This window comes from Mauremys reevesii, linkage group 1 (assembly GCF_016161935.1).
Source record: "Mauremys reevesii isolate NIE-2019 linkage group 1, ASM1616193v1, whole genome shotgun sequence".
NCBI lineage: Eukaryota > Metazoa > Chordata > Testudines > Geoemydidae > Mauremys > Mauremys reevesii.
In genome coordinates, this window is record NC_052623.1 from 214,928,217 (window position 1) to 214,998,577 (window position 70,361).

A 70,361-nucleotide genomic window follows, 5' to 3' on the forward strand; every position below is an offset into this window, starting at 1 on the left:
TGTATAGCACATCCTGTATGTTTCAGGTGAGAGAGTGAATGATACTAACAGTTAAACTAAATATTTAGTTAAAAAAATTGGACTAAGAAAACATTTTACATGTGCAATATATTTGAGGTAATGTTGCTACAGGAGACTTCTCTTCCGCATTTACTGATTTTTTGTGCCAACTTAACATTGTAGTCACAAAGTTTTTGCATTTCCTAGGTTTGTTTCTTTTCTTTTAAATAAAGGAAATCAATATACTGAGAGCTTGCAGAGCTCACAAACAGAAGTGAGTAAAAAACAGATTTTTTTCAGTTTGGGAGGCCAAACCAGAAAAAATATTCAGTTTGAGTCAGACTGAAACCAATTAAAAAAAAAAAAGTCGAACTGAAAATCTGGAAAAAAAAGTCATTTTGCATAGACCAAACTGCTGTAGTTGACTCAAAATGATATACTTGTGGGGAGGGTAAGGCATTTCATTTTTATTTGGCCATTTTCAGAATGTTTTCACCCTTCTCAAATTGGCCAAATTTGAAAATGAAAAGCCATTTTGAAAAGTCAAAACAAAACATTTCAAAATGGTTAAACTTTTTCTTTTTTTAGTCAAAATTATTAATTTAATTCAAACTGGATTTGCAAATCATTTTCATGCTCCAAAAATGCATTTTTGGTGAAATTACAATTTGCCAAAAACATTTCACTCAAGTTACTAACATACCTCTTGCCAGCAGAGCTTGTAAATTCCCTAAAACAATCAGCATGCACTGAATTAGCAGTATGTGCCACAAACATTTTTTATGTCATTTCTTGCTGCAAATGGGAAGGCATAACAGTCATCCCTAGCTCATCAGGTAAATGGATTGAAGATCTGATAACCTAAATTTAAGCCTCATCTATACTAGAAAAGTATCAGAGAGGTAGCCGTGTTAGTCTGGATCTGTAAAAGCAGCGGAGAGTCCTGTGGCACCTTATAGACTAACACGTATTGGAGCATGAGCTTTCGTGGCTAGCTCACTGTAAAATCCTAGTGGGGACAAGGCACAGGCACTATTTACTGCAAGACAGGTAGATGAGGTCAATGTTTTACCCCCAACCAATAGTTGACCTCAACTAGCTCCATCATGACAGAGACTCCAGAGCTTTGTCTCCACTAGGATTGTACAAACACACCTTTTCTGGCAGTGATGACATAGCTATTGTGTCCTAGGTATTCGGCCTCATCCTAATTGCCTGTGAATATCCCACCTCTGTCTGTCCTTCTCTCCATCTCTCAGAAGTGCTGTCTGACGGGCTGGGGGCAGTCCAGGAATAACTGAATGGTATATAGCACCCTCAAAATATTCCCATATGTGGCCTCTGAACTGCTCCCTTTTGCAACATGGACAGGGTGGGTCCCTTCTTTGCCAGTCCTGTGGCATCAGTCCCTCACTGCCTCCACTGCCTTTTCCTCACCCCATTTGGGATGCTTGGGTCCTGATAGAAGGCTCAGCTGAAACCATCATCAGACCTTTGTTAAATCCAAACCACTTCCCCACCCAACACCTAGCCAAGGCCTCAGTTCCCAGCCGTCCATCTCCACGTGCCATGCTTCAACTGATTTTGCAGTAGCCCTATAAAAGACTTGCACAGGATTGTATGCAGGGCAGTTACCCTGCTCAGGCTTGTTTTTCATACTTCCTGAACTACAAAATGGCCAGAGGATTTTGCCTCAAGTTTTCTGAAAACATCACCTTGGAGTGGAGACCAAATCTTGGTGAGGTGGGGTCGAAAAGATCTGAGTGCCTGGAAGCAGGGCGAGCATGGAAACTATTCTGCAGCCTTTCCCAGTGAGAGAGAGAAGATGATAATGACCGGGTGATAGAGGAAGAGACAGAGAGAGAAGGAGGAACATTGGGAGAAAGAGAAAACAAAAAGACAGAACTGACAGAGGGAGAGGCAAGGTTCCCCCAGGGAATGGGGGGAAGGTGCTGAGTGAGGTCTTCCCAACACCCACCACTAGCTGCTGCCAGCACCTGGATCCCTCAGGAGAGGTCAAGGCCTTAGCAGAAGACACCCCCCCACTCCATTGGAATCCCTGCCTAAGGCTGGGAATTCTGCAACCACGGAGCTCCAGCTAGTTGAAAGACACTTCAAAGCACACAACACAGGAAGGAACAGAGGGGTTGGGACTGGGGGTAGGACCTTGCCTCTCCACCTCCCCTACCCCCATGTTAGGCATGCACTGGTGGGTTATCCTCAGAGATCAAAGTGCGTGTGTATATGTTGGGGGAGGGTCAGGAGGTTTAGATTTCACACCAACAACTGCTCTTGTGCCCCCCGCTTCTTTGTCACCCCATCTTGTGGGTTACCCCCATGCTTCCTCTCCCCTGCGGCATGGGACCAGTGAGGCCCAGTCTGTCCATTTCCCGAGTACATCCTGGGATGGTTAAGTAAATGATGGTGGTGGAAAGTTGTGACACAAGCAAATCATTCCTGGTGTAGCAGAGGCAACAGAACACTCCCTGGATGTGACAAGAGGGGTTGTGGAAGCCAGCTCTGCCGCTCTCACAGATTTACCAGTGGGATCCTGGGGGGAAAAAGGGAGTGAAATAAAAGAATCAGAGATGGAAGATGCCTCCTCAGGTCCCCCTCTCCCAGGGGTGAAAGTAAGTCCAGTGACTTACTGGTATGCTGGGGCCAGCTTTGGCCCCTGGAAGGGGCGGGGCCTAGGGTGAAAGGGGCGTGGCTGAGGGAGTCAGAGCCAGCCCCAGCCCACCCTGTAAGGTAAGTGCCCCCCCACCGGAGTAGCAGCAGCCCAGGGGGCTATTTAAAGGGCCCAGGGCTCCCCTGCTTCTACCGCCCGGCCCTTTAAATAGCTGAGGAACCCTGGGGAAGTGGCAGGGCTTCCATGGCTATTTAAAGGACCAGTGCGGCAGAGACAGCTGGAGCCCCAGGCCCTTTAAATAGCCCCTGGAGCCCCACGCTACCCCTGGGCTCCGGGAGCTATTTAAAGGGCCCGGGGCACCCCTGCTTCTACCGCCCCAGCCCTTTAAATAGCCACCACAGCCCTGGAGTAGTGGCGATGGGGCTCTGGCAGCTATTTAAAGGGCCAGGGCAGTAGAAGCAGCCAGAGCCCCAGACTTTTTAAATAGCCCCCAGAGCCCCGCAGCCCTACCCCAGGGCTCCAGCAGTGGGGCTCCGGTGGCAATTTAAAGGGCCTGGGGTGCTAGCCCCTGTTGGGAGCCCCAGGCCCTTTAAATTGCCCCCTGGGGAAGCCAGGCCGTCCTGGTACGGCAAACTGGCTCTTGCCGGTACACCTTTCCAGGGCGTACCGGCTTACTTTCACCTCTGCCCTCTTCTTTCCTGGCTAGGACTGTTTCCTATCCCCACCTTCTCCCCAAGGCTCCTAGTTCCTAGCATCTCAAGCGACAGAGCTCCAGGCCCTCTCCTTAGAGAGAGGACAACCCGGGCTCACAGACCCCTGAGCACTGGACAGCTCCTTTACCCAGATTCGCTCTTTTCCCCACTTGGTTCCCCCACTAAACAATCTCCCTTTGCCCTGGGCTTCAAAGACATTCATCAGAGAATTGCACTCTCTCTCCCTCTGTCTCTTGTTGTTCCAGCGTTCTTTTCATCCTCCCTCTCTTCCCCTGTCTCTACCCCCATCTCACTCTCCTCCTTTCTGTCACTCACCGGTTGAGCTGGAAGGTCCTGCTTTTCCCCTGGCCCCCCAGTTTCTCTACACCCTCCTGGACCTGCCTGGGCTCCTCTGTCTCAGGTGTCGGGACCAGTGTGTCTCCGTAGGGTCCCAGGATGCTGACTGTGGTGGGCGACAGGTCTGTGAGTGGCTGCTGACTCTCCTGCTGCTGCACCCCACTCCGCTGGCCAGAGTGACGACGACGCTTCTGACTACGGTCCCAGCTGCAGTGAGAGAGGGTCACTGAGACGGGGGGAGGCCTCGTCCCCTAAGGTACCCAGAACCTTGAGAACGGTGGAGTCTGTGCCCCTAAGCCCCTGATACACCCAGAACCCTGAGAACAGTGGGGTCCATGTCCAAACCTTCCTCATGCACACAGCCCCTGAGCACAGTGAGATCCTTGTCCCTAAAGCCCCTCCCCCCAAGTCCAAGCAGTGTCTCTGGCCCTGTGAGCCCCCAGAACTAGTGGATTCCACTCACTCCCAGAGCAGTCTTGCAGATGCCCAAGCGGACGACATCCACACCCGTAAACCTCACTCACCAGAACTTGAATATTATCCCAGTGGCAACTAGGACAATAATGATGGAGATTGTGATAGTAACATACAGCTGAGGATCCACACCTGAGAGAGACAGAGAGAGTGTGTGAGAGCCACATCTGGCATCCAGCCAAAGGCACTGCAGGGGAAGGGGCAAGAGGACTTGGTGTGTGGAGCCCTCCCCACCCCCACTCCCTCAAGTGCACTCCTGGCCTTTCCCAGCAGGAGGTGCCATAAGGAGCAGGGTGAAAGAGATGTGGAGCAGATTTACCTTCCCCCCGGGGCCCAAACAAGAAGGGCCTCAGCGTGGCGGGGGTCTCCCGCAGGTTGAGCCCTGCATTGTGCAGCAGTGAGTGGGAGTTGGGTTGTGCTGTCGCCATCCCATGTGGTGAAACAAAGGTGTAACCCAGAGGTGGGAAGCCTGGATTGGCTGAGTTGGGGTCACCTCCATCCTCATCTGACACTGTGGGGCCCCATACAATGGCCCAGGGGTACTGGGATGAAGGCAGCCCCTCCTCAAACCCAGAGGGGGTGGCAGGCCGGGCCCCTGGGGCCTGGCGCCTCAGCCGCATCACATGACGCAGCTCCCCGTCCCGTGGCATCAGAGATCGCTGGCGCAGTGTGATGAAGCGAGAGTCTCTCTCTGATGGTGAGATCTTGTCCCAAATGCAAACAGGCCTGGCAGCTGAGGGGCTGCGACGGGCACAGAGTGGCCGAGGAGCAAGGGGACTCCGGGAACGAAGTGACCAGACACCATGTGAAGAGACTGCTAAGGCCACAAGCAGGACGGTCCAGAGCTGCAGGGAGTGGAGGCAGGAAACCAGTGGGAGCATTACACTGTGGAGAGAGAGAGAGATCAGAAGAGCACCTCCTGCTGGGAGATGTCAGGACTGGAGTTGCTGAGAGCTCCCACCACAGCCAGCATTCCTACCCCCCTTCCTACGGTGGTTCTTGCAAGGAAAGGCTGTGACGGAAATATCTGGGAGCTCCCCACTTAGCCAGTGCTCCTTTCCCATTCTGTGTTGTGCCTTCTACATTATTAGTTAACTTTGGAAGTTGTGAACTTACCAGGTACCTGACTCCATAGCAGAGGCAACAGTTTCTTCACTCAGCAACCACCTCGTCTCATATTCTTCACTAAAAGACAAAAAAAAGGAGATTCAGTGCACATCATAGAATCATAGCAGATTAGGGTTGGAAGAGACCTCAGGAGGTCATCTAGTCCAACCCCCTGCTCGAAGCAGGACCAAGACCAACTAAATCATCCCAGCCAAGGCTTTGTCAAGCCTGACCTTAAAAACCTCTAAGGAAGGAGATTCCACCACCTCCCTAGGTAACCCATTCCAGTGCTTCACCACCCTCCTAGTGAAATAGTGTTTCCTAATATCCAACCTAGACCTCCCCTACTGCAACTTGAGACCATTGCTGCTTGTTCTGTCATCGGCCACCACTGAGAACAACCAAACTCCATCCTCTTCGGAACCTCCCTTCAGGTAGTTGAAGGCTGCTATCAAATCCCCCTCACTCTTCTCTTCCACAGACTAAATAAGCTCATCTCCACCACTCCTGGTGTCCCTCAGGACTGATGTGCAGCCTTCAATCATCCCTGGCTATTATGGCCTGGGCCCGGGCCCCAACAAACAGCTCTGCTGAGGCTCCTCAGTCCACACAGCCCACAGGCACCCATCTTGAAAATACACACAAAAGCTGCAGACTCACATAGGCACACCCTCCTTCCCCCACATGCGCACACACTGCACAAAAATACACACAAGGGCATATGCACACACTTAGTCACACAAACACTCATGCATGTGCACACACACACCACACAGTTTCCCCAGGGACTGCTGGGTCTGAAGGTCAAGAGCGGAATTCAGTATCTTTGTTTGCTTGTCACTAGAACAAGTTGGAATCTTCATTCCTATGTTTGTTTATAGTGTGGAGTGAGTAATGCATTTATTAAACAAAAGAGACTCTTCCATTGTGTGTCAGAGAAAGAAAGAGAAAATGGGAAAAAACAACAGTGATAAAGAAAATTATGAAAGTGAGAGTGAATCATCTACAAAAGTCCAGACCTGCTAAAGAATTTAAGAGCAAAAGTGTGCCCATCAAATATTTAGTGTTTACATTCCCATTGGCCAACATGAAATTAGCTTTTCCATACACTCTGTTCCAGGTCTCTTCTCTTTCTCTGTCTCTCTCTCTCTCTCTCTCACACACACACACACACTCCTTTCTGCCGCTCTTTCCCACATTCACTATTAAAATATTGTTACCTAGCATAGATAATAGTAAACTACGGGCTGACTTTGTTGATTGGATTTATAGTCTGGCCATGCCCATTCTCCCTACATTCTAGCCTGGCACTAGGAGGCATGGTGTTGCTACCCTTCATGCTCTTGAGATGCTCCATCTCTCAGGCCCCTCCCTCTAAGCAGTGCCCAGTGGAGTCCCAGACTTTTTTCTGAGATGGGGGGGTGAGGAGGTGCCTGACACTGAGAGTCCGTTATAAAGCAAAACCTTTACACAGAAAATCAATATGAATACTCTGCGAATTTCTTTGTGGTAGCTACATAATAGTAACTCCAGGGTCAATGGGTGTGTGTGTGTGTTAGGGTAACCAGACAGCAAGCGTGAAAAATCGGGACGGGGGTGGGGGGTAATAGGAGCCTATATAAGAAAAAGACCCAAAAATCAGGACTGTCACTATAAAATCGGGACATCTGGTCACCCTAGTTGTGTGTGTGTGAGAGAGAGAGAGAGAGAGAGACTGACCCATTGATAGCTCCCTGATGCTCTGTCTTGGTACCCTCTGGAGGGGTGGAAAACAGCCTGTGTGTGCATATGACTGGGTGAAGCTCATGAATGACTGAGCATGGAGAATGTCCTGCCAGGGCTGACTCGAGGTTCAATCTGTTGCCCAAGCTCCACAGAGCCCTTCGGAGGTTTTTGCCATCTCCTGTTTAGTCTCCCCCAGGCATATCATTAATTAAAAGCAACCTCCCCCCCCCTTTTAAATGAAAGTCCCTTCCTATTGGTAGGTAACAAGTGTCACACAAGCTGTGGGGCAAGGGAGATGCCCTCCCTGATGTGTTAAGTGGAGATATTTTTAGGTCGCTTCTGCTAAATATTTAAACCAGGTTCACAGAGGAAAAAAAATCTCATCCATCTGCTAATGCAACCTCTCCCCCTCCTACACGTGACAGGATCACCCTGTGAAGAGAACCTGGGGTTACCCTCAGGGCCGGCTCCAGGCACCAGCCCAGCAAGCAGGCGGGCCCCTCACTCCCTCTCAGAGCAAAGGACCAGCCGCTGAATTGCCCCCGAAGACTGAAGCGACGGCAGACCTGATCACAGCTTTTTTTTTTTTTTTTGCTGCTTGGGGCAGCAAAAACCCTGGAGCCAGCCCTGGTTCCCCTGGATATGAAAATGGGGGAGATCAGTAGCCATTCTTGCCACTGCATCTCATTGATGCAGGGGTTATATTACTCCCAAGCTGTGATGGATAGAGGGGATTTAGTACTCGCATGGAAGGAGTTTAAATGCAGCTCAGCCCAAAGACGGGGTGAGATTCCTGCAGAGCCCAAAGGATTCCTATCAGGACCCAGGTTATCTGGATTATTATCACATTGCCCTAGAAGATTAAACATGCTTGAGAGACTAGCAGCAAACCCTGATGCTAGTGCCCCAGGGTATGAACCCCTTTGTATTTTGGGAATAAAGTGTGAAACCCAGTGCTAATGTCCTGCGGTGTGGATCCCACCAGGCTCAGGAGGTTGGGGTGTGAATCCTAGCAATAGTCCTCTGAGGTGCAGCTTACCACCTGCCCAGACTGCACTAGACATTAGGGCCCCAGAATATGGATCCTGCTGTGTTTAGGGGCTGGGAATGTGAATTCCAGAAGTAGTGCTCTGTGGTGCAGATCTTTCTGCGCTCAATGGCTGGGAGTAGGAATCCCACTGCTATTGTCCTGGGGGTGGGAATCTCTGTGCTAGTGAACTGAAGCGTCATTCCACCTATACTTGGGAGGGGATGTTGGGAGTGGAATCCCAGCACGAGTGAGTTTAGGTGCAGGTGGCATGAATGCCAGTGCTAATGCCCTCTAATGCAGATCCTGCTGTGCTTAGGGGCTGTGAGTTTGAATTTGTGTGTTAGTGCCTCAGGCTGTGTTAAAGAGCTGGGAATGCAAATCCTGGTGCTTGCACCCTGTAGCACAGTACCTGTGTGCATGAAAGTGTGAATTCCAGCCCTAATGTCCTGGGGGTGTGGATGCCACTGCCTCTGGCAGCAGGAAATGTGACTCCCAGGCTGGTACCCTCAGGTGCAGATCTTCCTGTGCTCATGAGCTGGGAGTCTGAATCCTGCTTTACCCAGGGGATGGAAGCAGGAGTTCTGGTGCCCTTGGGTGGGGATCAGTGATTTCCCTACACCCCCCTCCCCTGAATTTCCCCAACACCCCCCCCCCAGTTTTATGAGCTAGTTACATACCAATTTAGTGACTGTTTGGAAATCTGAATTTAAACTGAAACTTTAATACACACTTTAAAAGCTTATACAGTGTATGATAAAATGTGTATCTGAAAAAGTATAATAGAATTGAAAAGTATGAACATAGACTAGCTTCCTTGCTTCCTTATACAGCTGTTGTTTTTTATGATGTCAGTGCATTCATTTCGGTGATGTTGGCCAACCTAATAATTTCAAATGATGATTTGTAAGCAAAGTCTAAATGAGTTCTCCCTGACAGCTAGTGATGAGCTGGGGCTGTGGGGAAAGGCTTCAGGGCCAGATTATATTTACATTCACACCTAATCTACCTAGGTATCCAGCAAACAGAGCTGTGTTGTCCAAGTGATAGATTTTGGCTGGGGTTGGGTTACAAACCACTTGAATGTGGGGGGAAGGGGAGATGAAATGTTGTTCTTATTGTATGAGTAAAGGGCAGCAGAACTGTACTTAGCCTGTAATGATTTGAAGGCATCAAGAGAGAGGGTGGGGACCTGTCCCTCTCCACTGTTTAAAGACAGAGCTGATTAGGCTCCATAGATAGTCTTTTGTTCTGTTAAAGGACCACTGCAGCTGAAATCACTGACAATCAGGTCTAAGTGCTTAGTCCTGTTGTGGGGACAGTGTTCCTGTGGGTACAGTGTTTTTGTGTAAGAGACAGCCCAGACACTAGCAGTGAGTTTCCCCTACTGACAGCTCAGCTGAAATCACTGAGAGCTGGTGGAACCTCAAGAGACCAACTCGCAGAGGTCACAGTGGCAGGTGGCAGCAGAAGGTGACTGCGCAGGGCCATTGGCAACAGAGCGGTGGCGTGAACAGTGGCACAACAGCTGTGGCAGAGTGAACAGTGAGCAGCTGGAGGAACAAGCAAGGTGCCTTCTTGTCCCCCACCTGGAAGGTGTACTCACGTGAAAGCACCTCTGAACTCTGAGTCTACTCTCCACTGACCAAGGACAACACCGGTGAGTGGAGTGCGGTGGAGGGAAAAGTGAGGGGCACGTTAAATAAAAATTTGCTTGTTGGACTATATTTTAGTCACTTTGCTCCAGAATGCTAGATTTGTGACTGGGAATGGAAACTTATATAAATATGTTTCCTACTAGGCCAAGATTTTTAAAATGCAGTATTTGCCAAGGTTGTTATCTCACATTGTTGCTATCTTGAGAGGTCATTATGTGGGGAGTTTCTGTACTAAAGATTTTTATTATTATAATTAATTTTTACATAAGAATGGTCATACTGGGTCAGACCAATGGTCCATATAGCCCAGTACCCTGTCTTACAACAGTGGTCAAGGCCAGGTGCTTCAGAGGGAATGAACAGAACAAGTAATCATCAAGTGACCATCCCCTGTTGCCCATTCCCAGCTTCTGGCAAACAGGCTAGGGACACTCAGAGCATGGTGTTGCATCCCTCCCCATCCTGGCTAATAGCCACTGATGGACCTATTCTCCTGGAATTTATCTAGTTGTTTTTTTTAATCCTGTTATAGTTTTGGTCTTCACACCATCCCCTGGCAAAGAGTTCCCTGGATTGACTTTATATTGTGTGAAGAAATACTTCCTTTTGTTTTTTTTAAAACCTGCTGCCTATTAATTTTATTGGGTGACTGCTAGTTCTTGTGCTATGTGAAGGATTAAATAACATTTCCTTATTCACTTTCTTCACACCAGTCAAGATTTTATAGACCTCTATCATATCCCCCTTAGTCATCTCTTTTCTAAGCTGAAAATTCCCAGTCATTTTAATCTCTCCTCCTGTTTCATACCCCTGATCATTTTAGTTGCCCATCTCTGTACCTTTTCCAATTCCAATATATATTTTTTAGGATGGGTGACCAGATCTGCACACACTATTCAAGGTGTGCACGTACCATAGATTTATATAGAGGCAATATGATATTTTCTGTCTTATTATCTATCCCTTTCTAATGATTCCCAACATTCTGTTTGCTTTTGTGACTGCTGCTGCACATGGAGTGGATGTTTTCAGAGAACTATCCACAATGACTCCAAGATCTCTTTCTTGAGTGTTAACAGCTAATTCAGATGCCATCATTTTGTATATATAGTTGAGATTGTTTTCCAATGTGCATTACTTTGCATTTATCAACATTGAATTTCATTTGCCTTTTTGTTGCCCGGTCACCCAGTTTTGTGAGATCCCTTTGTAACTCTTTGCAGTCTGCCTAGGACTTAATTATCTTGAATAGTTTTGTATCATCTGCAAATTTTGCCACTTCACTGTCTACCCATTTTTCCAGATGAATATGTTGAACAGTACTGGTCCCAGTACCGACCCCTCAAGGATACCACTATTTATCTCTCTCCATTCTGAAAACTGATAATTTATTCCTACTCTTTGTTTCCGATCTTTTAAAAAGTTACTGATCCATGAGAAGACTTCCCTCTTATCCCATGATGGCTTACTTTTCAAAGTCAATTTAAATTACATTTTTTTAAATTTATATATTTTTAGAAATCTAGACCTGTTATGTGTTTTGGTGTAACTTGCATTATTCTTATGTTAAATTTGCATCATCCTAACAAAACATTTACTTTATTCATCTCTCTTTGGTCCTGACACCCTCCCTGTAAATTCGAATACCCCCCCTAATTTCAATTCCTGGGGAAACCACTGGTGGGGATCCCACTCTGATGCTGGCAGACCAGGTTCTAGTTCATGCCCTGGTCCCCTTGTCTCACCTGAAGACTGACAAACACACCACTGGAATCAGTCTGGCTCACCTGTGTGTTAGTATTGTTAAAATACTACTATTAGAATTATAAGGATGTTTAGTCTCTATTGAATGCTTGTGAGTTGTTGCATTCATTAATCTCACAACATCTGTATCCCATATTTAGGCCCCTACCAAATTCACAGTCCATTTTGGTCAATTTCACAGTCATAGGATTTTAAAAATCATAAATTCCATGATTTCAGCTATTTAAATCTGAAATTTCAAGGTGGTGTAATTGTAGGCATCTTGACCCCAAAAAGGATTTGGGGGGGGAGGGGTTGCATGGTTATTTGGGGTGAGGGTTGCGGTACTGTTGCCCTTACTTCTGTGCTGCTGGCAGTGCTGCCTTCAGAGCTGGGAAGCTGGAGAGTAGCGGCTGCTGGCTGGGAGCCCAGCTCTGAAAGCAGAGCTGCTGCCAGCAGCAGCACAGAAGGAAGGATGGCATGGTATGGTATTACCACCCTGACTTCTGTGCTGCTGCTGGCGGGGTGCTGTCTTCTGAGCTGGGTGCCTGGCCACCAGCTGCCACTCTCCGGTCACCCAGCTCTCAAGGCAGCACAGAAGTCAGGGTGGCAATACCATGAGCCCCCCCTTTGGGTCAGGACCCCCAATTTGAGAAACGCTGGTCTCCCCTGTGAAATCTGTTTAGTATAGGGTAAAAGCAAACAAAAGACCAGATTTCATGGGGGCAGACCAGATTTCACGGTCTATGATGCATTTTTTATGGCCGTGAATTTGGTAGGGCCCTACCCATATTGTAAGGCAATATTTGAGCAGTTGTATTGTGAACCTCTGAGCTGTGTAAATCCCCAGCCAGGAGAGAGACATCAATTAGTGTAAGCTGCTGATCTTCAACAGAAGAGTGTTACAGCCTTCCCAAAAGGAAAGGTCCATCGATACCAGATGGACTATTATGGGATGTTGAGACTGTAATTTCCCTGTGTACCATCAACAAAAGGATAAAAAACGTTTACTGTTCTGCCCTTCTCCCTGTGAAGAAGAGTCATGCAAGTGGACTCCTTCTATCAGCTAAATTTGCAACTCAGAGCATATGTCAGTAGGGGAATAAAAACCCCAAACAAAAGGAACTTGGGATCTCTATGCAGCTTGGACTCACGGGGGGGGGGGGGTGTTTCTAAGCATAAGCAAGAGATCCCCAGCTGCTTAGCCTGGGTTAGCTCTAATAGACATATAGAGTTTGCTTATTACAGAAGCTTCTATTACCTGATGAAACGTAAGACTGTAACTCATTTGTGTATCTATGTTTACTTACTTTATCCTTGTAAATAACTCTTTAATTTCCCTTTCCTATTTAATAAATCTGTATAGTTTACTGTAAGATTGGCTCCAAGTGCTCTCTTTGGTGGGAGATCTAATGTGCAACTGACCTGGGGTAAGTGACTAGTCCTTTGGGACTGAGAGTAGCTTGAATACTGCTGTGATTCTTGGTGTAAGAGACCATCTATCTCAGAGGTAGGCTCACTTGGGTGGCAAGACAGATCAGTGTACCCAAGGGGACTGTCTGTGACTCCCTGATACGGCTGTTAAAGTGCCTGAGGAGTTTCCACTTGACACTCAGTTACTGAAATCTAAGTGTAGAACTCACAACTGAATTGGTGTTTGCGCCCAGGTTCTTAACACTCTGCCCTGAGGTTGGTACCATGCTCTTGAGTCACTGCAGGCAGCGTTACACGCACTATGCACTCAGACTTAGACTGTGAATACTGGGGCTAATGTACTAACTAGGAACAGATCTCATTGTGCTTAGAGGCTGGGAACATGAATCCCAGAGCCTGTTACTCTGGGTTGTGTAGCCAGCTGCATTCACTCACTGGTTCTGGTTTCCTGTGGCAGAGATCCCACAGTTCTTGGAAACCGGGAGTGTAAATTTTGGTGCTTGTGCCACAAAGCATGGATCCCACTGTGCCAAGGAACTGGCAATATGCCTCTCAGCACTAATGCCCTGGGCAGTCTACTGCACTCATGGGTTGGAAGCGTGCATTCCTGTGTTAGTAGGCTGAACCTGACATGATGCTCCTCTTGGATGCTGTGTATATGACTCCCACTGCTAGTGTCCTGAAGTGCAGATCTTGTTGCATGCAGTTGGAACTCAGAAACTCATTATGGACAACTGTTTATCATGCCAATGCCTCTCATGGATGGGAGCCAAGAACGCTCAATTCTCCCTGCTCTCCTATTCAATATAAAACTGTAGAGAGAACTAGGGAGACGGCAAGGGCTGAGGTGCCAGCAATAAGCAGATAATAGCCAACTCTGCATCAGCTGTTATCTGCACAGTCCAACTGCTGGAAGTTGAAGTGAGACAAATTTAAATAAGGTGCAAATTTTTAACAATAAGGATCCCACAATAGACCAATTTACGTAGGACTGTGGTGAAATGTCTTTAAATGGATATATTTCTAAAAGATATGCTGTAGCTCATCCAGAAGCTATGGGCTTGATGCAGGAAATAAAATTGGTGGAATTCTATGGTCTATGCTATACAGGAGGTCAGGTGAGATGATCACAATGGTCCCTTGTGGCCTTGGAAACTATAAATCTCACAGCTTTCTTGATGTCTTGCAGTGAACAACATCTGAATGATGAGCAACTGGCTAAAGCTGAATAACAAACAAGACAGGTCATGCCAGTGGGAAGAAGGTAGCCAGGGATGATCTAAAGATTGCACCTAATTCTATCTGACTTGGCTCTGGCCATAGTGATCTGTATATTTGTAACATCTAAATAAGACTGTTGCAATACTCTATATAGGAATGAAGAGCGTTACCTTCAGAGAGCTTCGGCTAATTCAGAATGCATCAGCCTGTTTGTTCAGCAACACATTTTGCTGGAATGCATCACCCTGGTTCTCTGCACCCCACGCAGGGTCCCCATTGAACACAGAGCCCAATTCAGGTTCTCCATCCTGATATTCAAAGCCCTCCATGGGACTGACCCCAGTGACATGAGCACTCCATCACCTCTCCCTCTGCAATTATGGCTTCACATGACAAATACTTTCCACTGAAATAGTGGAATTGTCAAAGGGGGTGGGGGGGAGAAGGCTCATGATTATGAGGAACAGAACATTCATAGGAGCTGGGCCAAGACTATGGACCTCACTACCAGATAAAATAACATTCCCTATTAACTCCACCTCATTGAGAGCTAAAGGCAAACTCCCTCTTTGCCCAGCCTGACCCACTCCAAATTCCTCCTCTTTATAATAATTTAAAAAAACAAACCAAAACTGAGCATGACCCACCCACCCATTAGCAATGAAGAGAGTGATATCATGGCGTCACTGAGAAGTGTTCAGATACTGTGGTGGCAGCCATCAGTATAAGAACCTCGATAGACTGGGGTCTGGGACTGTGAATCCCAGTGGTAGTGTCTAGCAGCAGACTCCACTGAGCCTGGGCATTGGCGGTGTGAATCTTAGGGCTAATGTGCCAGAGTGCCAATCCCACCATACTTAATCAGTAGAAGTGCAAATCCTGGTGCTAGTGGCTCAAGGTACGATTTGCTCTGGTTTTTAGGGCAGGAAGTGTGAATCCCAGTGTTAGAGAACTGGGACAGGAGGCATTTGCCCTAAGGTGTGGATTCTGCTGCACTTGGGTGGGGTTAGGAGGCTGGGAGTGTGAATTACAAATGCTAGTGCCCTGGGGAGCTAGGGGGATGTTGAAATCATGGTACTAATGCACTTGGGCTATTCCACTGTCATTGTGCATGGGGCTGGGAACTTTTGGATCCCTCATCCTGTGGGATGTAGCTGTGTTTGGAGGCTGAGAATTTGAATCCAGGGTGATGAGTGTCTGTGGATGCTGTGCTGGCTGAGATTGTGAATCCTGTGCTAGTACCCCACCGTGTTGATCCCATGGTGCTGAGGTGCTGGGAGTGTTAACCCAATGTTAATGCACTGGGATAAGGATCCTGAAGTGTTCAGTGACTGGCAATGGGAATTCCAATGCAAGTGTCCTAGGGCATAGATCCCAGTGTGCCCACTGTCTGGGGGAACGATTGGGGGGGTGTGCCTTTCGGGGATGGCTTTCCCTGTGCTTGGGGCCAGAGGTGTGAAGGCAGTGCTTGTGCGCTGGGCGTAGATCTGCATTTGGGAGCCCCGAGTGTGAGCCCCTATGGTAGCGCTCTGCGGGTGCGGATCCCGGGCACCCAGGGGCTGGGTTGTGATGACCCCCCCCACCCCATGTGTAACAAGTATGTTGATTCTCTGCCTCTCCAATTTCCCTCCCAGTCCCCTATGTCCAAATCCTCTGCTCTCCGGTCTCCCCTGCACGCTCCCTCCAGCACAACAGGTCTCCGGGCGTGCGCTGGGGCCGCAGGGCTGGGGGTGCTGGGCAGGGCGAGAGGCCCCCGCCCCGGAGCCAGGTGAGGGGTTCTCGGGGAAACCAGCGACCCGGGGGGAGGGGAGGAAGGATGCTCTCCAGCCCCGCCCATCCAGCCGCATCCCCGCGGCGCCCGGGAACAAACTCACCTTGCGGGCGGACGCCCGAGGGCCAGCCGGCGCGAAGGGGCCCGGCGCTGGGGGGGGCCGGCTGGGTCGGCTGCGGCCGGTGCCTCGCATGGCCGGGCGGCTCGGCGGGGCTGAGCCCGGGCTGCGGGAGAGCAGAGACCGTCTGGAAATAAACAGCTGCCGAGGGCTGGGCCAGCCCCGTCCTGCCTCTGTCTCTCCTCGCCGGCCGCCGTTAACCCCCTGGCTGCCGGCCCGCCGCGGCTCGCTGTGCAGGCGGGGTTGGGGGGCGGGAGAACCGAGGCTGGGGCCCCGCGGGCAGCTCAGAGCGACTGGAGCCCGGGAGCCTCGGTCCTGCCTCTGCCCGCCGCCGCCCAGCCCCTTTCCCGCCCCCCGGTGCCCCCGCCCAGCCCCTGAGCGCCCCCCTTTCCCGCCCCCCCGGTGCCCCCGCCCAGCCCCTGAGCTCCCCTTTCCCGCCCCCCGGTGCCCCCGCCCAGCCCCTGAGCGCCCCCCTTTCCCGCCCCCCCGGTGCCCCCGCCCAGCCCCTGAGCTCCCCCCTTTCCCGCCCCCCGGTGCCCCCGCCCAGCCCCTGAGCGCCCCCCTTTCCCGCCCCCGGTGCCCCCGCCCAGCCCCTGAGCACCCCCTTTCCCGCCCCCGGTGCCCCCGCCCAGCCCCTGAGCACCCCTATCCCGCCCCCGGTGCCCCCGCCCAGCCCCTGAGCACCCCTATCCCGCCCCCGGTGCCCCCATCCAGCCCCTCCTCCGGGGCCAGCGACCACTGCCCCCAACCCCGTCGCTGAGCCGCCCCTGACCCCGCGCATCCCAGCCACCCCGCCCTCTGGCCCCCAACAGACCTGCCCCCCCGCTGCCGAGCCCTCCTGCTCCCTGCAGCACGACCCGACCCCTCCCCGGGCTCAGTCTGTCTGTCTCTTTCCCCCGCTCATCTTGCTGCTTATTGTCAGGATCTTAACGGGAAGCGATTACGTTGCTATGGAGAGAGATGTCTCCAAGGGACCCGTCACTTGTGGCTTGAGCGCTAGCCAGTGAAGTCAGACGCCAGAAAGGTCTGTCCTTGGGGGGAGGGATGCAGAACCCCCCGACCCACTCCTTGGAAAGCCCCTCTCCACAATTTTCCCGCTGGCCTCACTTCTTCGCAGCATCTCTGCCCCCTCGAGCCCTCTCCCCCATAAACCTTCCCAAATCTCCTCCCCCTTCCCAATCCTGTAACCACACCTCTGTAATCTCCTCTCTCCCCAAAGACCCCCCAACACCCACCCAGAATATCCCACCTCCAGGACATTCCCCTCCTCTGGAATCTTCTGATCCTTGCCTCATGCAGAAATTACCCAGGGATTACCCTCCCAAGAGTCACCCCTGGAACCCTCCCCCTTCCCCAATATCTCCTCTAAAATCCTGGACCCCTCCTCTCTGCAGCAGCCCTTCTTTGGAGACCCTCCACCCAACACTTTCAGCATAGTGCCCTACCAGAACAGGACTGCCACTCTCCCATACCCTCTTCCTCTATCAGATGCCCACTTCAGATCTCTTCTGATGCCACTGGGATCTTCCTCTCTCTAATATCCTCACTGGACTCCCCTTGCCCCAAACTTCAGATCTTCAGAATCTATTTGTCATCCTCTACATCAAACTTGGGCAACAGTTGTTATCCTTCTGAAGTAGTGAACTGAATTGTTTGCGTGTCTGGGGGTGTTTATGCATGGCAGGGTGTGTGGGTGACAGATATACTGTGTGTCAGAGTGTGTGTTTGGGGGAGCGCATCAGTGTCCACGCTCTGTGTGTCAATGTGTATGTGTGTCTGAGTGTGTATTTGGATGTGTTGCTCTGTGTATTTGGGGATGTCTGTGGAAATGTTTATGTTTCAGTGTATGAAAATGTGTTTGTGTGTGCCAATTTAGTAGTACTTTAAATATTTTGTTGGCATGACAAGCTATACAAGTGTTGCCAAAATGTATCGAGACAGGTGTCCATCAGAGGAGAGTATGATTTGCCTAGGAAAGGGCTTCACCCTTATTTGGTGTTTGATTCCCTATGTCCATTTGTTATTTGGATCAATTCCTGGCTGTTTCTGTATGGGAAAAGCTGTGCTTGGGAGAAGCATCTGTGCTTGTTTTCGGTAAATCTTGTGTTTGAGGCTAAAGGGGTCAGGTGTGTGTGTCCGAGGGGTTGGGTATCAACAGGCAAATATTCGCTTCTCCACAAACTACTAAACACAAAACATAGTCTAAATCCAGAGGGGAGCAACTGTGCAACCAACAGTTGACAGAGGAGAGACTAAAACAGAAAGACATTTTCCATTCCAGACTCTGAAATATGAGGGAGCAAGAAAGCCATTTCCTCAAATTCTCATCTCCTAAGGGATGAGGAAAGACTCTTCCTGACTTTGGGAGACAGACAGAAAAGGTAGGGACAGCATCACACTATATAGCAACCTGCCATTGCATTTGGAATGGACATTGACGACAAGCAGACACACAGGATCAAACCTCAAGAACTGTGTGAAGCCTGGAACAGACTATACTCACCTTTGACAGACTGTGTCTATTACACTTTGTCAACACTTCTATAGATTGTCATGCCAATAAAGCATAGTCAGTTGTTTGAGGGTGTCAGTATGTTTATTTCATGTATGTATATGTGGTCGGTGTGTGCTTTAACATGCTTGTTTAGGAGAGACAGTGTGTGTTTCTTGTGTCTGGAGAATCAGTGAGTGTGTGTTAGCATGCATGTGTGGTTGATGGTAAGATCTTGTGTGTTTGGAGGGATGTCAGTGTGTATGTTGTGGTGGGGAGGTCAGGATTTGTGTTTGCATTGGGAGAATTTTAATGTGTGTATATCTGGAGAGAGATCTACATATGTGAACCTTGGAGCCCCTTACCTCTCCTCCCTCCCCATGGTTTTATGTGGGGGGTGTCATAGACTATCAGGGTTGGATGGGACCTTAGGAGATCATCTAGTCCAACCCCCTGCTCAAAACAGGACAAATCCCCAGACATTTTTTTTAACCCCAGTTCCCTAAATGGCCCCCTCAAGGATTGAGCTCACAACCCTGAGTTTAGCAGGCTACAGCTCAAACCACTAGGCTGCTCTCCCATTCTCCAGCCTTTTTACCTCTAGCCCTCCTGGGACTTGTGCAAATGATTTGTACAACCCTCACTCTGCTAATCCTCACCATGCTTGCTTTATGCAGCCAGGGACACCGCACTGTGGGTGGGGGACATGGCACCACCACTTCTCCCAAAATCGGACATCTTAACCCTATGCATGTTAGCCAGGAGAAGACTGCATGCTTTCTCCCTCTCTCCCACTTCTACCTTCCCCTTTCCTGACCTAGGAGTTAACTGGGGGTATGAGGCTCCAGAAGGGGCTCCAGAAGGGGCTAAACCAGCCACTCAGGCTCCTGCTGACCTTTTCAAATTCTGGTGAATGCATTTATTATAATTGGGAAGCACAAAGGAGAGGAGAAAATTCAATCAGGAAAAAGGTCAGTTAAAGGGCGAAGATCCAAATGATGCAAAGACTGAAAATCCCCCCAAGAGCAAAAACACAGGAGGAAGGAGCCAGAGAAATGGGGGATACAGAGCAAGCCCTGCCCTCTGCCATGCCTGGGGTGAAGATAATGCAAGAGTGTCAAGAAAAGGAGAGGGACACACAGATGAGGGGGGTAGGCAGAAAGGACAGGAGGGTGCTAGGCTGATATGTGGGTGAGATTGGGCTGAAGGGGGTTATGGTGAATTTAGGGGATGGGCATTGGGGAGTTAATGTCTGGCTAAGGGACTTTTTATTTTAAGGGGGAAGGATGGGCAGGTCACAGGGAGGTTAGGGCAGTCCTGGGTTTGCAATGGTGCCATGGAGCCGGGCCCATAAAATTAAATAAATTTTTAAACTAATGGAGATAGGTATATCTCCTAGAACTGGAAGGGACCCCAAAGGGTCATCTAGTCCAGCCCTCTGCCTTCACTAGCAGGACCAAGTACTGATTTTGCCCCAGATCCCTAAGTGACCCCCTCAAGGGCTAAGCTCACAACCCAGGGTTTAGCAGGCCAATGCTCAAACCACTGAGCTATCCCTCCCCCTCATGCTCAGAAGAGACCCCAGCCTGCTCCACTTGCGCTCCGAGACCCCGCCAGACCACTGGCTTCCCACCCCCCAGGGCCGGCTCTAGACCGCACTGGGGGCGGCATGCCACCGGGAGGGCGGCAGGCGGCTCCGGTGGACCTCCCACAGACATGCCTGTGGAGGGTCCGTTGGTCCCATGGCTTCGGTGGAGCATCCGCAGGCGTGCCTGCGGGAGGTCCACCGGAGCCGCGGGACCAGCGGACCCTCCGCAGCCACGTCTGCAGGAGGTCCACCGGAGCCGCGGGACTGACGACCACCAGAGCGCCCCCTGCGGCGTGCCGCCCTGCTTGGGGCGGAGCAATTGCTAGAGCCGCCCCTGCCACCCCCAACCACCACTTGCTCCTCTCGGCCTGCCCACCGCCCGGCCGAGAGCTCCTATCTGACCTCTGGCCCCCACCCAGCATCTCTGCCCCCTGGCCGGACCCCAGTGCACCTCCAGCTCCAAGCAGTCTCTGCTTCCCATCATTTATGGGACCCCGCCCGTCTCCCCAGAGCTGAGCTGCCTGGGACTGGTGCAGATGCCTGGGGACAGTATGGGGGGCTTGGCTGGGCCCCTCCAGGCAAGTGGGTCCTGAGGGAGTCTGGTTGGGGCAGGCACTCTGGCTTGGCTGATTGTGCCACTCCAGAGGGGCCGGAGTGATTCCCCACCCCGGGACTAGCCCTGGCTGCGCTGCCGGCTCAGCCAGGCAGACACAGTTATCTCCCAGCAGGGCCAGTGAGTGCGGCCAGGAGGCAGGGCGTGGGGGAGTGGGTCTCTGGGGAGTCTGGGGGGGTGGGTGGACTGTGAGGGGGCAGGGATGATCTGTGTGTTGGGGCACTAGGGAGTGGGGGTTCTGTGTGGGGTTCTGGGCAGTTGTGGTGGGGCTGTGGGCAGGGGGGTGCTGGGCAGGGGCGGTGTTGTGTAGGGTGCTGTGCATTTTGTGGAGGAGGTCTGGGGAGGCACTGGACATAGCGGGTCCAGGGGGGCTCTGGCCATAGGAAGTTGGGGGGTTCCAGTGTTGGGCATGGGGGCTGTGTGGCGTGGGGGTGTGTGTGGCATGGCATGGGCCCGCCCCCACAGGGAAGGGGCATGCTGGCAGCACAGGGTTGGGTGGGCCACTGTGCATCTGGCAACTGCTGGTTTGTAAATAGTGCCCTCACACTGCGCTGGGCAGAGCGCGGAGGTCTCTGCCATGCCATGCTCCATTGCCCCTGGCTGGCCCCTCGGTCTGGGGACTGATCTCCCTGTGCCATGCACCATTGTCTCCATGGGGGCCCACAAAAGGTTAATCTGGCCCTGGTTTAGGGGATTGCTTTGGGTGAGGGGGTTGCAGTGTGATTAAGGTGAGAAGGTTATAGTGACAACAGAGTAAGGGATTAGGGTGAGATTGGTGAAGGGGCTTGTTACTGTGAAGTTTGGATGAAGGGGTTGGGATGAGGTATTAAGTCTTAGGGTTTAGAGAAGGTGGATAGAGTGACATTATGCACAGAGTATTACTTGGAAGGGGTTAAACTTAGGGTAGTGTAAAGGTTAAAGGATCAGAGTGAGCTTAAGGTATTGATTAGGGTGATAGTGGTACTGTGAGGTCAGGCTCATGCCCTATCTGTTATGGCAATGATATATCCTAACCCCCCCCCCCCACCCCCAAAACAAACAAACAAACAAAAAAAACCTAGCAGTGATATAGACACATTGCTAGCTGGAGATGGTAAAAATGTTAATGATGCAGAAAATGCAGAAGTGTTAATAAATCCTTCTATTCTGTATTTGGAAAGGAGCAGGATGATGTACTCATATCACTTGAGGAACCGATTAACTGCTTTCCAGTCCATTAATAACTAAGGAGGATGTTAATCAGCCTCTACCAGGGATAAACATTTTTAAATTAGCACCTAGATAACTTGCACCCAAGAGTCCTAAAAGAGTTGGCTGAGGAGATCTCTGGCCTGCTGATGTTAATGTTTGATAACTCTTGGAATACTGGCAAAATTTCATATGACTGGAAGAGTGCTAATGTTGTGCCAGTACTCAAAAAGGGCAAGCAGGATGACCTGAATAACCATAGGCTAGTTAACCTGACATCAATCCTGGATAAAATAATAGAAAAGCTGGTACAGGATTCAATTGATAAAGAATGAAAGGATAGGAATATAATGAATGCCAGTCAACATAGTTTATGAAGAATAGGTCTTATCCAACTAACCTGATTTCAGTGTTTGATAAGATTATAGGTTTGGATGATAAAAGTAACTGTGTAGATGTAATAGACTTGGAGTTTTGTATGCTGTTTGACTTAGTATTTCATGACATTCTGGTTAAAAAATTGGCACTATACAGTATCAAAACGTCATAGATTCCAAGGCCAGAAGGGATGACTGTGATCATCTAGTCCAGGGGTGGGCAAACTTTTTGGCCCAAGGGCCACATCTGGGTGGGGAAATTGCATGCAGGGCCGTGAATGTAGGGCTGGGGCAGGGGGTTGGGGTGCAGGAGGGAGTGCAGGGTGTAGGAGGGGATGTGGTGAGCAGGAAGGGGCTCAGGGCAAGGGGTTGGGGCAGAGGAGGGGTGAGGGGTGTATGAGGGGGCTCAGGAAAGGGCGTTGGGATGCAGAAGGGGGTGCACAGTGCTGGAGGGGGCTCAGGGCAGAGGGTTGGGGTGCAGGAGGGGTGTCGGGTGCAGCAGGAGGCTCAGAGCAGGGGGTTGGAGTACAGGGAGAGGTGCTGGTGTGGGAGGGGGCTCAGGGCAGCGGGTTGGGGTGCAGGGAGGGATGTGGGGTGTGGCAGGGGGCTCAGGGCAGTGGGTTGGGGTGCAAGGAGGGGTGTAAGGTGCAGCAGGGGGCTTGGGGCAGGGGGTTGGGGTGCAGGCAGGGTTGCAGGGTGCAGGCAGGGGTCAGCAGGGGGCTCAGGGCAGGGAGTTGGGGTGCTGGGTGCAGGAGGGGTTCAGGGTACGGGCTCCAGCCCAGTGCCGCTTACCTGGAGCGTCTCCGGGATGGCAGCGGTGCACATGCCATGCTGCTCCTGGAAGCAGCCAGCACCATGTCCCTGCAGCCACTGGGGGAGGGGGAGCAAAGGGCTCCATGCACTGCCCTTGCCTATGGATACCTCCCCCAAAGCTCCTGGGGCCACAGGGACACTTCATGGGGGTGGCAATCCCACAGGCCAGACCCAAAGCCCTGATGGGCTGGATCCAGCCTGCAGGCCGTAGTTTGCCCACCCCTGATCTAGTCTGACCTCCTGTAGAACACAGCCCATAGAACTTCCCCAAAATAATTCCTAGAGCAGATCTTTTAGACAAACATCCAATTGTGAATAAAAATTGTTAGGGATGGAGAATCCACGCGATCCTTGATTAGTTGGTCTGTTAAAATTTTACTCCTTATTTCCAGTGTGAATTTTTCTAGCTTCAGCTTCTAGCCGCCTTCATGTTATACCTGTCTCTGCTAGATTGAAGAGCCTATTATTAAAGATTTGTTCCCCATGTAGGTGCTTATAGATCAGGGGTAAGCAACCTATGGCACGGGTGCCGAAGACGGCACGCGAGCTGATTTTTCAGTGGCACTCACACTGCCCAGGTCCTGGCCTCTGGTCCCGGGGGCTCTGCATTTTAATTTAATTTCAAATGAAGCTTCTTAAACATTTTTAAAACCTTATTTACTTTACATACAACAACAGTTTAGTTATATAATATAGACTTATAGAAAGAGACCTTCTAAAAAGATTAAAATGTATTACTGGCACGCGGAACCTTAAATTAGAATGAATAAATGAAGACTCGGCCCAGCACTTCTGAAAGGTTGCGGACCCCTGTTATAAACTGTAATCAAGTCACCACTTAACAATCTCTTTGTTAAGCTAACTAGATTGAACTCCTTGAGTCTATCACTAGAAGGCATGTTTTCTAATCCTTTAATCATATTTGTGGCTCTTCTCTGCACCCTCTCTTATCAACATTCTTCTTGAATTGTGGACACCAGAATCAGACACAGTATTCCAGCAGCGGTTGCACCAATGCCAAATAAAGAGGTACTCTCTACTCCTACTCAGGATTCCTCTGTTTCTGAACCCCAAGATCACATTAATCCTTTTGGACAGTGTCCCCTGGCAGCTCATGTTCAGCTGATTATCCACTATGACCCTGAGGTCTTTTTCAGAGTCACTACTTTCCAGGATAGAGTCCCCTATCGTGTAAGTGTGGCCTACATTCTTTGTCCCTAGATGTATACATTTACATTTAGCCATATGAAAACATATATTGTTTGCTTGCCCCCAGCTTACCAAGTCATCCAGATCACTCTGTATCAGTGACTTGTCACTTCATTATTTACCAAACCCCCAAAAGTAGCAGCAATGGGGATTCATCATCAAATTTGAATGTTTCTAGTGTTGTTCTGCATGGACCATACTAGATGCACAACTATTCAACATTTTCATCAATGATCTGGAAGTAAATATTCAATCACTCCTGATAAACTTTGCAGATGATACAAAGATTAGCGGAGGGGTTAATAGTGATGAGACCAGGGCAGTTATAAAGAGTGATCTGGATTGGTTGGTAAACTGGGCCCATTCAAACAATGTGTGTCTTAATACAGGCAAATGCAAAGTTATACATCTAGAGAAAAGGAATGCTGGGCCACACCTAAAGAATGAGGGACTGTATCCTGGAAAGCAGTGACTCTGAAAAGGGTCATACTGGGTAAACAATATGAACTCCCAGTGTGGCAAAAAAGGTGACTGTGATCCTTGAATGTATAAACCGGGGAGTAGGAATAGGAAGGTGATTTTACTGCTGGTTACAGCACTGATGGGACCAATACCTGAATTCTGCATCCAGTTCTGGTGTCCACATCTTTAAAAGGATGTTGGAAAATTGGAGAGTGTGCAGAGGAGAGCCACACAAATTATTTGAAAACTGGAACAAATTCCTTACAGTGAGAGACTTAAAGTGCTCCATCTGTTTAGCTTATCTAAAAGGAGACTGAGAGATGACTTGATTACAATGTATAAGTACCTTCATGGGAGAAAATACTGGGTTCTAAAGGGATCTTCAATATACAGAGAAAGACATAACAAGAACCAATGGCTGGAAGCTGAAGCCAGACAAATTCAAATTAGAAATAAGGCGCACGTGTTTAAAAATGAGGGTGGAACAATTACTAAGGGAAGTGGTGGATTTTCTGTCTCTTGGAGTATTAATATCAGGAGTGGATGCCTGCATGGAAGATATGCTTTAGTAATATACAAATTATTGGGCATAACACAGGGGCAACTCGCTGAAATTCCATGGCCTGTGATATAAAGGAGGTCAGAATGAATGATCAAAATGGTCTTTTCTGGCCTTAAAATTTATGTATCTATGAATTTTTCCATGTTTCAACACAATTGTGAAGAATTACATGATGCTGACTGTGACCAGTCAGCGTGGAGCAAGGCAAATCATGATGAACACCATGCCATCTATCTCATTTCTTCGCTGCTGTATTCAAACGGAGTAACACATTGTACTAATGTAGATACACCCTAATGGGTTTAGAGTGAGACAGGATGAAGTTAGGGGACCAAGGGAGTGGAGTTTCATGGTGGGGGGAGGCTATGGTTAGGGCAGAGTGAGGGGATGGGTTTTAGAGAGAGGGCTAGAAGCATTTGTCAGCCCCAAGCATTCCAAAATCATGCGTCAGGCCCCAAAATAATGAGGTTGACCTAGAATAGGAGAGATTTTTTTAAAATAATAAACGTTGGATTCCTTTTCTTTGCCTTCCAGTTTTAGATTACACTGGAATCATATTTCCAGTTTTCCTCAGTAGCCATGAGGGTAGAAACTACTTTTTCAAAAAATTAAAGCTGAATTTCTCACTGCTCCAGGAGCTGGAGCTTTAAGAAAAACACCAAATATCACAAAACTTGACCACTCTAGAGTAGGGTCTAAGGGCAGGGGAAGGCTATGCTTTACTGTGCTATGGTGAGGTTATGGGAGAGTCTTAGTGAGAGATTAGAATGAGCGTTTGGGGGGAGGGGGACAGTGGGAACCTCAGCTCGAGGGCACCTCAGAGTCTGGATTACACAGGAGAATTCCACAGGCCTCTTCCTTGTGTTAGCCCCACAGCTGCATGAAATGGAAGCAGAGAGGCAGCAGTACAAACTAGCACATGAGATGGGTGAGGGGTAGGGGTGCAGAGCTAGGACAGAGACAGGATCACGTAGCTAGGATGATGGAGCTGCCTGGCTTTATCTGACTAATAATAAAAGGCAGCAAGCGTATCGGAGAGTGTGAGAGAAATGGATCAATAGAGAGATAAAACCTGAGATGGAAGGAGCAGGAGATAGGGGTAGGGGAGAGAGTTATAAAATACTGCAAATCCTACATTCTATATCTGCTGTGTATTCACTTTGTGCTGGTGGAAGGGACTGCACGAGATGTAAAGCAATGGTGAATTAGACCCAAATACAGAAACAGTGATAAGAGACAGAGATCTCTTGTTAATTCTGCCTTGTAATCTGACCACTGACAGCTCTTCCCCATCCCTTTCTGTCTTCCTAGAAACTCTGTTCCCTCTATATTCCTCACTACATGTGGTGTGTGGAGAGTGTCAGGAAACTGTTAACTCCAGTACCACAGATTCACAACTTTCCCCAATAAAGTGACCCAGCATGAGTCCAGTATGATGCTCTAAAGAGCCCCACCCACTTGCCTTGTCTACATTAGGAGTTTACAGTGAGATAGCTTGCTCATTGTAAAAACACACCTTTTTTTCTATCACAGACATGTCCCTAGTGAAGATATGCCCTTAACTGGGCTTTCTAATCATGTTAAGCTAATTCGATTGAGCTAACACAACAGAAAAAACACACTATTTTTGCCCATACCCTAAATTAAACCACAAATATTGTTGTCCTTGAAAGTACATTTGCAGAGTGTCCAGATTAGCCTTTACAAATGTGTTAATTACCTCAATATAACTGGCAATCATTAATCTGATGTAAAACTCTACTGTAGGCATTCCCTGGGGCTGAGGAGTTCAGGTGAGTTCCATTCCCACCTGTGTGCAGGGTGTATCATAATATATGGAATCACAATCCTTCTTCATCAGGAGCTATTTTGTGAAGAAAACAACTACAGACACAAACGGGCTTGCACATAGTTTGAGTTCCAACTTTGTCTCCCTTATTTACCAGGGCTGCACCCTTTCTGGCACTATATACATACTGCAAGTAAATATATTTTAATATAGGGAGTAGGATCTAGTGAGCTAGACCAGAGAGAACATGGGCCTTTCAACATTAGAAAGTTGTACCAATTTAACTACGTACCAGTATTGCTAAAGTTGTACTACCCCTTTACTGTGCATGCAGTTACATAAGGCTGTGTCAACACTACCACTTTCAGTGCTAAAACTTTAGTCGTTCAGGGGTGAGAAAAAACACCCCCCCGAGCGCCAAATGTTTTAGTGCTGAAAAGCGCTAGTATAGACAGTGATTTGTTTGGGGTGGGGTTTTTTTAATCGCCGTGAGAGCTGTTCCCTGGTGATAAAGTGAGTCTACACTGCTCATGTCATAGTGCTGCCGCGCTGTAACGTAGGCAGTGTAGACATGCCATTAGTATAGAGTTGCTTTATACTATACAAAAAAGGAAATAACTTTTACAGGTATAAGTCATCTTTATACCGGTGTAACCATGTCCACACTATGGCTTTGATACTATAAACCAAACCTAAACCTAAATAGCTATACCTATGACACTTTCAAGTGTGGACCAGGCCCGGGAGCCAATAATCTGTTCCTGACCTTGTGAATGGAGGGGTCTAACTGTTACAAATGTAGCCTCCCAACCGGAGTTTTAGAGGCAAACAACTTAATTAGTTTTAAGAGAGAGATGGACAAATTAAGAATGTGATGGGGTTGCTTGTGATGGGGGGGAGGAGTCTCAAAAGCCCTGGGGCTCACTTCTGGTTTATCTCTCCTGCTTCAGAATTTTAGCTGGCCACTGGCAGGTTAAGGAAGAGATTCCCCCTCCCTCCCATATTTTCTGTGCGGGATTTTTTTAATCTCCTTCCAATTCATCAGGGAAAGCCATGGCTAAGATGGGACATTGGACAGGGGGGTCAGGGCTTTGAGGTGGTACTAGGGTGACCAGAAAGCAAATGTGAAAAATCGGGACAGGGGGTGGGGGGTAATAGAAGCCTATATAAGAAAAAGACCCAAAAATCGGGACTGTCCCTATAAAATCGGGACATCTGGTCACCCTAGGCGGTACCAAGCATTTTCTCTCTCAAGTGCTTGATTGCCTGGTTCTTCCTCACATGCTTAGGGTCTAACTGAGAGGGGGAGGGATAGCTCAGTGGTTTGAGCACTGACCTGCTAAACCCAGGATTGTGAGATCAATTCTTGAGGGGGCCATTTAGGGATCTGGGACAAAAATCTGTCTGGGGATTGGTCCTGCTTTGAGCAGGAGGTTAGACTAGATGACCTCCTGAGGTCCCTTCCAACCCTGATATTCTATGATCATCATATTGTGGGGTCAGGTGTTACACATACTCTAGGGCACCCATCTTTACCCTTCCATGGCCTCCTGGTGTAACCCAGTTAATTTAGTCACCCTAACCTTTTCCCAGTTCCTAGGGCTCCAGGTATAAGGCACCCATCTTAACCCCTCTCTGGGCTCTACCCCTCCGTGGGTTCAGGGTATAACACTGATTCCCTATGGACTTAAGGCTCCACAGGCAGGGGCGGCTCTAGGATTTTGGCCGCCCCAAGCACGCAGGGGGCGCGCTGCCGGTCCCGCGGCTCCGGGGGACCTCTTGCAGACGCGCCTGTGGAGGGTGCGCTGGGAGGGAGGCAGGAGGCTCCGGCGGACCTTCCGCAGTCATGCCTGCGGGAGGTCCACCTGAGCCGTGGGACCAGCGAACCCTCCGCAGTCATGCCTGCGGGAGGTCCGCTGGTCTGTGGCTCCGGTGGACCTCCCGCAGGCATGACTGCAGAAGGTCCGCCGGAGCCGCCTGCTGCCCTGCCGGCAAAATGCCGCCCCAAGCGCGCACTTGGCGCGCTGGGGTCTGGAGCCGGCCCTGTCCACAGGTATACAAGGTCTTTTACCAGTGAAAGAGCCTTGCACAGTAATATCCTTAACCAGGGGCAGCTCTAGGCACCAGCAAAGCAAGCACGTGCTTGGGGCAGCCCATTTGCAGGGGTGGCAGGGATCCAGCATGGGAGCTGAGAACCAACAGGGGGCCCTGGGAGCTGTAGTTCCTTGGTTAGCTCCCTGCCTATAGAGCCAGTCCTGGAGCAGGGAAAGAACTACATTTCCCAGCATTCCCTTCGCCACTACCAACAGGAAAGGAAGTGGGAGGGAGTGAGGTAGCTGAGACCTCATGCTGCAGCTTGCTGTGAATGGAGAGCTGCACTGTGAAGGGTAGGGATACCATATTTTAACATTCAAAAACTAGTACGCTCCACGGGGAGGGAGGGTAGCCCCACCCTACCACCATCCACTCCCTCTGACTGCCCCTCACAGAAATCCCAACCCATCCAACCGTCCCTGCTCCCTGTCCCTGTCCCCTGATCACCCCCTCCCGGGACCCCTGCCCCTAACTGCCCCCAGGACCCCACCCTCTATCTAAGCACTGCTGGTCCTTGTCTCCTGATTGCCCCCTCCCGGGATCCCACCCCCTATCTAAGCCTCCCTTCTCCTTGTCCCCAACTGCTCCCTCTTGAGACCCCCCCAACTTCCCCCCTAGGACCCCACCCCCTATCTGTCCCCTGACAAACCCCTGGGACTCCCATGCATATCCAACCGCTGCCTGTCCCCTGACTGCCCCCCCGAACCCCTGACCCATCTAACCCCCCCTTCTCCCTGCCCCTGACTGCCCCCCCGAATCTCCACCCCATCCAACTCCCTCTGCTCCCTGTCCCTTGACTGCCCCCAGAACCCCCTACCCCTTCTCCAACCCTCCAGCCCCCTTACCGTGCCACTCAGACCAGCGTGTCTGGCTCCACGCCGCACCAGACATGTTGCTGCATACATGCTGCTGTGCTCCCCCGCGGAGCCCACAGCCCCCCCCACACACACACACCCAGCACCTGCCTTCCAGATTTGAACACCTCAAAATTCAGGAGTGCTCAAGCTCAGTTTGGGCAGCTGTTACTTCATTTCTCCCAAATCAAATATACTGATCCACTGTAATTGCTGTAGAAAAAGTAGGATAAAATTGAGCAAGAAATGCTTCCCAGTGGTTATTAGGACTGGAATTGCTATTTTCAACAGCCATTGCCTTTTTTTTGTTTGTTTGTTTAAAAGGAAGACAGTGATATTGCATTGGCAAATTCTCCATAGAAAGAAAGAGTGGAACAAAAGAATAATAAAGGCACCTCAACTTTTCCTCATTTATGGAGGACAGTCTTATAATATCAGAGGGGTAGCCATGTTAGTCTGGATCTGTAAAAGCAGCAAAGAGTCCTGTGGCACCTTATAGACTAACAGACGTATTGGAACATGAGCTTTCGTGGGTGAATGCATCCGATGAAGTGGGTATTCACCCACGAAAGCTCATGCTCCAATACGTCTGTTAGTCTATAATGTGCCACAGAACTCTTTGCTGCTTTTACAGTCTTATAATATGCATCCAGATATCCTCCAATCACACCAGCTGAAAATTTGTTCCACTTTACTGCAGTTCTGTAACGATATGGGAACCAATCCTGTCTGTGCACATCTAAAATTTCTGCTGAATGACCTGCCCTGGGAGCGAGTTACCAGTGACCCAGGGCTGCGGTGGAAGGAGGGTGTAGGTGTTGGGGGGGAGAGCCCAGGGCTGGGGCGGCAGGGTGTGGGGGTGTGGGTGGGTGGGGGGAAGAGCCCAGGGCTGGGGCAGCAGGGGGGTGCGTTGAGGAGTCCAGGGCTGGGACAGGGGGCAGCCAATTTTTTTTTTGCTTGGGGTGGCAAAAAACCTAGAGCCAGCCCTGTCCTTAACCTCTATTTATTAACAGTCACCAAAGCAAAACACACACACTAAGCATACAATGCTCACCACTCCCAATAAGGCAGATGAACTTTTCCTGCTGGCCAGTCAGGATCAGCTCATCCAGGGACTCCAGCTTCTTCATGGTGTGATTGGCAGGGTGTTGAGGTCTGGCAGCTCTGATCTTGAGGCTGTGTCCTGGAGTTGGTTCCAAAGAACTTCCTTTTGGACCTGAGTTTATATGGTGAAACATGAGTCCCGCTTAGCTATACCTTAACCAATCATTTTACTAAAATATTACTAAGCAATTTTCTAACCAATTCTAACATACTGTAAAACAATTCTTTAACCAATCATATCCCACCACCATAGTTGATTTATACTTAACTAATTTTGCTATGTAATAGACAGAAATAATCAAAGAACCAGACAGTGACCATGCAAACAATAGAAAAGTGAGGACCATAAAGACAAAACAATAAAGTAGTAAGGATTTTGCAACCACCACTGTTGATAAGTGATTTCTTGCCAGAGAATGCTATCAAACAAAGTTTTCCTTAACCATCTTAAGATCTGTTTCTTTATCTGTTGATGGTGGATGCTATTAGGACAGGATCGCCTTCTTAACAGCCTGATATTACATTGTTTTAATGTAATTTAGATGGAATGTGAAAATGTGACTTTCAGCTTCTTGGCTCATGGCTACTGCTCTCCTAATATGCCAGCAGGAAAAAGGCCTCAGCCTTACACAGAAAGGAATTTCCCCCCAGGTCAGATTGGCAGTGACTTTGGGTTTTTTTGTTTTTGCCTCTGCAGCATGTGCGTGCAGGTCACTTGCCAGAATTATCTGGGTATATGTCACTTAATCATTTCCCTGACATTGCAGGGCACTGGTGCACCTTGGGCCCACTCCCTCCTATTCTCTGCCTGTGGCAAAAATAGTCTACTCTCCTGTGGGTGTAATATTTTGGTGGTTCAGTTTAGTCTGCAGGTGCTGGGTGGTGTTGGTGGCCTGTGATAGACAGCGGTTGATCTGGTGGGCCCTTCTGGCCCCAACCTTTATGACTCCATGACTAGGCGTCAGGACGCCTGAGTTCTCTTCCCTGCTCTGGGAGCGGGTTGATGTCTGTCTGGGGATTCATGACACCGGCTCTGCGGCTGCGGGCTGGAGCACATCCCGCAGCGGCGGTACAGCACCGTGTCACTCAACCAGCCACAGGCGCAGCCACTCGACCAATGGCAGAACGGCGGAGGCGGGACCAGCGAGGGAACGCAGCTCCTCCTCTGCCTCCGTGGCCAGAACCAATGAAGGGGGGCGGCCGGAGGGGGGGGGGAGAGAGAAAGGTGTTGTGGGCGTGGTCTGGGGGCTCTATGACGTCAGGACCCCGGATGTGGCTTCTCTTGGGAGGCGAGTACCATAGAGGAGGGAAACCAGCGCGAGGCGCGGGAGGCCCGGAGCTCCCCGCCGGCAGGTAGGCGCCCGCCTGGGCGCTGCTCACGCACCTCTCTGCCGCCCGGGGGCGGGCACGTGGGGGCGGCCCCGCAGCGCGCGGGCCCGGCAGCGCCTGCTCTGCCCAGAGCCCGCCCCGCGCTGAGGCCCTGCCCCGCTTGTCCCCGCAGCGCGTGGTGGGGCCGCGCCCGCTCGGCTCCGCGGGGACATGGCAGCCGAGGTGAAGGTGACGGGGCAGAGCCAGGAGCAGCTCCTCTTGCTGGCCCGCTCGGCTCGCGGGGCGGCCCTGGTCAGCCTCATCCACCAGGTGCTGGAGGCGCCCGGCATCTACGTCTTCGGGGAGCTGCTGGATCTGCCCAACGTCCGAGAGGTGAGCGCCGGCCCCGGGGGCTCGGCGGGGGTTGTGCCGCGGGGGCTGGCGCGGGCAGGGGGCGCTGCCCTGCGGGAGGAGGCCCCCAGGGCTCGGGGGGGCGCTGGCGGAGCAGGGCGAGGGCGCTTCTTGCCAGCCCAGCCCAACGCTGAGGCGCTGCTTGGTCAAAATCCCGGGCAACCGCAGCTCAGCCTGCTTCCCTGGGTGCTGGGGCAGCTGCTGAGCCCCTGGCTGGAAGTGGGTTTCATCCTATACAGGGTTTGGCTCTCAGCACCCCACTATGCAAATGGCTCCAGTACCCTTGGCTGCTTCCCGCAATCTGCTCCGGCCGCTTTAGTGGGGCTTGTTTACAGTTTCCCTAAATGCTGTGAAGCATGTGAAGCATCTGCCATTCCGCACCGGTGCAGCTGCGTTTTGGTGGGTAACTGGATCTGTCACTGTTACCTAGACTGAAAAACACCTGGGGGTCTGTTGGGTGGAAAAAAGCAGGGAAATGGGCTTTGTGTTAGATGTGCCCCGGAACTGGGGATAGGGGTCAGGTTGTGGTGTGCAAAGTTTCTTGCTGTTTGTATTGAGTGCTTTTTCTCCCCTGCAGCTGGCTGAGAATGAGTTCTCCTCCGTCTTCCGTCTGCTCACCCTCTTCGCATATGGGACATACGCTGATTATTTGTGTACGTGTGTCATTCTCTTACAGTCCCCGTAGCCTAGTGCTCTGGGATGTGGGCCTGTTGTCTCCTAAGAAGCAGGAAAGGTGGATAGGATTGCCAACTTTCTAATCGCAGAAAACTTTACACCCCTGCTCTGTCCCTTTGAGGACTTACCACTTTCATTCCATCCCCCACCTGTCACTTGTTCTCCCCCACCCTTGTTCACTTGCTCATTTTCACTGGGCTGGCTCAGGGGTTTGGGATACAGGAGGGGGCTCTGGGCTGGGGCTGAGGGGCTTGGGGTATAGGTGTGGGCTGGGGCAGGGGGTTGAGGTGCAGGAGGGGGTGTGGGGTGTAGCCTCAGGCAGCTTCTAGCAAGCGGTGACATGTCACTCTGGCTCCTAGGGGGAGGGGCGGCCAGGGGGCTGTGCTCGCTGCCCCCGCCCATAGGTGCTGCCCCCAGAGCTCCTTTGGGCATGGTTCCTGGCCAGTGGGAGCTGCGGAGCCGGTGCTCAGGGCTGAGGCAGCGCATGGAGTCTCCATGGCTGCCACCCCTACCTTACGAGTCAGAGGGATATGCTGGCTGCTTCCCAGGAGCCTGCTGACACCGCCAACTGGACTTTTTGACTGGAGCTGCCAGGGTCCCATTTCGACCAGGTGGTCTGGTTTTAAAATGGATACCTGGCAACCTTAAAGGTGGACAGAGACTAAGGGGAAAAGGGGGAGCAAATGGCACAGGGGCTTCAGATGGGCTAGAAACACAAAACAGGTCAGGGCAATTTTGGGGATGCATAGGCAGAGGCCTTGCATTCCAGAGCAGGGAGGGAATCGTTTTTCTCTCTCTACAGCTCTGGGGAGACCCCACCTAGGATACTCCTCAGTCTGGACCCTTCAATCCCAGAAAGACAGTGACAAATTGGAGGGAGCTCAAAGAGCTACAGAGATCTCAGAGAGCAGAAGGGGGTTCTGCAGGCACCATGGGCTGGTGGATAGGGCATTGACCTAGAACTCTGAAGATTGGGATTCTATTCTAGGCTCTGCTACTGGACTTGTTGTGTGACCTCAGGCAAGTCACTCTTCCTGTGTTGTGTCCCTTCCTACTCTTTGTTTATCTTGTCTATCTAGACTGGAAGTTCATTGCGACAGGACCTCTCTCTTACTATGTAGGTGTATGGTGGCTAGCACAGTGGGAGCCTGATCTTGTTTGGGGTTCTAGATGCTACTGGAATACAAATAATATAGGGCTTAGTTCTGGGCAGGGATTCCGAGAGTTGAGTCCTTCCATTTGGCTTCCTGGCTGTGGTGAGGTGTATGTATGTGTGGGAGGGTGGTTATGAGAACCATCTGCCAGTGGTTAGGGGTGTGGACCTTGTGGAGGAGAGGGGGTTATTTAGGGATCACCAGAGGAGTAAGGAGAAGTTGCAGGAGCAGGACTAAGGCAAGGGGAAGGAGCTCAGGAACACTTCCTCCATGCCGAGGGGGGTGAGAGCTTTAGGTGATGCCTTGCCAAGAAAAATGTACATTAGAAGCTTTGAGAAATGGATGTGGGGCGAAGGATCCTGGGCCAGGGTGAGATGGGACATCTCCAGCTCTAATATCATGCTCTTTTCCCTGAGAGCAGCCGAAGCTGGGAACCTCCCTCCATTGAGCGAGGCTCAGAAGAACAAGCTGAGGCACCTGTCGGTGGTCACTCTGGCTGCCAAGATCAAGGTAATGGCTTCGTTCCCCCACTCCCCTTCCTGTTGGGATCACCCCATACTAACTACCTGTGCTTTCCCCACATGCAGTGCATCCCCTATGCAGTGCTGCTGGAACAGTTGCAGCTGAAGAATGTGCGGCAGCTGGAGGACCTAGTGATTGAGGCTGTGTATGCAGATGTGCTGCGTGGGAGCCTGGACCAGCGTAATCAGCGTCTTGAGGTCGATTACAGTATCGGGCGAGACATCCGCAGGGAGGAGCTAAGCACCATCACTCGCACATTGCAGGAGTGGTGAGGAGGAAGCCCCCAGCCCTCTGTGCCCCCACCCCCAACTATAGGAGTGGTGATGAGCCTCTCCTAAGCCTTCTGCATGCTGTCAGAAGGCGCACACCCTGACACACTGAAGGAGTAATGAGGAAACATCTTCCCCCCCCCCCGCTTTGCTACAGATGAGATGCTCACTCCCCCCAATGTTGCTGGAGTGGTGAAGAGATTTCAAACCCCTGGAGTCACTGCAACACCCCTAATGCCCACATGCTGCAGGAATGTGACAACTCCAGCCTCAGGCGGCCCACAAAATCCCTTGATTTCTGCAGGTAGTGAGGAGACATCTCCAGATATGGGGGAGAATCTTCCAGGTTCTCCTGTGTGCTGCTGGAAGAGTGCAGGGGGACTGTAACCTTCTCAAAGCCCCTTTTGGTGACAAGGGGTTCCCCCCAGCTTACTTTGAAATTCACTGGGCTAAATCTGCCCTCTAACACTGAGCTCCCAACATCCCTTCAGTGATTCAACCCTCCTAGCCCTGCCATCATTCCCACTGCAGCCTGCCTTCCTCCCTCATTTTCCTTACTGGGGGCTTACTGCTCCTATGCCCGCCCTTATCAGATGCATTCCTCTCCTCCTAAACACTTGTTGATGCTCTCAAGGTGTAGCTGTATGTATGCAGAGTACTGTGCCATCCCGGTTCCCCACTGCAATGCCTTTGTGTGGAACTGTCCAGCCTGCTCAGCTTTGTCTCTCCTCTGCAGGTGCCTGGGCTGTGAGGTTGTCCTGTCTGGGATTGAGGAGCAGGTTAGCCGAGCCAACCAACATAAAGAGCAACAGCTGGGCCTAAAGCAGCAGATAGAGAGTGAGGTGAGTGTGCTGATGCAGAGCAGCCAGTTCCCCTGATCTGGGTCTGGATTGGAATCGGTGCCCTACAGATGAAAGGCCTTATAGTACATGCCTGAGCCAGGCTTTGTATTTCTTACCTCTTCATTAAGTCACAGCTTCTGTGACTTTTTTTGACCTCCATGACTTTTGCAGTGGCCAGTGTGCCTGGCTCAGGGGCAGCTTAGGCAGCCCCTGTGCCAGTCACACTGGCCACTGCTGGGGCAATCTCGGGCCAACACACCCTTCCCTCTCCAATCCTCACCCCACCCAAGCAGCAGCAGAGTTTGGGTGTGGGAGGAGGCAGGGGGTTGGGGCACAGGCCGGGGTGAGGCAGGCTCTGGGTGTGCTTACCTGGGGGGCTCCCTAGAAGTGGTGACATGCCCCTCACTCATCCGCTAGGCGGAGGCGTGGCCAGTCAGTTCTGCGTGCTGCTTCTGCTTCCAGGCACTGCCCCCGCAGCTCCCATTGGCCACAGTTCCCAGCCAATGGAAATTGCAAAGCCTGTGCTCTGGGTGGAGGCCACCCGCCTGCACCCACAGCACCTGCAGGGGTCCTGGACTGCTCGCTGCCACCCTCCCACAGCACCCCTGGGCACCCCCAGTCCTCCCTCTTCCCTCCCCCCACACACACAAAAAAAAAATTTTGGTCTGGGGTATATAGTAAAAGTTGTGGACGGGTCACGGGCCATTCATTTTTGTTGACTGCCCGTAACCTGTCCGTGACTTTTACTGAAAGTACCTGTGACATAGCCTTACATCAGGACCCTCTGGAAGCTCATGCCTGAGGAGGGTCATTGTGCAGCGAGACACCACCCCATACTACAGAGTTCTCAAAGGCTGCTGTGATATTTCTCTTTTATTATTGACCTATATTGCAAACTTAACTCTAGTTTAACATGGCTTTTCCTTGAGAATGTCCTTTGTTCTTGCTTTCCAACCCTGGCAGGTGGCAAATCTAAAGAAGACAATTAAAGTGACAACAGCAGCAGCTGCAGCAGCCACATCCCAGGATCCAGAGCAGCATCTGACAGAGCTCAGGGAGCCAGCTCCTGGCACCAACCAGCGCCAGACCAGCAAGAAAGCTTCTAAAGCCAAAGGGTGAGGAGCAGCCGCAGCTGAGCATGACCCCTCTCCATGTGTATTCGGGGGGAGCCTCTGGGGCCTTTGTTTCAGGGCAATAACTCTTCCTTCACACACATACTATGGCAGGCTTAGTGCCAGCGGAGCCCTGCACCCCAGTCATCCGGAGTGAATCTCTGAGATCCTCGATTTGAGGCAATACACCTCCTTTGTGGTGGCACCCATCCCCATCTGAGAATCACAGCCACTTCTTCTCATGTGCCTTGGGCGAGGATGTGGGGGTGAGTCCATGGGCCTCTTGCTCCATTCTGAGACTGTGTTTCTTTCTCTGCAGGCTCCGGGGCAGCGCAAAGATCTGGTCTAAATCAAACTAGCTGGATCTCTGAACTCCTGGGAGGGTGAGAGGGAGAAAGCAGGGTTAAAAAGCAGGTGTCCTGAGTGTGACACTTCTCTACTCATCCCCAGCATCTGTCTGTCCAACTAGTTCTTCTGCACGTTCGTTCTTTCCCATCTGCTCTGTGCTTCCCTCTCTCCTCCATCCCCTAGCAATCTCTCCCATTCCTCTGTTGCAATCTCTTACCACCTTAGCTCTTCGGTTCTACGTCTCTTACCCTGTCCTTTGACAGGTAAATTTAAAGAGCCATAGGACTAACTCCGTTTCAGTCACCTTAGCACCAGAATATCATGGAAGCCTGGAAGGAAGTTGCACTGGTGCTCAGCAGCCATTTTGGCTCTGTGGGATCCTGGAACAATTTTGCTCCAGAGTGTAGCTGCCCTCTTGATTTTGTTCTTTGTTTTGCTGGGTGTGGATGGGTGGTTTTTGTGGGGGATTGTTTAAAAAAAAAAAAAGATATATCTCATATAATATATATATATAAAAAAAATAAAAGGTAGATCTGTGCACATATCTATATAAACTTTCCCTCATGAGGTGTTGTCTCACTATGTTGGGGGAAGTTTGATGCAGGTGCCTGAAATCCCAAAGCAGCCAACCGTAGTGGAGAGGACCACCTCCTATTGGCAGAGATGGGGTAAGGGACCCAACTGGAATTTGTTTTCCATCCAGTGCAAGAAATGGAGAGAGACTTTCTAATACCTTGGGGGATTTGCGGTGGGGATAGGGTGTCAGAGATGCCCCTGCCTCTCGTTCCCCAGCTGAGGGGGCAGTGCACTTTTTCAGCAGGGTGAGTCACTCATCCATGGCTGTAAAATCAGCAGTGCTCCTGATCCTGCATATATAATTGAGGATGGGGAAGAGAACATTCTCTTTCAGGGATCCCATAGACTGACCTTGGAAACAGGGAAGGATTAATAGATTGGTAATTTATTCTTACCTGCATAACAGAGGCAATAGGACTTCTGCATGTGATTCCTGCATCAAGTCAGTAAATTCTGGTTGATCTAAACCATATTAATTGCCCCAAAACTTTAACATACAGTTGAAGTTTCCCAGCAGTGTCTCATGCCCTTCCAGAATGTCTAGTAAACTCACATCATACCTTTGAAAACCAGGAAATAGTGTGTACCTTAACTCTTCATCTCTGCAACCGTCCCTGAGATCTATCCCCGCCCCAGAGCTGGCAATAGCCACTGGGGGTATGTCTACACTACGAAATTAGGTCGATTTTTATGCAGTCAATTGTGTATGTCCCCACTAAGCACATTAAGTTGGCCGAGTACATCCTCACTACCATGGCAAGCATTGACTCATGGAGCAGTGCTCCGTGGGAAGCTATCCCACAGTCTCCGCTGCCCATTGGAATTATGGGTTAAGCGTCCCAATGCCTGATGAGGCAAAAACATTGTCTCAGGTGGTTTTGGATACATGTCATCACTCTCCCCTCCCTCCCTGAAAGCAACTGCAGACAATCTTTGCACCTTTTTGCCTGGGTTACCCGTGCAGACGCCATAGCACAGCAAGCATGGAGCCTGCTGTTGTAAACACCTCGCACATTATACTGCAGTATATGCAGAACCTGGTTAAGAGATGGCAGCATGAGCATGATGGTGAGGAGGACATGGACACAGACATTCCTGAAAGCACAAGCTGTGGCAATTGGGACATCATGGCGGCAGTGGGGCTGGTTGGTTAATACAATTATGGGCCCGGCAAACAAGCACAGACTGGTGAGACCGCATAGTGTTGCAGGTATGGGATGATTCCCTGTGGCTGCGAAACTTTTGCATGCGTAAGGCCACTTTCCTGGAACTCTGAGTTTCTTTCCCCTGTCCTGAAGCGCAGGGATACCAAGATGAGAGCTGCCCTGACTGTTGAGAAGCAAGTGGCAATAGCACTGTGGAAACTTGCAACGCCTGACTGCTACTGGTCTGTGGGGAATCAATTTGGAGTGGGCAAATATACTGTGGGGACTGCTGTGATTCAAGTAGCCAATGCAGTCACTGACATTCTGCTATCAAGGGTTGTGACTCTGGGAAATGTGCAGGTCATAGTGGATGGTTTTGCTGCAATGGGTTTTCCTAACTTTGTTGGGGCGATAGACGGAACGCATATCCCTATCTTGGCACCGGAGCACCTTGCCAACCAGTACATAAACCGCAAGGGGTACTTTTCAATGGTGCTGCAAGCACTGGTGGATCAAAGGGACATTTCACAAACATCAGCATGAGATGGCTGGGAACGGTGCATGATGCTAGCATCTTTAGGAACTCCAGGCTGTTTGAGCAGCTGCAAGAAGGGACTTACTTCCCAGACCAGAAAATTACCATTGGGGATGTTGAAATGCTAATGGTTATCCTTAGAGGCCCGGCCCACCCCTTGCTCCCATGGCTCATGAAGCCATACACAGGCACGCTGGACAGTAGTCAGGAGCAGTTCAGCTATAGGCTGAGCAAGTGCAGAATGGTGGTAGAATGTGCATTTGGACGTTTAAAAGCTCGCTGGCGCTGTTTGCTGACTAGGTTAGACCTCAGCGCAACCAATATTCCCATTATTACTGCTTGCTGTGTGCTCCATAATACCTGAGAGAGTAAGGGGAGATGTTTATGGCAGGGTGGGAGGTTGAGGCAAATCACCTGGCTGTCAGTTTTGAACAGCCAGACACCAGGGCAATTAGAACAGCACAGGTAGGCACGCTGCGCATCAGAGAGGCTTAAAAAATAATTTCATGACTGGCTAGTCTAGGGTGTGACAGTTGTATGTGTTTCTCCTTGATGCAAACCTGCCTCCTTTGTTGATTTTAACTCCCTGTAAGCCAACCACCGTCTCCCCCCCCCCCCCCTTTCAATCACAGCTGGCAAAGGAAATAAAGTCACTATTGTCTTGAAACCATGCTTTTTTTTTATTTTTAAAAGGGGGTGGGGGAGATAACTGATAAGGTATCTCGGGTGGGGTGGGAAGGATGAGGCCACATGGCTTATTGTAGCCACACTACAAATCAAAACTGAATGACAGCCTTCTGTTGCTTGGGCCTTCCTGTGCAGTGGCTAGGTGCCTATAGCCACCCCCCTACCCCTCGTTCTTGGGTGTCAGGGTGAGTAGGATATGGAACTTGGGGAGGAGGGCAGGTGGTTGTACAGTGGGTGCAGTGGCGGTCTGTGCTCTTGTTGTCTTTCCTGCAGCTCCACCAGATGCCTGAGCATGTCTGTTTGCGTCCCCTATTAGCCTCAGCATTGCATCCTGCCTCTTCTCATCACAGTCACTTAATGCCTCCATGCATTCAGCTGTGCCCTATCAGTGTGGGAGGACTGCATGAGCTCAGAAAACATGTCATCACGAGTGGGGTTTTTTGCCTTCTAATCTGCGATAACCTCAGGGATGGAAATGATGGGGGAGCATAGAAACATTGCACCTGTGTGTGTGGCGGGGGGGATAAAAAGGGAGAGTAATATTTATGATACAGTACTGAAAACAAAAGGGAGAGTCTTTCACAGTGGATCAAACAATTCACAGCAAACAGCACATGTGCTTTAGATACAAGGTCGCATTTTGCCTTTTATATTGAGTGCCTGCCGGTATGGTGACACAACACACATGGCTGGGCAACAGAATTCAATTTCCAGGTAGCCATGGTAAGCTATAGAGTACATGGGTTTGGCTTCTAACACCTTGATAACATGTGGGAATGTTTTCAAACTGCAGTGCCCTCCTTTCCCAGAGCAAGCAATGCCGGTTGTGTTTGCCATTTAAAAAGAGGAGCTGTGGTTTTTGGGTGGATGTGCAGCACACACCTCCCTCCACCACTCTGTGTGGCTATTTGGTATGATCCCTTCACCCCTCTCCCTGCTGCATGGCTATTCTCAGGGATGATTCCTTTTAGCCAAGCACAAACAGCTCGGCATAAATGGGGTCCTTTTATTGTTCCCTTACAAAAATTCCTCTATTTTGACCAGTTGACCATGAATGATATCACTCTCCTCAGGCTAACACAGAAAGATATAGACCGAATGTTGCTTGAATGCGACTAAAACCCAGGACCATTTGCTGCCATACTTTGTGCTGCAATGATTCCAGACTACTTGCTACTGGTTTGATGTGGTAAAGTGTCCTACCATGGAGGATGAAATAAGGCAGCCCTCCCCAGAAACCTGCAAAGGCTTTCAGAGTCCCTCCAGGAGAGCTTCATGGAGATGTCCCTGGAGGATTCCTGCTCCGTCCCCGGACATGTTAACAGACTTTTCCAATAGCTGTACTGGCTGCGAATGCATCCCAAGTCTTTAGGGCAATCAAACATTAAAGACTATTGATTTTAAACCCTGTACTGTAGTTACAAATGTGCACTCACCAGAGGGGACTTCTCTGCCTTCTGGGTTAGGGATCCCACCTTGGGAGGGTATTGGATCCAGCGTGATGAAAAGTTCCTGGCTGACGGGGAAAACAGATTCACTGCTTGCCTGTTGCGCATTCTCCTCCTCCTCCTCTTCCTTATCCACAAAATCCTCCTCCGTGTTGCGGGAGACTCCCCCCTTGCAGTTGTCCACGGACAGTGGTGGGGTAGTGGTCGGGTCCCCCCCCAGAATGCCATGCAGCTGATCATAGATATGGCACATAGGGTGCTCTGAGCCAGAGTGACCATTTGCCTCCTTTGTCTTTTGGTAGGCTTGCCTGAGCTCCTTGACTTTCATGCAGCACTGCTGTGTGTCCCTGTTGTAGCCTCTGTCCACCATGCCCTGTGCGATTTTGGCATATATATTAGCATTTCTTCTTTTTTATCAGAGTTCTGCCTCCACAGATTCTTCTCCCCATAGAGCAATCAGATCCAGTGTCTCCCATTCACTCCATGCTGGAGCTCGTTTGTGATTCTGGGAGGACTGCATGGTCACCTGTGCTGCTGAGCTCGCCACGCTGACCAAACAGGAAATGAAATTCAAATGTTCACGGGGCTTTTGCTGTGTACCTGGCTAGTGCATTTGAGTTGAAAGTGCTGTCCAGAGCGGTCACATTGGAGCACTCTAGGATAGCTCCCGGAGGCCAATAACGTCGATTTGCATCCACACTACCCCAAATTCAACCCAGCAAGGTTGATTTTAGCACTGCTCCCCTCACTGGGGAGGAGTACAGAAATTGATTTTAAGAGCCCTTTAGGTCAACGGAATGGGGTTGCTTGTGTAGACGCATTCATTATAAAATCGACCTAACGTGGCTAAATTTGATCTAATCCTGTAGTGTAGACCAGAGCTTGGAGTAGTTCAGAAAGGGTGTGTGTGCCTGTGTCATAATAAACAGACATGAAGGACTATGAGAAGGTGCCATTGTTTGTGTTGTTCTAATGGCCTGAACTCCAGCATGTAGCTGTATGTACACAAGCTGCCTTTACTGTGCCAGGTGTTGCCGTATTGAACCTTGGATATGGATAGGGAGTTAGCTGAACCCTCCCACCCACACATGATCCCCCCTGCACTGTTCTGACCTCCCCTTTCCCCCTAGAAGCAGCAGCAGCACCAAGGGGAATGGTGAGCCTGGTGTCTCTTTGCCACTGCTGGAGGCAGTATGGGGAAGGAGAGCAGGGCTGGGTTCCTTCACAGGTCACTGCAGGGGAAGGTACTCAACTGCTTCCCCCTTTCCTCCCAAGGTTCTTATTGAGGAAATTAGAGAGGCTATCAAAATTAAGAACCCAATAATAGTGGGGGATTTCAATTATCCCCCTATTGACTGGGAACATTTCACTTCAGAACAAAATGCAGAGATAAAATTTCTCGATACTTTAAATGACTGCTTCATGGAGCAGCTGGTATGGGAACCCACAAGGGGAGAGGCAACTCTAGATTTAATCCTGAGTGGAGCGCGGGAGCTGGTCCAAGAGGTAAATATAGCAGGACCGCTTGGAAATAGTGACCATAATACAATAGCATTCAACATCCCTGTGGTGGGAAGAACATCTCAACTGCCCAACACTGTGGCATTTAATTTCAAAAGGGGGAACTATACAAAAATGAGGGGGTTAGTTAGACAAAAGTTACAAGGTACAGTGACTAAAGTGAAATCCCTGCAAGTTGCGTGGGCCCTTTTTAAAGACTAAGGGGGGATATGATAGAGATATATAAAATCATGAGTGATGTTGAGAAAGTGGATAAGGAAAAGTTATTTACTTATTCCCATAATACAAGAACTAGGGGTCACCAAATGAAATTAATAGGCAGCAGATTTAAAACAAATAAAAGGAGGTTCTTCTTCACACAGTGCACAGTCAACTTGTGGAACTCCTTACCTGAGGAGGTTGTGAAGGCTAGGACTATAACAGTGTCTAAAAGAGAACTGGATAAATTCATGGTGGTTAAGTCCATTAATGGCTATTAGCCAGGATGGGTAAGGAATGGTGTCCCTAGCCTCTGTTTGTCAGAGGATGGAGATGGATGGCAGGAGAGAGATCACTTGATCATTGCCTGTTAGGTTCATTCCCTCTGGGGCACCTGGCATTGGTCACTGTCGGTAGACAGATACTGGGCTAGATGGACCTTTGGTCTGACCCAGTACGGCCGTTCTTATGTTCTTATGAATAACAGAGGGATTAGGTGAAGCACATTGGCAGAGCTGTCACTGTGATATGATGCCACATGTGGCTTGAGAGGTAAAGTATTTCTCATTTCAGCACTGAATTCTGTAGGTTGTCAGCAGTGATGTGCAGGGACCTACTTGCCAAGGGGATTGTCAGTGGCCTGATGGCCTACATGACTGTGGTCTCCAGCCTTAGACAGGGGGAAGTGAAGGCAATGTCTCAGGAGTCCTTGGGATAAAGGTGAAGGGCTGGTAACTTTTAGCAAGTCTTGGGTGGTTTGTGTGGAGTAGGTTCAATGTTTGAGTGTAGGCCAGGGGTAGGTAGCCCGTTTGCTATGCCTGGCCTAAACCTGAGCTTTGCCTTAGTAAAAAGGTGTTAGAGACTTTTTTCTACAGTGCCACATGCTCTGTTCCCAAAGTGCCCTTACAGACAACTAGACAGAGTGGTAGTATGTGCGTTGAAGGATGCCCCAACACGCCAACAAAGGCAGCACAGTTAAGATTGTGGTTTCCAGGGTTACAGAGGTTTGAGTGTTGCTGAACTCCATGTTCTGGAAGTGTGCGAGGCATGAGCAGGCAATCTTAACTTTGCATGAATGAAGTTTTGTGGCAGTGAATTTCCTTGGGTTTTGGTTTGCTGAATTTGTCAGCACCCTGTGCACCACAACTCAGCTTTCCCCCTCCACTGCTTCTGGCTCCCTGGTAATGAGTAATCCAGCTGTAGAAGACACTGGGTGCACGTTAGTCTCATCACTGCCCCAGCATTGTATCCTAGTCTCCCATCCCTGCCTGTCCAGCACAGCCTGGTCCTCCCTGCTCAGCCTTCCTCCCCAAACTTTAGGGAGCCAGGTAGAGGATGCAGGGACTAGCATGGAGTCAGTGGGAGCATGTTTTGAAGAGGAACAGAAATAGGGAGATATGGATAGGGAGTTAGCTGAACCCTCCCATCCACACATGATCCCCCCTGCACTGTTCTGACCTCCCCTTTCCCCCTAGAAGTAGCAGCAGCACCAAGGGGAATGGTGAGCCTGGTGTCTCTTTGCCACTGCTGGAGGCAGTATGGGGAAGGAGAGCAGGGCTGGGTTCCTTCACAGGTCACTGCAGGGGAAGGTACTCAACTGCTTCCCCCTTTCCTCCCAAGGTTCTGCTGTCAGCACTTCTGAGCTCTCAGGGAGCAAAGGTCCCTTTTGAAGACTATCCCTTATTTGGGGAGATCTTAGGAAAAAACGAGAACCCAGTTCTTCATCTAACCTGTCATCATCAAAGTGGATTTTGTTGTGTGTGGATGATTTATAAGATTCCAAGGCCAGCAGGGACTCTTGGATCATCTAGTCTGACCTGTAGATCACAGGCCATAGGATTTTACCCAGTTACCCCTCTAGTTAGTCAAATAACTTACATTTGGCTAAAGCATATTTTCTCAGCTGTGGGATTTTGATTCCTTTTGCTAAAAGGGGTGTGCTGGCCCTGCACTAGGGCTGTACTATAGCATGGAAAAGGGGCAGAGCTCATCCATTCCCTCACCTTTCCATCACCTGCTTCCCTTCGTGTTCCCTAGTACTGCACCAAAGGAAGCTACAAGAATCTGAAAATATGAGCAGCTCATTGAAGTGGAGGTCTCTGAATCAGGAACCCTTGACCAAATGACCCACCAACTTACATCCTTTTGACCACACTCAGTTCCATTGTTCAGAAGATGGATGAAGCACATGAGTCATGATTACCTTACCCTAACCACTTCCTTCTTCCTTGTGGTTAATGACAATACTTCCCAAATAAAATATGCATATGCGCATTACAGCACTTTGAAATATTGCTCTTAAACCAAAAATGTTGGTCTTGGAGCAAATCTTCCAATAGGAGCCACTGCAGGATATAGGCAGGCAGCAAGGAACACGTACAGAACACATTCTTTGAAAGCCTGAAGTCATAGTACATGGGTGTAGTTCAAATTCAACAGCCACAGCACGCCCCCTTGTGCCACCCAGTTACTATGAAAACAAACTATGTACAAACCCTCTGGCTTTCCACTGAACCCATGTCTTGCATGCCAATTTAGCTCAAGCCAACTTGGAGTTCCCAAGTTAATCCTCAATAACTTTTTCAATATTACTTCCCCAAAGGAGCAACAGGGTCCATGCACTAGCTGAGATTGCACCTGCTGGGGATTTATCAGTTTTGAGAGGAGGGATTAAAGATACAGCTTGAGCCAGAGTTGTGCTCAAAAAAAGTTTTAAGAACCAGGTGATTTTGTAAACACAATTTTAGGGGGAGGGCTGTATCATAGGGACCCTTTTCTCAGATGTCACCAAATTAGGACAGCTAGCCTGATCCTGCACCCCCATGGGGCACAACAGACTTCAAGGTAATCTGATTCAATGTGTCAGTTTTACAGCATTTAGAAAAGTCCTCTTTCAAATGGTTAGGTGACTTGTAAGCTTACAACTAGCAATGCTGCTCCCCCATAATCTTTTAGAAAGCCATCACATCCTGTGATTTCAAGGTAAGTGATGAAGAATTCACCCACGCTATCTCTGAGGGTATATCTATGCTTACAAGTTGACCTGTGCTTTTACCCTGGTTTTAATCCTCTTCTGCCGTATACAAAAACTCTTTTCACAGATTTGGAGGTGCTTTAAGCCTGAGCTAGCTGCCCCAGCTGGGGGTGTAAGTTAGTGCCTGGACTCTGATTTAATTTGGGCTGGAACCCACCCACACTGCAGTCAGAACACACAGATTAATTTACTTGAATCTAATTCTCCCTGAGGACAAACAAGTTAGCCTTCAATTAACGGGGAAGGAGTCATAGGGCTTGGCTACACTTGTAGCTGTAGAGTGCTTTGGGTTAAACCAGCCTTCGGAGAGTGCAGTAGGGAAAGCCCTGCAGTCTGTCCACACTGACAGCTGAAAGCGCACTGGCGTGGCCACATTTGCCGCGTTTGCAGCAGCATTGGGAGCGGTGGATTATGGGCAGCTATCCCAGCGTTCTAGTGGCTGCAACGTGCCTTTCAAATGGGTGTGGGGTGAAGCAGGGCTGTCTGGGGGGGGGCAAGTGGGGCAATTTGCCCCGGGCCCTGCAGGGGCCCCCACGAGAGTTTTTGGCGGGTCTTTGGCGGCAGGTCGTTCAGTGCTGCCCAGCAGGCCCGGAGCGAGTGAAGGACCCGCTGCCAAAGACCCGGAGCTTCTTCCGCTCCGGGTCTTCGGCGGCAAGTCCTTCACTCGCTCTGGGACCCGCCGCCGAAGTGCCCCGAAGACCCGGAGTGGAAGGACCCCCACCGCCGAAGACCCCAGGCCCCCTGAATCCTCTGGGCGGCCCTGGGATGGAGTGTGGGGGGAGAGAGAGAGTGGGTTTTTGGAGTGCTGAGAGTGTCAGCACGCTGTCTTGTAAATTCAGATCTCCCTAACCCCCCTGCCTCTCACCCACTCACTCAGTAAACGTTTGTTTGGCCCCGTTGCAGATAAGCAGCCGCTGAAACAACACTCTGAAAAGGCACTTGCGCATTCCACAGCCAATTTCACAACAAAGAGAAGAGAGGCCACTTCGCTTAAGGGGATTATGGGATGTTTCCGGAGGTCAGTCAGAATGCTGTAACATAACTCCTCATTCACACTAGCCCTGGGGCGTCTCAGCCAATACGCAACAGAAGTTATTATCCTTCTCGTGGAGGTGGAGTACCAGGAGCGCTCTAGCCAGGGAGTCAGAGCGCTCTACGTGCCTTGCCAGTGTGGACGGGGAGTAAGGTAGAGTGCTCTGAGATGCTTTATTGCGGTATAAAGTGCCAGTGTAGCCAAGCCCATAGAGCAGCTCAACACAAAGAGCCATGGGATATTATGTCCCTTGTCACAAGCAAGCGAGTGCAGCACCAGTCAGGATGCAGTAGTTCAGGTAGGGATTTGCAGTGTGGCTTCTCATACCCAGGACCGGGTGCTAATCGGGTGCTAATCACTCAGGCTATCTCTGCAGGCAGGCATACCCTAAGAGGATGAACTACCCCATTCATCTCAATGGGTGTTCACTTCTCCAGTCCCCCACACTGCTGTGTACTTGTTGGATGCACTGAGCATGTTTGCTCAGACCCAGTCTGTCATTCCTAGTGCTGTCCAGCAGTTCAGTGAGTGTCCCAGCACAGAACTGATTAGTCCTTCCTGGGAATCATGCACTAGCCTCTCCTGTGTAATTTTCAGTGTAGCAATAAATCACATCTATATCAACCTGGCCCCACACCACTGTACCAGATGTTATATTCTGGTCACAATACTATGCACCAAATTGTTGCGGGAAGGGACTCTGGCAGATAAGTAGGTGGCATTAAGGGTAACCTTGTGGGATGCCAAACTGCCTCAAAATTGTACCCACCCACATCACATTCCCAGAAGAACTCCTTGGTGGCCCCAGATACCAAACATGAGGCATAGCAAAGACATCTCCCAAGAAGAGAATTCAAATTCCTGGTCGTTAGACTTGGGATAGTGCCTGCTTCCCTAAACCACCAGGCAAGTGCATTACTGAGGCCTTGTCTACATGGGGAAAAATTGACTGATACAGTTTTTTTGAAATAGACTATTCCAATGTAGCTCTTACAGTGTAAATTAGCTATCCAAGACTAACTCCCTTGTCTGGACACTCTATTCTGGAATAATATGATTTTATTCTGGAATAACTACTCCACTTCCCCAAATCACTTTTATTTCAGAATAGACTATCCACATGGATTCCAGAATAGCTATGCCGGTGAATTACCTTGCATAGGCAACCCCTTGGTGTGTCATACATACAGGAGTTTGGGAGTTGTCTGTAGAACTGGGAAGAGGTGCTAAATCATTTGTAGTAAAAAACATATTGAAATACTGGGTTTCCAAACTTGAGCTTGATACCACTGAATAGCTGAGCTGAAGTAAATAGAATGAAATTCAATAAGGACAAATGCAAAGTACTCCACTTAGGAAGGAACAATCAGTTACACACATACAAAATGGGAAATGACTGCGTAGGAAGGAATACCGCAGAAAGGGATCGGGGGGTCATAGTGGATCACAAGCTAAATATGAGTCAATAGTGTAACGCTGTTGCAAAAAAAGTGAACATCATTCTGGGATGTATTAGCAGGAATGTTGTAAGCAAGACACAAGAAGTAATTCTTCTGTTCTGCTCCACGCTGATTAGGCCTCAAATAGAGTAGTGTGTCCAGTTCTGGATGCCACATTTCAGAGAAAGTCCAGAGAAGAGCAACAAAAATGACTAAAGGTCTAGAAAACATGACCTATGAGGGAAGAATGAAAAAATTGGGTTTGTTTAGGCTGGAGAAGAGAAGACTGAGGGGCGATCTAACAGTTTTCAAGTACATAAAAGGTTATTACGTGGAGGAAGGAGAAAAAATGTTCTCTTTAACCTCTGAGGATAGGACAAGAAGCAATGGGCTTAAATTGCAGCAAGGGAGGTTTAGGTTGGTGTGGACATCCGGTGTCGGGGCTCGGCCCTCTCAGGCGCAGCTGGGACCCAGGGCGCCTCACTACCGACAGCAAGTAGGTCAGGGTCCAGACCCTTCAGCAGGGGTTGAGCGAACAAATAGTCTATAAGCCCAGGCCATGGGTCAGGGCGGGGCAATCAGCAGTTTAGAGCTCAGACCCTTCAGCAGGGGTTGAGCAAACAAATAGTCTATAAGAAAAACTTCCTCAGGCCAGCGAGAGGGGGAGTCTGCCACCCGTGGAAGGGTGGCAGGGGGGACGCAGGCCCTCTCACTCCACTGCATCCTAGCCCGGGGCCCTAACAGCGGCAGGCAGTCTGCGGCTGGGTCAGTGGGGATCCTGACCGCAACACACTGACATTGGTTCGGGGTCCTCTGGAGCCAGACTGGGGTCGGCTACCCCCGGGCCACTTCCAATCTCCCCCTCTCTGGGTACCTGTGTCTCGCCGGCGTCCTCCGGTGGGTCCCAGACCATGGGTTCCTCTGGATACCGGGCAGGGGGAAGCGCAGGCAACTCCTCAGGATACCGGGCACGGGGAAGCTCAGGCAGCTCCTCAGGATACCGGGCCCAGGGCTGGCCTTTTATACTTCCTGTCCCGCCCCTTGACTTCTGGGACAGGAAGTGGTGGCTCCGCCCACTTTGGCGGCGTCTGAGGCTCGGCCCTCTCAGGCGCAGCTGGGACCCAGGGCGCCTCACTACAGTTGGACATTAAGAAAAACTTCCTAACTGTCAGGGTGGTTAAGCACTGGAATAAATCGCTTAGGGAGGTCGTGGAATCTCCGTCTTTGTAGATTTTTAGGAGCAGATTAGACAAACACCTGTCAGGGATGGTCTGGATAAATAGTCTTGCCTTTGATTGCAGGGGACTGGACTAGAATACCTCCTGAAGTCCCTTCCAGTCCTATGATTCTGTGAAACCTTGAATAAAATGGCATTACACATGCACCTCAAAGTTTGCCTCACCCCTGTTGTGATGCACACACTTTCAAGACAATTTCCTTATGCATGTGGGTTTCAGAGCAATTTGATTATTAAAAGCAGCTTCTTTTTGGAGACCTGAATCTCAGGACCAATTTACTTAACATTTGCATCACTAACTCTGCAACTAACTGTGATAAGGCAAAGCAATTTTCAAAGCAATCTGAATACGTGTGTAGATTTTAGAGAGTATTTTGAAATTTCATCTCTTAAACAAAAAGCTCTGTTCAACATTAAAAATGGTTCACCAATAAGAACAGGGGTGGGCAAACATTTTGGCGCGAGGGCCACATCTGGGTATGGAAATTGTGTGACGGGCTGTGAATGCTCATGAAATTGGAGTTTGGAGGGCGGGAGGGCTCTGGGGTGAGGCTGGCAATGAGGGGTTGGGGATGCAGAAGGGTGCACCAGGCTGGGACTGAGGGGTCCGGAGGGCAGGAGGGGGATCAGGGCTGGGGCAGGGGGTTGGGGCATGGGAGGAGTTCAGGGGGGCAGGCTCCAGGCGGCACTTACCTCAAGCAGCTCCCAGAAACAGAGGCATGTCCCCTCTCCAGCTCCTATGCGGAGGTGCGGCCAGGAGGCTCTCCATGCTGCCCTGTCCACAGGTGCTGCCCCTGCAGCTCCCATTGTTTGCGGTTCCTGGCAGCGCTTGGGGCGGGGGCAGGATGTGGAGCCCTATGGCTGCCCCTACATGTAGGAGCCGGAGAGGGGACATGCTGCTGCTTCCAGGAGCCATGCAGAGTGGGGCAAGACCCCGATCCCAGTCCCCAGCCTGAGCACCAGAACAGGGCAAGCCCCAGACCCCACTTTCTGGCGGGAGCTCGAGGGCCGGATTAAAACGTCTGGAGGGCTGGATGTGGTCCCCAGGCTGTAGTTTGCCCACCACTGAATAAGAACAATTATACTGCCTTTACTGGGTGAAAAACACAAAACCAGACCCTCCACCTGAGAATAAGAATGTGCACACCAACTGTTCTCAGAATACTGCCAAGAAAAGCACTTGAACTCATGATCCTTAGGTGGTGCACAGGTTTAAGGACTACATAGGCTCTTAAGACATCAACGTTTCACTACAGAGTTTCTATAGGTCCAGGTGCCCAGGTGTGGGAACCCAGATTAGACAAACCTGGATAAGAGCATCTATACTGCTAAGCTATGGAACCCCTCTCTGCTGACAGCCAGTTCTTGAGCAGGACCACAAACATGGTGTAACGTTATCTGATTAAAATATGACTATATAGATCATTGTTGCAACTACTGTTATAGATTTGCAACAAATCTTGTACAAAACGTGGCGTGTAAGATGTCTGTGAAAAGGTTATGATTTACTGAATATGATTATGCTATTTGTATGCATGTATCATTTTTATATTTGAAGTTTTGAGCATTGGCTACATACCTGTATTTCAAATATGTTTTCTCCTGGGGAAACACCCACAAGGTAGTTAGCCAGCACATCTTGGAGGGACTATTCAAATTGTGTGGCCCATCAAAAGGACACTTAACTCACAATGGACCATGGAAGACACCCATCTACACTGAATGGACTGTCCTGCAAACGTGCTGTCTGAAGTATAGGTAATGGTTTCTTGCAATAACTAAGCGAAATCGGACATGTGACTTGGACGTGTGACTCCAACCACCTTCTTGTTACTGTGCTGTTTCCAGAGTAAGAACAGTGGGATTCTCTCCACATGGCAGAAGATATAAAAGGCCCTGGAAACACCTTAATTTTGCCTCTATCCTGCTCCAGCCTCTTTCCTGCCCAAACCTCTGGACTTTAGACTATACTAATGGGAACATTCTAACCAATGGACTGAGGACCTTCCAATTATTTGGAAACAGCCAGAGACTTGACTTAAGCCAGCAGTTTATTCCATCACTCCAAGAACTTTGCATTTATTGTATGTATTTAATTCCTTTAACCAATTTTAACTCTCACCTTTCTTTCTTTTTATAAATAAACCTTTAGATTATAGATACTAAAGGACTGGCATCAGCGTGATTTTTGGGTAAGATCTAAGTTATATATTGACTTGGGTGTGTGGCTGGTCCTTTGGGATCAGAAGAACATTTTATTTGAAGAAATTGGTTTTAAAGAACCACTCATCTCTAAATCCAGTGTTTCTGGTGGTGATATAAGAACTGGAATGCCTAAGGAAACCTCTTTTATGACTTCTTGTTAGCCAGTGTGGTGAAAGAGAAGTTTACTTTTGTTGCTGGTTTGGTGTATCCTATGGGGGATTAGCCACCAGTCTTGGAGTGTATCTGCCCTATTTTTCAGCAGTTTGTCCTGAATTTGGCATCCTCAGTTGTGACCTCCCCACCCCCGAGGCACGGTTACACATAGCATGGTGGTATCATATTGGCATGCAGACCTGGGATGGCCAGGAGTGGCTCCAGAACTTCCACATGAGGAGGGACACTGTTATGGAGCTCACCCTCGCCCCTCAGTGCCAGGACATGCAGATGAAGAGGGACATACTAGTACATAAGTGGGTTGATATTGCCATCTAGAAGCTGGCCTCCTTGGACTGCTACAGGTTGGTGGCTAGCCAGTTTTGTGTTGGCAAGTCCACTGCTGGTGCTGTGGTGGTGGAGGTTTGTGAGGCAATTTTTGCCAGTAGTTTACCCACAGGTGGTGAAGATTGCTAATGTCTCTGAAATAGCAGCTGGTTTTGAGCAAATGGGGTTCCTGAACAGTGCTGGGACTACTGATGGCACTCATGTGCCTGTTCTCTGCTCCCCACAAGATACACATCAATATACCAACTGGAAAGGATACTACTGTTTCATCAAATGAGCTTTCGTTGACCACAGAAGGAGGTTTGTGACTACCAATGTGGGAAGCACTGACACGATGCAGGATCCCCAGGTGCTCTAGAGATCTGGCCCTTACCTGTTTGAACAAGAAGGGACTTTATTTCCTCCCAATAACCAGGGTCGGCTCTAGCAATTTCGCCGCCCCAAGCACGGCGGCACGCCGCAGGGGGCGCTCTGCCGGTCGCCGGTCCCGCGGCTCCGATGGACCTCCTGCAGACGTGCCGGCGGAGGGTCCGCTGGTCCCGCGGCTCCGCAGGTCCACTGGTCCACTGGAGCCACGGGACCAGCGGACCCTCCGCCGGCACGTCTGCGGGAGGTCCACCGGAGCCGCCTGCCACCCTCCCGGCGACCGGCAGACCGCCCCCCGCGGCATGCCGCCCCAAGCACATGCTTGGAGTGCTGGTGCCTGGAGCCGCCCCTGCCAATAACACAGATATCAATAGTGGTATTTCAGGGGACCCAGACTATCTTCCACTGCCCTGGTTCCTGAAGCCCTACCTTGCCATGAGAACACCTGGTGGACAGAGGTTTAAGCAGGACCTGAGCAGTTGCAGGATGGCAGTGAAGTGTGCATTTGGCTGATAGAGCAAGGTGGAGCTGCCTACTAACCCATTTGGATGACAGTATGCTACTCAGGTTGGTGGGGCATGCTGTGCACCGCACAACAGATGTGAGGATAAAAGGCAGAATGCTTGCCAGTAGTGGGCTAAAGACAGTGCTGCTTTACAGGCCCGGCACAGGTAATCAGCAAGCATACCTCTGATCACTAGGTCTGGGTCCAGGAGAGCAAGGGAAGTCAGAGATGCCCTGTGTGCCCATATCCTTCCTTTGCATGCGGAAACATGATGCTGTGGAGTAATATGATTTGCCTGCACCATACATACCAATTTATCTACTGTTAATTTGCAACTTTATTAAAAGCTTTGGTTTAAACTTCCTCCCTCTTTATTGTTTCCGAAGTGCGCACACCGATGGATTGTGCAACCAAATACTTGTTTAAAAACAAACGCAGACAGTGCAGCTGCCACTACATAGAGAAAAATGCCAAGTACAAAGAAAACCAACAATAGAGCTAATCAGTGCAACATCACAGATAATGGAGTTGCACCTGTTCTCCTTCTCCCCAGTTGCATGGGGGTAGAGTGAAGAAGGGACATCTGTCCATACACGCTTCCATTTCAGGAGTGCATTGAGTGCCTCATTCCCCACCCAGAATTGTCTCGTGGCTGCATGGGCTACTGGCTGTGGTAGCATGGAGGAGAGTCCATTGGCAATAATTGCATTAGGGCAGCTTGGGCAATGTCTGAGGCAGGGCTCTGCTGCCTGCTAGCTATCAGGCTGAGCAGCCACTCAAACCATTCCTTCTGCTGGTATTGGTGCTCCTCCCTTGTCACCCTGTGTCAAGGCTGATTCCCCACTCTGGCACTTCGAGTGCAGAAGGTGGGGGCCAGCAAGGATTCTAAAAATTAATACTGGCCACTCCAGGCTTGTATTAAACTCCCAAGGTTACAGCTTCTCTCTTACCTTGATTGGTAGATGCTGCCACCACCCAAGTGCAGAATCCCTTTGAGAGACCAGGAAGGCTCACTTGGGAATTCCTTCCTGTGGAGTACCCTCAAGCCCTTTCACCCTCCACTCCAGGGAAGAAAAAAAAAAAGAAAAGAAATTATCTGTTGCCATCCAGCTCATTTAAACAACTTGCAAAAACCTCTTAAAACTCAAAAATCCAATTCTGTTCTTAAAAAAGGTAAATTTTATTCATTAAAAAAAGGAAAGAAAATAAATCTGGGAAGTCAGGCATTGGCTAGATTAAAAAAAAACAGCTACAAGGATTAAGCATCAAGAATAGCTTTCTTGAGGTCCAGCTTAAAGGTTAACAAGCAAAACAAAAGCAGCGGGAGTTAGAACAGAGGAGTCCACAAGCCATAAAGAAATAAAAGTATCAGAGGGGTAGCCGTGTTAGTCTGGATCTGTAAAAGCAACAAAGAATCCTGTGGCACCTTATAGACTAACAGACGTTTTGCAGCATGAGCTTTCATGGGTGAATACCCACGATTGCATCCGAAGAAGTGGGTATTCACCCACGAAAGCTCATGCTGCAAAACGTCTGTTAGTCTATAAGGTGCCACAGGATTCTTTGTTGCTTTTAAAGAAATAAAAAGAGATAAACCTAATCGTGTCTTCTTAGACATTTCCTGATCATATTACATATCTGGGGTTTCAAATGAGTAGTTTCTAGGTATGATACCGATGATTTTTTCATACCTGGTCCAAGATTCTTACAGCATAACTCTGCCCTGTCTGCCTCTCCCCCGGAGAACAACAGACAGACAGACAAAAGGGGAATCTTGTTTAAATTTTAAAAAGTTCTAGCCTTCCCATTTGCTCTTTTGACAGGTGCCCACTCACTTCTTTTTACCTATGCATAGCAGTGAGACTTTTTAACCCTTTACAGGTAGAGCAATTAGAGAACATCTACTAAGAGGGATTTTATAGCTACTGGCTCGCTGGGTGTCCATAAAAGGGAGCTATTCCCACCCACCCCCCGTCATGCTCAATGTACTCCTCTACTATCCTCTACTTGTCCCGCCCCAGAATCTCCCTCTGCATTTCTAGATACTGATCTGACTTGCAGCCAAAGTCCTTCTGCATGTCCTGCAGCAGATAGTCCCAGAGCGTTTCTCTTTTCCCTTGCTGGTTCAGGGTCCTTGTCTGGTTGGGTGCCTCACTCCAGCAGTAGTAGAAGGCTCTGCAAAGGCTATGAAAGATCGTATATTTTTGAAATAAGATTTTCTTCCTTTTAATGTTCTGCATCACAGCAAGGCCAAAAGTGGCAACTTTGGTACAACTTTATTCCATGTCTCCACATCTGCCTGCTTGGAAGCAGCTGCATCCGAGGTCCCCAGGCCACCAAGAAAATGGAAAATATTTCATATGTATTTTATAAAAAGGAAATTCAACCACATTTTTCACCTGTGTGGGGTGTGTTGGTGGGCACAGACAGAGACCTTTTACCAATGATGGTCTTAATACTATTTCAGGCAGTAGAGGCATTGGCAGATGTTCCCTCTTCTAAATTGGAATCTCCAGCAGGTTAACAACTTTTTCAGACCTCTTGCAGAAGGCCATCTATCTATCCTAAGGAGATATTTTGTCACCTGATGACTGATCAGCAAATCAATGACTGGAGAGGTCTAGCATGCTATTTGGGGGAGGGCGGGGGGCAGGTGGCCTGGGAAGTTTGCCCAGCCCAGGAATCTCACTGACCATCTTGACTGTCTCCTCTATGAAAAGTTTTCAAGCATCATCAGCCGGCAGTGGACTAAAATTCAGTCATGCTGAAGCTTGCTTACAACAGATGTGCCTTTTCAACCCCAACCTCAACCCTAACCCACCCCAGACAGCAGACTCCAGAGACTGTGTAGTGGCAGTACAAAAGACTTTTTAAAGTTCTCTGCACTTACTATTGCCTTAGCTCATACAGGGGGACTTACTCTGTTAGACAATCCTTTGCCAGTGTCACTGTGATAAAAACAGAGTGCAGTATAGCTATAGATATGCACGTACACTTGTGCTACACACATACCTGCATCTTCAAGCATTGTTCAGTTTGTAATAATAATCTCTGCTTTTCACACACACAACAGTGTGTACTAGAATAATTCATAGATTCATAAGGTTAGAAGGGACCGCAAAGGTCATCTAATCTAACCCCCTGCCAAGATGTAGGATTTGTTGTGTCTAAATCAGTGGTGGGCAAACTATGGCCTGGGGGCCACATCTGGCCCTCCAGACATTTTAATCCAGCCCTCGAACTCCTGCCAGGAAGTGGGGTCCAGAGCTTACCACGCTCTGGTGCTCCAGCCAGGGAGCTGGATCGGGGCTTGCCCCACTCCGCATGGCTCCCGGAAGCAGCGGCATGTCCCTCCTCCAGCTCCTACGCTTGGGGCAGCCATAGGGCTCCACATGCTGCCCCCGCCCCAACCGCTGCCCCTGCAGATCCCATTGGCTGGGAACTGCAAACAATGGGAGCTGCAGGAGCAGCGCCTGTGGACAGTTTAGGGTGCAAAGCCACCTGGCCGCACCTCTGCATAGGAGCCAGAGGGGGGACATGCCGCTGTTTCTGGGAGCTGCTTGAGGTAAGCGCCGCCTGGAGCCTTGCCCCCCTGAACCCTCCCATGCCCCAACTCTGATCCCCCTCATGCACCCCCAACGCTTCATTGCCAGCTCCACCCCAGAGCCCACATCCCCAGCCGGAGCCCTCCTGCCCTCCAAACCCCAATTTCATGAGCATTCATGACCCGCCATACATTTTCCATACCCAGATGTGGCCCTCGTGCTAAAAAGTTTGCCGACCCCTGCTCTATGCCACTCTTTAGAGAGAGAGCCTAAATCTAAAGTTCCTGTCTGCTTTACCTCGGTATTAATCATCCTATTTTGCTAAGGTCATGTCTACACTACGGGGACTATAGTGGCATAACCTGGAGCCGTAGCTATGCCAGCATAATACTGTAGCCTGGACACAGCCTACAGCTATGGAAGGTGTTTTTCCTTTGCTGTAGGAACATCACTTCCTTGAGCGGCAGTAGCTAGGTTGATGGAAGCATTCATCCATTGATCTAGTTATGTCTACATTGGGCAATAGGTCAGCATAGCTACAGTATTAAGGAGTGTGGACTTTTCACTTCCCTGAATGCCACAGCTCTGTCGACCTAAATTTTAAGTGTAGACTAGATCTAAATGTCAGTGATGGACCTGGTCTCCTTGGCACTCTCCCATGGTTGTTCTGATCCACTCCTCCCCAGGGGCTGCACTGTGAGCTTGAGACAATTTTAGGGCACAGTGGGTTTTATAGGGGGAAATTACAACCTCTCAGAACTTTTTTCCATTTTATTTATTTTCAAAGGGAACAAATTTTAAGACCCTGTTTAAAAAATATTATTTCCCAAAAAGCAATTGGGAGAAAAAATTATCATGGACTTCTTGTATCACTTAAAATTAAAAATGAACGAGAACTGTTCAGTACAGCATTAAAATGTTCCTGGGAACTTTATCGCCTGTCTGTAATTAGCAGACAAGATCAGGGGCTTCCTCCACACTTCACCCAAACGCCAGGCTTTTTATTTTCCTGCTCAGTCACTGAGACGTTGAATTTTACACTCACGGAGTATGTGAAGATTAATTAATTAGTTAATGTTTGTAAGTCATGGTATAGATGGCAAAAGCTAGATAAGTGCTGAGCACTTTTATAAGTTTTCATTTAAACTTCTTTGTTTTTTTAACCCTGTTCTTTCCCACAGAAAGGCAGATTCAAAAACGGGGCCCTGGATAGATTATCAGGGACTAGGAGGACTCCTGGACTGTATTCCCCGCTCTGGAAGAGAAGCTGGGAGATCTCCGGAAAGGGACTGGAAGACAGGACTCCTACTTTCTAGTCCTACCTCTGGGGACAGAAGGGCTGTACCAGCATTACAAGTTCAAAACTTCTTGAACATTGGTTTATTGTAAACCCATTTTGTCTATTATCATATCTGGGGGTTACACAGGAGAAAAAGGTTAAGAAGAAGCCCTGGAATATCTCTCAAGCCCAGCAGTAGGCTCAAGGCATTCATAGCCAGCTTTGGCATTCCAGTACCTGGCGTTATCTTGGACTTATCAGTCACACCCAGTGTGGGATGGTCCTACTCTGGATGCTGGGCCCTTGGGATCCACGTACTCCCCAGCCCAACCGCCCCATATTTGGGAAGGCTACTTTCTCCAGGGAGTGGTTTTTCCCTTCGCTTTGCCAACTCCCTCCACCTCTGCTTTGAAAGGTCCATTGGGAAGCACTGGGATTGTGGTGAGGCCTGCCAGTTGCTCCCCAGCATGAGGTTTTGCAGAAGCCTCCTACAATGCATCTGTGCCTTGGCTTCAGCTGCCAATTACAACCACCATTAGCCAAGTGCTGCAAAATCCTTCTCTAGCTCCACAGGGATGGGAAAGGCAGCAGCAGGGGCTGAATCAAGGTGGTGTAGGAATTGTCAGGAAAAATTGGGGTGGGAGATTCAGGTATAAAGCTTATACAGGGCAAACTCATAAATTGTTCGCCCTCTATAACACTGATAGAGAGATATGCACAGCTGTTCCCCCCGCCGCCAGATATTAATACATACTCTGGGTTAATTAATAAGTAAAAAGTGATTTTATTAAATACAGAAAGTAGGATTTAAGTGGTTCCAAGTAGTAACAGACAGAACAAAGTGAATTGCCAAGTAAAATAAAATAAAACACGCAAGTTTGAGTCTAATACAGTAAGAAAACTGAGTACAAATAAAAACCTCACCCTTAGAGGAATTCCAGTAAGCTTCCTTTTACAGACTAGTCTCCTCCTAGTCTGGGTCCAGCAATCACTCCCATCCCCTGTAGTTACTGTCCTTTGTTCCAGTTTCTTTCGGGTATCCTTGGGGGGATCTCTTTAGCCAGCTGAAGACAAAATGGAGGGCTCTCCCAGGGGTTTAAGTAGACTCTCTCTTGTGGGTGGAGACCCCCTCCTCTCTCCTATGCAAAGTCCAGCTCCAAGCTGGAGTTTTGGAGTCACATGGGCAAGTCACATGTCCATGCATGATTCAGTTTTTACAGGCAGCAGCCATTGCTTACCTGCTACCTTGAACGTCCTCATGTAGACGTCTTATGTGGATTGGAGCCTTCCAAGATTCATTGTCCCTTAAGTGCTTCTTGATTGGGCACTTAATTTGCACATTCCTTTCTCAAGAAGCTGATCAAATGCTTTACAAAGGCTACTTAAAAATCAAGCCAGTACACAGCCAATATTCATAACTTTGAATACAAAAATGATTCATGCATACAAATAGGATTAATAGATTCAGTAGATCATAACCTTTACAGAGATATGTTATTTGGCATATGTAGCATAAAACATATTCTAGTTATGTCATATATACATTCATAAGCATATTTCCATAAAGCCTTATGGGGTGCACTGTCACAATTAGGGTTGGAAGAGACCTCAGGAGGTCATCTAGTCCAATCCCTTGTTAAAAGCAGGACCAACACCAACTAAATCATCCCAGCCAGGGCTTTGTCAAGCCTGACCTTAAAAACCTCTAAGGAAGAAGATTCCACTACCTCCCTAGGTAACTCATTCCAGTGCTTCACCACCCTCCCAGTGAAATAGTGTTTCCTAATATCCAACCTAAACCTCCCACACTGCAACTTGAGACCATTGCTTCTTCTTCTGTCATCTGCCACCACTGAGAACAGCTAAGCTCCATCCTCTTTAGAACCCACCTTGAGGTAGTTGAAGGCTGCTATCAAATCCCCTCTCACTCTTCTCTTCTGCAGACTAAATAAGCCCAGTTCCCTCAGCCGCCCATCGTAAGTCATGTGCCCCAGCCACCTAATCATTTTTGTTGTCATCCACTGGACTCTCTCCTATTGCACATCCATTCTGTAGTGGGGGGACCAAAACTGGATGCAATACTCCAGGTGTGGCCTCACCAGTGTTGAATAGAGGAGAATAATCACTTCCCTCGATCTGCTGGCAATGCTCCTACTAATACAGTCCAATATGTCGTTGGCCTTCTTGGCAACAAGGGCACACTGTTGACTCATAGCCAGCTTCTCATTCACTGTAATCCCCAGGTCCTTTTTTGCAGAACTGCTGCTTAGCCAGTCGGTCCCCAGCCTGTAGCAGTGCATGGGATTCTTCCATCCTAAGTGCAGGACTCTGCACTTGTCCTTGTTGAACCTCATCAGATTTCTTTTGGCCCAATCCTCCAATTTGTCTGGACCCTATCCCTACTCTCCAGCATATCTGCCTCTCCCCCCAGCTTAGTGATCATGCCTCCCTCTCCCTCTGCTTTGCAGCTAGTCCCCTGCTTCAGCTTGGGTGGGAGGGGTGAATTCTATCTCCCCTGCATTTAGGCATGAATGGGCCATCTCTCTAATGCTGAGGAAACGGGCACTCTCTACCCTGCCTGCCCCCACCACCATTCAAAACATGAAATTGTGTATGTGGTTCTTCCTGCCACCCCCTGTTCTGCCAGCTGAAGAATTTGGGGGTGGCAGGAATGTGTGGGGAATAAGGATCTGGAGAGGCCAGCTTGCAACTGCCTTTAGATCAGCAATTGCTTCACCCTCCCCTGAAAGAGATGCCATGGAAGCAGCAGGGGCCTCTGCTGTGCCAAACCTACATGGGGAAATACCCTTTGATGGGCAGACACAGGAAGATGTGAGCCTGCCAATGGGCTTCTTTATACCAGCACAGATGCTGGGCGGGATGTCCGGGTTTGAACCAAGGCACAGAGGGGAAGATCTCTCTACTGATACCCTGAAAGCACAGATGCCTGCTCCCCACTGGAATTCATACTCCTTCATAGTGAAGAAGGCATAGCGGGTGACAGGCATGAGCTGATCTCTCCTTACACATTTGGTACCTCTTGTATTTCCTTGCACATTTTTAGAGTAAAGTCTTGCATTATTTCCCCCCCAGTATCCCCCAAATGGTGCCCCCAACCTCACCATTTGGGAGATTAGTAACTGGCTCTGAGCTGTTTGATCTGATAGAGAGGAAGGGAATGGTAGGAGAGGAGGGTTTGATTTTGGGGTAGCTGAGTTTGTGAGGGGCTGTCTGTTAGGGAGTAGGTCTGGAGATTGCATAGAGACTGAGGAATGTGGAGGCTAGATACGGGGGTAAGAGGGGCTGTGAGGAGTAGGGGGCTGGGTGTAGAGACTTGAGTTCTAGATTCATGGGGCTGAGGAAGAGGTGAGGAGTTGGGGGACTGGGGGTGGGGAAGCCTTGTGCCACCTGTCCACGTTTTCCCATGATCATTTGAGGTAGCTGGCCTGGGAAATCAGCAGGTGCTCAGTCTTATGGTGTCGGGATCCCCTGGGGCTGTTGTGGCTCCTCAGAGGTGGCAACCCTCTGTGTGCTACATCCAGAAGGCCTGGGGCACAAGACAACCCCCCTTCTCCTGCCCTCGAGGGGCTGGGTGCCCCCTTTCACCCAGGTGTGCAGCCTGCCCAGCCCTGAGGTGCAGCAGCTCCTAAGGGGGAGTGCTGGGGGGCTGGGGCAGGCGGGCTCAGTTCCCAGCAGCCGGTGGACAAGGGGGAGGGGCTGAAACGCCTGAAAATTAACCCTAAATTCAATTTTTCCAGCCACCCCCCTCCCCCCTAGCTGGCTGCACGATGGGCCAGCAGGTGAGGCGCTTCAGGGCACTTGCCCCAGTATCCTCCTGGCTGTACCTTAGCCAGGGGGCTCCATACCATCCTGACCCCCTCCCCCAAAATTTCAGGGGAAGACAGAGCTGAGGAAACAGCCACCCCTCCCTTGGCTGGCCCAGGAGGCAGTTCCCCTCAGGGCAGATGTTTTATCTTTACCTGGGGGAGGGGGACAGCTGGCTGCCTGGTAGAATCACCCCAGCATGGGTGGAGACGATGTCTGTCCAAGGGGAGTGGCCCAGAGATGGGTGGGGGAGCAAATCACCCTGGATCCAGGGCAGGACTGTTCCATTCCTAGGGCTCCTTAGCTCCTACTTTCCTATGTGCTAGGGCTTCCCTCAGGGAGAGGGCTCCCCAGGCTCACAGACCCCTCAGTGCCAGGGGATGGCTCCTGAGTACCTTTCCCTTGGCTCAGTGGCACCTTGTTGCCCCAGACTGTTCCCCTGCAGCTTACATCTTTGACCCCTGTCATCTTGGCTTTACTGAGCACACTGGATTTAGCTCGTGGAGTCTCATTGCAGAACTCAACCCCTCCAGCCCCTGAGGGTTTCTATGGTCCCCTGGCTCCTCCCTGAATTCCTCTGTCTTTTGGGGCTCGAAATGCGAGCCAAGAGGCCACAGACAGGGCCCATCTTCCTTTCATAGACTATCAGGGTTGGAAGGGACCTTAGGAGGTCATCTAGTCCAACTCCCTGCTCAAAGCAGGACGAATCCCCAGACAGATTTTTTTGCCCCAGATCCCTAAGTGACCCCTTCAAGGATTGAACTCACAACCCTGGGTTTAGCAGGCCAATGCTCAAACCACTGAGCTATCTCTCCTCCCCTCCGCACCTCCAGGATTGCTGTCTGCACTATCCCACTGGAAATGTCTAGATTTGCTGCCCTCTCCCTGCCATCCTAGGCATCTCCCTCCACTGCACAGCTGAGGTTTGTATTATTTTCCGTGTCTGGACTAGAGAAATCTCATTCTATTTCTGCTTATGTTTTTAATCTGTCTAGATTCCCTTGGATTATTTCTCTGTCTTTATTGTTGCTACTGGCTCTGGCAGTGGGTAATCTAGGGGGTCGGAGCATGTGTGTGGGCTGGCCAGCATGCTTGTGGGGATGAGACAGGGAGTCAGGATTCCTGGGTTCTATTTTCAGCTCAGCTACTGATTTGCTGTGCAATCTTTGGAATCCTGTCTCTGTGCCTCATTTCATTAGGGTTGCCAGGCATCCAGTTTTTGACCAGAACACTCGGTCAAAAAGGGACCCTGGTGGCTTCGGTGAGCACCGCTGCCTGGGCCATTAAAATCCTGGATTGGCCGCAGCAGGCTGGCAGGCTCCATAACCGGCACCGCACGGCTCCCAGGAAGCAGCTGGCATCTTTGGCTCATAGGCGAACAGGCGGCCAGGAGGCTCCACATGCTATCCTGACCCGCAGGTGCTGCCCTCATTGACTGGGAACCGTGGCCAATGAGAGCTGCGGGGATGGCTCCTGCGGGTGGGGGCAGCGTGTGGAACCCCCTGGCCACCCCTCTGCCTAGGAGCTGGAGGGCCATGTCGCTGCTTCCTGGGAGCTGCCTGAGGTCAGCACCGCCTGGAGCCCGGACCCTGAGCGGCCTTCCGCACCCCAACCCTCTGTTCCAGCTCTGAGCCCCCTCCCACACTCCAAACCCCTTGGCCCCAGCTGGGAGCCCCCTCCTGCTCCCCAAACCCCTCAACCCCTCATGTCATCGAGGCATCTAGATAGACTTATGTGTAGTGCTGGGGAGGAGCCGGTGGTCGTGGTACATGTAGGTACCAATGACATAGGGAAGGGTAGGAGAGATGTCCTGGAAGCCAAATTTAGGCTGCTAGGGAAGAGACTGAAATCCAGGACCTCTATGGTGGCATTTTCAGAAATGCTCCCAGTTCCACGCGCAGGGCCAGGTAGGCAGGCAGAGCTTCAGAGTCTCAATGCGTGGATGAGACAATGGTGTAGAGAGGAGGGGTTCACATTCATTAGGAACTGGGGAAACTTCTGGGATGGGAGGGGCCTATACAGGAGAGATGGGCTCCACCTAAACAAAAGTGGAACCAGACTGCTGGCACTAAACATTAAAAAGGTTGTAGAGCAGTTTTTAAACTAGGAGATGGGGGAAAGCCGACTGCTGCAGAGGAGCGTGTGGATCGGACACAGACTTCTCTTAGGGGAGAGTCTGATGATAGAGAATCTCCAGGTTATAGTCAGGAGCAGAGGAATGAGAAGTATAATGTAAGGGCCGGATCAGATGATAAACAGTCACATAAAAAAGAATCTGGCACATCAGAAAAAGGCAGGCTAAAAACAGGGACAAGTTTTTAAAGTGCTTGTACACAAATGCCAGAAGTCTAAATAATAAGATGGGTGAACTAGAGTGCCTTGTGATAAAGGAGGATATAGATATAATAGGCATCACAGAAACCTGGTGGACTGAGAGCAATCAATGGGACACAATCATTCCGGGGTACAAAATATATCGGAAGGACAGGACAGGCCGTGCAGGGGGAGGAGTGGCACTATATGTTAAAGAAAGTGTAGATTCAAATGAAGTAAAAATCTTAAGCGAATCCACAGGTTCCATAGAGTCTCTATGGATAGAAATTTCATGCTCTAGTAAAAATATAACAGTAGGGATCTATTATCGACCACCTGACCAGGACAGTAATAGTGATGATGAAATGCTAAGGGAAATTAGAGAGGCTATCAAAATTAAGAACCCAATAATAGTGGGGGATTTCAATTATCCCCATATTGACTGGGAACATTTCACTTCAGGACGAAATGCAGAGATAAAATTTCTCGATACTTTAAATGACTGCTTCATGGAGCAGCTGGTACGGGAACCCACAAGGGGAGAGGCGACTCTAGATTTAATCCTGAGTGGAGCGCAGGAGCTGGTCAAGGGGTAACTATAGCAGGACCGCTTGGAAATAGTGACCATAATACAATAGCATTCAACATCCCTGTGGTGGGAAGAACATCTCAACTGCCCAACACTGTGGCCTTTAATTTCAAAAGGGGGAACTATACAAAAATGAGGGGGTTTGTTAGACAAAAGTTACAAGGTACAGTGACTAAAGTGAAATCCCTGCAAGTTGCGTGGGCCCTTTTTAAAGACACTATAATAGAGGCCCAACTTCAATGTATACCCCAAATTAAGAAAAACAGTAAAAGAACTAAAAAAGAGCCACCGTGGCTTAACAACCATGTAAAAGAAGCAGTGAGAGATAAAAAGACTTCCTTTAAAAAGTGGAAGTCAAATCCTAGTGAGGCAAATAGAAAGGAGCACAAATACTGCCAACTTAAGTGCAAGAGTGTAATAAGAAAAGCCAAAGAGGAGTTTGAAGAACGGCTAGCCAAAAACTCCAAAGGTAATAACAAAATGTTTTTTAAGTACATCAGAAGCAGGAAGCCTGCTAAACAACCAGTGGGGCCCCTTGACGATGAAAATACAAAAGGAGCGCTTAAAGATGATAAAGTCATTGCGGAGAAACTAAATGGATTCTTTGCTTCAGTCTTCACGGCTGAGGATGTTAGGGAGATTCCCAAACCTGAGCTGGCTTTTGTAGGTGACAAATCTGAGGAACTGTCACAGATTGAAGTGTCACTAGAGGAGGTTTTGGAATTAATTGATAAACTCAACATTAACAAGTCACTGGGACCAGATGGCATTCACCCAAGAGTTCTGAAAGAACTCAAATGTGAAGTTGTGGAACTATTAACTAAGGTTTGTAAGCTGTCCTTTAAATCGGCTTCGGTACCCAATGACTGGAAGTTAGCTAATGTAACGCCAATATTTAAAAAGGGCTCTAGGGGTGATCCCGGCAATTACAGACCTGTAAGTCTAACGTTGGTACCGGGCAAATTAGTTGAAACAATAGTAAAGAATAAAATTGTCAGACACATAGAAAAACATAAACTCTTGAGCAATAGTCAACATGGTTTCTGTAAAGGGAAATCGTGTCTTACTAATCTATTAGAGTTCTTTGAAGGGGTCAACAAACATGTGGACAAGGGGGATCCGGTGGACATAGTGTACTTAGATTTCCAGAAAGCCTTTGACAAGGTCCCTCACCAAAGGCTCTCACGTAAATTAAGCTGTCATGGGATAAAAGGGAAGGTCCTTTCATGGATTGAGAACTGGTTAAAGGACAGGGAACAAAGGGTAGGAATTAATGGTAAATTCTCAGAATGGAGAGGGGTAACTAGTGGTGTTCCCCAAGGGTCAGTCCTGGGACCAATCCTATTCAATTTATTCATAAATGATCTGGAGAAAGGGGTAAACAGTGAGGTGGCAAAGTTTGCAGATGATACTAAACTATTCAAGATAGTTAAGACCAAAGCAGATTGTGAAGAACTTCAAAAAGATCTCACAAAACTAAGTGATTGGGCAACAAAATGGCAAATGAAATTTAATGTGGATAAATGTAAAGTAATGCACATTGGAAAAAATAACCCCAACTATACATACAACATGATGGGGGCTAATTTAGCTACAACGAGTCAGGAAAAAGATCTTGGAGTCATCGTGGATAGTTCTCTAAAGATGTCCACGCAGTGTGCAGAGGCGGTCAAAAAAGCAAACAGGATGTTAGGAATCATTAAAAAGGGGATAGAGAATAAGACTGAGAATATATTATTGCCCTTATATAAATCCATGGTACGCCCACATCTCGAATACTGTGTACAGATGTGGTCTCCTCACCTCAAAAAAGATATTCTAGCACTAGAAAAGGTTCAGAAAAGAGCAACTACAATGATTAGGGGTTTAGAGAGGGTCCCATATGAGGAAAGATTAAAGAGGCTAGGACTCTTCAGTTTGGAAAAGAGAAGACTAAGGGGGGACATGATAGAGGTATATAAAATCATGAGTGATGTTGAGAAAGTGGATAAGGAAAAGTTATTTACTTATTCCCATAATACAAGAACTAGGGGTCACCAAATGAAATTAATAGGCAGCAGGTTTAAAATAAATAAAAGGAAGTTCTTCTTCACGCAGCGCACAGTCACCTTGTGGAACTCCTTACCTGAGGAGGTTGTGAAGGCTAGGACTATAACAATGTTTAAAAGGGGACTGGATAAATTCATGGTGGCTAAGTCCATAAATGGCTATTAGCCAGGATGGGTAAGAATGGTGTCCCTAGCCTCTGTTCGTCAGAGGATGGAGATGGATGGCAGGAGAGAGATCACTTGATCATTGCCTGTTAGGTTCACTCCCTCAGGGGGCACCTGGCATTGGCCACTGTCGGTAGACAGATACTGGGCTAGATGGACCTTTGGTCTGACCCGGTATGGCCTTTCTTATGTTCTTATGTTCTTATCCCAGGCCCCATCCCAGAGCCCACATCCCCAGCAGGAGCCCACATCCCCTGCCCCAGTCCAGAGCCCTCTCTTGCACCCTGTACCCCTCATTTCTGGCCCCACCCAGAGCCTGCATCCCCAGCCCAGAGCCCATATCCTCTCCTGCACCCCAATCCCCTGCCCCAGCCCGGAGCCCCCTCCCACACTCCAAACCCCTCATCCCCAGCCCTACCCCAGAGAACCCACCCCCAGCCAGAGCCCTCACTCCCTCTCACAACCCAACCCATCCTAGCTCAGAGCCCCCTCCTACACCTCAAACCCCTCATCCCCACCCCAGAGCCCACACTCCCTCCTGCACCCCAACCCCTGCCCCAGCCTTATGAAAATGAGCAAGTGAGTGAGGCTGGGGGAGAGCGAGCAACAGAGTGGGGGGGATGGAGTGAGTGGGGGTGGGGCCTGGGAGAAGGGGTAGGGCAGAGGTGGGGCCTTAGGGAAGGGACAGGGCAGGGGTGTTTCGTTTTCAGGAATTGGAAGTTGGCAACCCTAGATTTCATGGGTGCTGGGGGTGCTCCTGCACTCCCTGACTTGAAGTGGTTTCCATCATATACAGGCTTTACAGTTTGGTTCAATGGCTCTCAGCACCCCCACTAGCGGCCATGCTCCTCTTGACCAGCTGCTTACAAACAGGGAAGGATTGGTAGGGGAAGTAGAAGTGGGTGGCAACCTAGGGAGCAGTGACCATGAGATGGTTGAGTTCAGGATCCTGACAAAAGGAAGAAAGGAGAGTAGTAAAATATGGACCCTGGACTTCAGAAAAGCAGACAGACTCCCTTAGGGAACTGATGGGCAGGATCTCCTGGGAGGCTAATATGAGGGGGAAAGCAGTCCAGGAGAGCTGGCTGTATTACAGTGGATGAGAAGCTGGATATGAATCAGCAGTGTGCCCTTGTTGCCAAGAAGGCCAGCGACGTATTGGGCTGTATTACTAGGAGCATTGCCAGCAGATCAAGGGAAGTGATCCCCTCTATTCTGCACTGGTGAGGCCACACCTGGAGTACTGTGTCCAGTTTTTGTCCCCCCACTACAGAAGAGATATGGACAAATTGGGGAGAGTCCAGTGGAGGGCAACAAAAATGATTAGGGGGCTGGGGCACATGACTTACAAGAAGAGGCTGAGGGAACTGGGGTTATTTAGTCTGCAGAAGAGAAGAGTGAGGGGGGATTCGATAGCAGCCTTCAACTACCTGAAGGGGGGTTCCAAAGAGGATGGAGCTCGGCTGTTCTCAGTGGTGACAGATGACAGAACAAAAAGCAATGGCCTCAGTTTGCAGTGTGGGAGGTCTAGGTTGGATATTAGGGAACACTATTTCACTAGGAGGGTGGTGAAGCACTGGAATGGATTACCTAGGGAGGTGCTGGAATCTCCATCCTTAGAGGTTTTTAAGGTCAGTCTTGACAAAGCCCTGGCTGGGATGATTTAGTTGGTGTTGGTCCTGCTTTGAGCAGGGGATTGGACTAGATGACCTCCTAAGATCTCTTCCAACCTTAATTTTCTATGATTCTATGAAGTAATGGGGACTGGGGTCTGGGGGAAAAAAGGGTGGGCAGGGGCTTGGGGGCACTTGGTGGATCATGCAAGTTCCCTCCCTGCTGGGAGGTTGTAAGGTTTATTAATTAGTGCCTGTAAAGCATCTTTGAAGATGTCACCTCAACTGACCCCGTCGTCAGGGTTCCAATTTGCTTTTCATTATCCACCCGGTTTTGACTCTCCCATAACTTCCTCCAAAATTTCTTTTCTACTGCCAATTTCTCCTACATTTTGTACAGAGAGAGGTTTCATCTATGCTAAAAAACCATACTGGCTTAACTGGATTGATTTAAAAACTAATGATCAAATTAAGCTAAATCTATATACACAAGGTTGACCAATTCAAGAGTGTTTGCACCAGTTTTACTAGATCAATTTGAGTTAAACCAATGCAACCTTCTAATCTAGACAATGTTTACATCTGAGGTGAGTGGGACATGGTGACTTGGGACCAAGAGTACTTTGATAAGGGGTATGAGGGTTGGTTTGTTTTTTGCTACTTTCAGAAAACAGTTTTTTTGAGAGAGTTTGGGTCACAACTTCAGTCTGGCACCTTCCCATCAGGTCTGTGGGATACTGACACCTCCTAGTATGTTGTCAATCAAACTTGTGATCTCATCAAAAACCAATCTTCATTTTGTTTGACAAGCCT

At 49.5% G+C, this 70,361-nt stretch overlaps 3 protein-coding genes across 4 annotated transcripts in view; 1 reads left to right on the plus strand and 2 right to left on the minus strand.

The window, feature by feature from the left end:
* Positions 1–732: 732 nt before the first annotated feature.
* On the minus strand, positions 733–21,239 carry LOC120368581 (PILR alpha associated neural protein). Its single transcript, XM_039480806.1, has 8 exons — positions 21,194–21,239; positions 16,771–16,881; positions 15,942–16,062; positions 5,269–5,337; positions 4,472–5,037; positions 4,203–4,284; positions 3,658–3,885; positions 733–2,551 (listed from the first exon to the last, which is right to left on the minus strand). Exons 1-8 carry the CDS (start codon positions 21,237–21,239, stop codon positions 2,530–2,532), a joined length of 1,245 nt encoding a protein of 414 aa, XP_039336740.1. The 3' UTR covers positions 733–2,529.
* An 11,107-nt stretch (positions 21,240–32,346) lies between these two features.
* On the plus strand, positions 32,347–46,015 carry COPS7A (COP9 signalosome subunit 7A). 2 transcript variants are annotated; one of them, XM_039514081.1, is made up of 8 exons: positions 32,347–32,453; positions 32,602–32,801; positions 33,397–33,472; positions 35,070–35,158; positions 35,236–35,438; positions 36,176–36,281; positions 37,245–37,396; positions 37,713–38,925. In XM_039514081.1, exons 2-8 carry the CDS (start codon positions 32,640–32,642, stop codon positions 37,750–37,752), a joined length of 828 nt encoding a protein of 275 aa, XP_039370015.1. In that variant the 5' UTR covers positions 32,347–32,453; positions 32,602–32,639; the 3' UTR covers positions 37,753–38,925. The 2 variants fall into 2 exon arrangements, with proteins under 2 accessions (XP_039370015.1, XP_039370024.1); XM_039514090.1 differs by lacking the exon at positions 37,713–38,925 and adding an exon at positions 45,889–46,015 and having other exon boundaries at positions 32,377–32,801.
* Positions 46,016–70,153: 24,138 nt separating this feature from the next.
* The window catches only part of MLF2 (myeloid leukemia factor 2), an 11,746-nt gene continuing 11,538 nt past the window's right edge, over positions 70,154–70,361 (minus strand). Inside the window, exon 9 of the transcript XR_005591241.1 lies at positions 70,154–70,361. This exon is cut by the window's right edge and continues 278 nt beyond it. The gene's annotated coding sequence lies outside the window, so the exon portion shown is untranslated.

Coding starts and splice junctions, on each gene's coding strand:
- LOC120368581 (XM_039480806.1), bottom strand. CDS start 21,239: ATGGAGCATGGCATGGCAGAGACCTCCGCGCTCTGCCCAGCGCAGT. Junction 3,886..4,202: donor GGGATAATATTCAAGTTCTG/GTGAGTGAGGTT, acceptor CTCTCACTGCAG/CTGGGACCGTAGTCAGAAGC. Junction 2,552..3,657: donor AGGACCTTCCAGCTCAACCG/GTGAGTGACAGA, acceptor TTTTCCCCCCAG/GATCCCACTGGTAAATCTGT.
- COPS7A (XM_039514081.1), top strand. CDS start 32,640: ATGGCAGCCGAGGTGAAGGTGACGGGGCAGAGCCAGGAGCAGCTCCTC. Junction 35,159..35,235: donor CTCTGGCTGCCAAGATCAAG/GTAATGGCTTCG, acceptor CCCCACATGCAG/TGCATCCCCTATGCAGTGCT. Junction 35,439..36,175: donor ACTCGCACATTGCAGGAGTG/GTGAGGAGGAAG, acceptor TCTCCTCTGCAG/GTGCCTGGGCTGTGAGGTTG.